Source organism: Tyto alba, unplaced genomic scaffold (genome assembly GCF_018691265.1).
Source record: "Tyto alba isolate M040663 unplaced genomic scaffold, T.alba_DEE_v4.0 Super-Scaffold_2, whole genome shotgun sequence".
NCBI classification, from domain to species: domain Eukaryota; kingdom Metazoa; phylum Chordata; class Aves; order Strigiformes; family Tytonidae; genus Tyto; species Tyto alba.
This window is the reverse complement of record NW_024881282.1, coordinates 3,786,528-3,858,616: the sequence shown is the minus strand read 5'-3', so window position 1 is coordinate 3,858,616 and position 72,089 is coordinate 3,786,528. Positions and strand designations below refer to the sequence as shown.

The window sequence follows — 72,089 nt, the reverse complement described above, 5'->3', positions numbered from 1 at the left end:
TCTGACTTGGCAAAATCTTCTGCTGTGCTTTATTTCCAAGTAAATATTTGGGTCAAACATAGCAACCAGAAGCTGCCCTTACTATTATTTAGCAAATAGTCCAAACCTTTGCTCTCCATCCAAGCATCTCTCAGACTTTGAAGAGTTTGGAAATCCAATCCCTAAAGAAGCTTTGCAAACAATCCCTCTCTTTAGAATGGGCCAAACCACAAAGCCAAATACAATCATGCCGACTACTCATATTGCTCAATATTTAATGTGAGCTCCAATTGCTGCCGTGTGTTTCCATCCCTCTTATTTCTTACTGCTGTTATGCTGTACCCCCTTCTCACTGTATCCATAGGAAAACGCATCAGACCAAAACTGATGAGGCTTTCTAACATTGTTGGTGGTGTTATTGCAGAACTGTATCCATTAGGTACTTTGAGACTTATTAGAAGCATCTGGAAAGTTATCTGTCAAGGGTGTTGACAAAGACCTCTGAGATTTCACCCTTTTTCTCTCAGACAAGACTCTTTTAATTTTCTTTCGGGTAAACAACTCCAATGCACCTCTGCTTCATCACTAGTCAAAATATCACACATGAGGTAAACATATCCCATTTATATTAAAAATTTTGCTTGCTAGTTTGTTTTTTTGTTTTTGTTTTGTTTTGTTTTGCTTTTCCCTCCAGAATTGCACAATAAAAATTTAATGATCCTCTGCATATATTATGGACGTATATGGAGATCTATGCTGCTTAAAATCTTCACTTCATAACAAATTGCTGCAGAGGTTTACACTGACCATAAAACAACACTCAGCATGAGGCACTGATAGCCAGGAGTAGGCACTTATCCTTCGCTGTTTAGAGCTCTGACCCACTTTAACCAACATTAAATGGAAATACAACCACTGGCACAGGCAAGGGAATGAATTAAAAAACATAATCAGTGCCCGGTTCATACTATGTGCATGACCTTGACTCTTTCTGCCTCCTTGCTATAAGACTTTCTAGTTCTTGTGGCTTTGGGGATCTTCTGTTAAAGGTTTTGAGTTTTCTATAGGCTTCCAGGAAGCTGTGACATCATCTTGCTGGTTTTCCATGAATCTCTCTGGACTATATAGCTTCATCTGTTCTCCTAAGGAATATTCCCTAGCTCCGGGACCAAATAATACTGCTCAGACTGTGTCCATATAACTTGTGTCTCTCACCCCAGAACTGAGTGGTGTTCTCAATGCTGCCTAATGGGAATAGGCATACCTGTTCTTTCCCCTAGACTTTTTGGGCATTGCCTCATCTGTTCACTGGCATGAGACAACACGTCACAAACTCATGTTCCCACTGAACTAGACTGGACAACTGCAGAACTGTGCTAGAGACCGTGCTCTGGCATGGATTATTCTGCTGGGATAGATGTAGACCAACCTGTAGTTGTATGAGCTGGACAAACTCAGGATGGTATCTATGTGTCCTTCCAGGTAAATGTTCAAACAGTCCGAGATACTGATATTTGCTACTTTAGAGCAAATCTGGAAAAACTGCTCTGACCAGCTAGCTGAGGGCACAGTTTGCCATCAGAGAGATCAAACGAATAAGGCCTAGGTACATAGAGTGGTTTATTGCTCTACACCTGAATTCAGAGCTGCTGTTTGCTCCCCATGGGGAGCTAACAGCAATCATGGGGCTGGACTGCCCTCAGCAGCAGGTGACACTGGGTTGGGTAGGTAAATTCTGTCATGGACCTTGCTATTCCGATAGCTGCCCTTGGCATCACTCCCTACCTCCACAGTGACAGTGACCTTACCACTCCACCTACCTTGAGGACAGCACCTTACCTGCAATACTGCAACCCTACAGGGGTGACCTGCAGTGGTTCAATGTCACTGAGAAGGAGCTTTCTTTGACAAGGGCCCCGAAAGATGCCATAGCTTGGAAGAGAGATGGTCAACAGAAGGTGACTTACTCTTCTGAACCCAAAATATCATGCTGTGCCATTGGTTCAGGCTAATTCAGGATGTTAAGTAGATGTAAGTCATCATGACCAACTGTTGAAATCAGCTTCTTAAAGTACAGCTATCAGTTATCTGTGACAACACACTGTCAAGGGAAACAAGATGACAATGCCAGGACAACCACCTCTCCCCCTTTTCCAGCTCTGTTATTGCCTTCTTTCTGTATTTCCTATATCTGGAGTGTGCCACGTTATAGCTCTTAATCAAACCTCAATTTTGCTTGGAAGCCTAAACTATAATCTGTCTTTGATGTCTCCCAAAAAACCCAAAGACCTGAGTCTTATGTGTTTGGCTTCATGCATCACATTCATGTAGCACAGAAGTCTAAGACAACATTTCTGAGCTCCAGTTTGTGGATATACATTTTGTAAAGACATTTAGTTTTGATCATCATACAGCCAATCCTCTCTTGTGGTCTCCCTCTGAACCAAACCAGCAGTGTCACTAAGCTAAGTGAGTTTAATTACACAGCTTTTTGACACTGTTATGGTGCAAACTGAAATCTGGCTAGCAATAAACTTTATCCTCCTTCATTATTATGCCTTGTCTTTGCTTAGTCACTGCTTGGTGTCAGGGGATCATTTCCCTGGAACAGTGTGTCTTCTGCTCTGGAACAATGTGTCTTCTGCCCTGGAACAAGGCTTCCTTGAGAAGAGGTGGATGCTGTGAACAGAGATGCCCACACAGCTGGAGGGTTCAGCTCAGGGGGTGATGGCTGGACAAGTTCTGTGCTGAACAGATGTTTTAATCCAGTCCTCTCTCCTACTGCAAAAGTTAACTCACTACAAATCATGACTCTTCCTGTATTTCTTGCTTGGAGCTCCTATAGCATTAGCACAGATGTCCACTCAGAGGAATTATTTGCTTTTCTTCTATTTATCTACCAGAAAATTAAATAATAGGGGTTAGCACTCCCATCTTTGACTGGATGTTTATAACAGGCCAGTTCCAGCTAAACAAACTCTGGAGGAGGCGTGTATATTTTACAAGACCTCAGAAATAAAGAATGCATAAAACCCTTGTGGGAAACCATGCCCTGTGGCCAGGGAGTGGCGACTGCATTTTTCTCTCTGTTCCTGGATGAACGCATGTCAGGAACACCAGTGAATAAAGTCCTGTGTATAAACAACAAGCAGGAAACACAAATGCATTTCCATTAACATTTTGACTTGACTCCATCCACCCACAATTCAATGGCTTCTGTTGCCATAGTATTGGAGTGCCTCACCATTTTTACGTATTTTTCTTCACAGCACCTCCAAGAATTGAGGAGATACTGTCTACACCTTACAGATGGGGAAATGAGGCATGGCAGGAGATGTTTTAATTCTCCCCTTTTAGCATGTAATTGAAGAGACAGGTTCATTTTGACACCCTGGCTCATGGCAAGGAGGGAGCCAGACACCAGCACCCCAACCCTGACATGTCCCAGTGCCTCCCTGCTCAGAAAGAGGGGGAATTGCAGTTGTAAGGTGTTTTACCAGTTAAATGGAGTCCAAGTACAGCTCTGAGAGACGGCAAAGCTTGGCCAGAGGGTACTAGGAGGTCTCTGAAAGATCACAAAGTTAAACTCTGATCCAAAGCAACCCTTCTTACCATGTCCCTGATTGCTCAGATGCAGTGGTACCCAAATGCCTGCAAATACTTGCACCTGGAGGAACCATCTCAGGGGGATTAACTCGTGGTGACATCCCTCCCATTATCTCCCATCCCCTCAAACTGGGGTGAAGTGAAAGCTTCCTTTTAAACCTCCTCTTTCTGGGCAGCTATTCCATCTCAGCCCCTCGCCATAAATCAGTAACTGAACACTGATTACCATGCACACACAGGGCCCTCAGCTTTGAAGGGACAATATAATGCACTATATGAGCAGGAAATTAAACTAATTCCCTCAGTGTCCAACCCGGTGCCATCTAAAACTCAGCAATTTGTGTTTCTTCCCCCCCCCCTTTTTTTTTTTCACAGTGGTTTTGGTAAAATGTGAAGATGATCCCCCTGAAACATAGCCGGGCTGCTTGCAGCTGTAATTTGCAGAAAAAAACCCTCTCATTTATACACCTGGTCCTGTGAATTTAGTATTTATGTTGGGACAGGAGGACTGTGGCTGGTTGCTCTCCCTGGCAGGATGGCAGGTTGAGCATCCTAATGCATGGGGATCCACAGGCTTTGCCACATCTCATCTGCACTGTGGCCACAGCAGAGAGAGGACCATTCAGAGCTGAGACATCTCTCTCTGGTTTTCCCCTTCCCAAGGTTGTGCTTGTTTGCTCTCTTCTTGCACCTCTGTGCTTGTCCACTGCCTTTGATCACACTCCTCCTAGATGGGTTTCCTCTTTGACCAGTGTCGTGGTTTGAGCCCAGAGGGTAACCAAGCACCACGCAGCTGCTTGCCCACACTTTTCCCCTCAGGAATGGCAAGGAGAAAATAAAGCAAAAGGCTCAGGGATCGAGATAAGGGCAAGGAGGGATGACTCACCCATTAAGGTCATGGACAAAGACAGACCCATTAGGGGAAGAAAAAGAACATCGATTTAATTCAAACACTAACAACAACACTTAACAGAGAGAGTAGGACACTGAGAAGCATTAGTACATCTTAAAACCACCTTCCCCCTACTCCTCCATTCTTCCTTGGCTCAGCTCTGTTCCCAGTTTCTCTTCCTCCTCCTCCCAGCAGTGCAGGGGGACAGGGGATGAGCGTTACAGTCAGTTCGCTGTTCCTTTCTCCTCAGGAGGAGCATTCGTCGCACACTTCCCCTGCTCCAGTGTGGCTTCCATCTTGCAGGAGACAGTACTCCACTCACTTTGTCCGACATGAGTCCTTCCCACAGGATGCAACTCCTCCCGTGCTGCTCCAGCGTGGGTCACCCCCCCATGTTGCAGCCCTCCCAGCGCCAAACTACAACTACAACTTCTTCCCACAGAGTCCCGGCCTTCTTCAGGTGTAGTCACGTCACCTGCTCTGGTGTGGGCTCCTCCACAGGCTGCAGGTTGGCCTCTGCTCCACCGGGGACCTCCATGGGTGGCAGGGGGGCATCCCTGCCATCTCCCCACTGGATACAAGGAGTCTCTGCTCCAGCACACCTTCCCCTCTTCCTCCTCCTTCCTTCCACTGACCTTGGTGTTCACATAGGTGTCCTTCTCATAACTCATCCTCACAACTCCAACTCCTCCTCCCAGATTCCCCTTCTTAAATACATTATTGCAGAGATACAACCACTGTCGCTAATTGGTTTGGCCCTGGTCAGAGATGGGTCTGATTTGGAGCCAGAGGATCTTCAAGGATCTTCTCACAGGGTCCATCGCTGTAGCCCCTTCCCCTGCTCCCAACATCTCCTACCACACACACAAACCCAGCACAACCAATTTCTCTCCCATCCCACCCTTCCTAGTCCCAATCCTCATCGGTGCTCTCTGATCACTGCTGCATTGCTGGTGCATGCAAAACAAGAGCAACGGAAGCAGGCAACATTTGGATGGGCAGATCTGGGCTCCCTCCCCTTGCCACCTCTCCCTAGCTCCTTCCTATCCTACCTACTGGGACCAGCAATGGGACAAAATGCCTGTTCACCACACTAATGAAGAGTGACAAGCTCATGGCTCATCTCCACAGTCTGCTCAGCCATTTCCTGGGGGTGCCAATTACAGTTGTACCTGGGGGTGTAGATGAATGGAGATATTATTCAGCTGTTCCAATGTTTTAGGGGGAGCTGAGTTACTTTATAGGCTCCCTGTTAGCTCCCAGTTAGTAATAATAACTGCCACAGGAGCTTGGGTACCCTGGGGACACAGAAACAAACCCTGGCATCAGCTGGAGGGCTCAAACCCACACCACAGAGGATGTACAGCTGGGAGGGGATTTCTAACAGCTGAAGGGCTGTGCTGGGGAGAAAGAAAGTTTCAAAGGATGTCAGGAAAGGAGGAACAAATTCAGTGGCCAAAGCATTTTTAGAGGACCCAGTTTGTCACTCAACATCTATTGATGTTCATCCAAAGAGACCACTCCCTGGGCCAGCCCCCAGCCCCATTGCGAGGGTGCTGGGCCACTCAGCTCCCCCAATTTTAGAGCAGGGACTTCACCTTGCCATCCACAATGTCTTGGCCCCACAGCTCTGGAGAGAGCAGCCTTTCTACCCCTCTCCCACTGCAGCAGGATGGTGGATCAACCACAGGCTCCACTGCTATCCAACACAGAGTAATGTGTGAGAGACACAGCACACCAGGCAGGCAACACCATCCTGCCCTCAGCTACTGGGTCCGAGCATCACTTTAATCATGTCTGAGGGCATTCCTGTTCCCTGGAGGAAGGAGGAGGGTGTTTTCCAGGCATCACGCTTCATTAAGTGTTTTTATAGCATTACTTTGCAGCTGCAGGGTGCGGTAAGTGGGGGGCTGCAGCTCTGACTTGCTCATTAGCACAAGGACTCTTACGCACACTGCTCAATACGACTCGGTGATTGTCTGAGCAGGAAAAATCTCAGAATAACGTAAAATCAGGAGTGGCTGTAAGTCTGGCATTTGGGGAGTCCTCTGAACTGTCTGTCATCCGCAGACATTTACCATGAGGGAAACTTAATTAAAACGAGGTGGTGAGAGAGGCTTGCCACTCTTGTCTCCAGAGCAGCTCACTGCTTAATTGGAGAAGCAAACTGTTGTCAGTGGCTTAGTGGAACAACCAAGGCTCTTTTGGACAGGAGGTCCTTGAATATGAAATGAAAGGCTGAGGGCAGTGAAATATTTTTTTTACCAGCACCAATTTCAGATTGTTCTAAGGATCAAAATCCTGCTGGTGACAGTTTAGTCTGGATGATGAACTGGTAAATCACATTTGCACTCGATGAGGTGTGTGGCTGGGAGAACAGAAACCCTCTCACTTGTCATGCTATCCTGTTTTGATTGCAAGTGCTTGTGTCCTGCAGAAATCTCTTTCCTGGAAAAAAACAAAACAAAACAAAACAAAACAAAACAAAACAAAACAAAACAAAACAAAACAAAACAAAACAAAACACCTCTGACAGACCAGATGCTGATGCATCATGTCTGATTCCCAGGGTGCTGGCTTTGATGGGATTTGGGTTTAAGTGGGGGATTACTGGTATGCCCAGGGACCAGGCTACCCCAGCTGAGTTACTTCCCATCCTAACCAGTTGGAAAAGAAGTCTACCAGCGAGGGAGCGCTCTCTCGTGGGCTGTGAGGGGCATGAGCAGAGAATGTGTCAACTCTGTTGACTCAGAGGTGATTAATAAAGAAAATAAAGACTGTGGAAGAAAGACATGACATAAGCCAGCACGGCAGTAAAGTGCAACCAGATGTCAGGTTGTTTTGATCTTCTCCTTGAAGAACCAAGGAAGAGGGAAGACAAATAAGCCCCTCAGGGTCAGAGCCACTTCTGGCACCTGCTGAGCTGCTTGAGGCCAGCTGAGATAAAAGGGAAGGTCCAACATGTCACATACTCCCTGGCTGGGGGCTGTGAACTTCAGAACCATGTAGGAGAGCTCACCACAAGGCATAGACATGCTGGGTTTGCTCTAACTTCTCCCATGTCCGGGCTTTGGCAAAGCAGCCAACACCCGAGGATGGCAACAGGATCAGGAAATTTCGTGTGGGTGTTCTTCTGCCCATGGTGGTGAGAAGGTGGTGAACACAAGGAGAAAAAAGAAACGCAGATGAGGGATGGGAAGAAGAGCCTGTTAATTGGTACATGGTGGTTTGTTCAAGGCTGACTCATATCTCCCCTTTTAAAGTCTTGCAGCCAGGCTTCTTATCTTTGCTGTGTGGGTGAAATAATTTGCCTATGGGTTTATAAAAAGCCTGTAACAAAACAGGAAACCCTGAAACCAGTTCTCCCACCTCCTGGAGTGCCCTCCACCTCTTTGAACCTGCCTTGGTATACCATGAAAAACATGCAAGTTACTCTGCTCACATCGCAGCCACATACCCATATGTTTCATCTCATGGCACAGGAGCTTTCAGAAACTACAGTAGCCACCAGAAAACCCCAGGAAAACAGCTGGATTATTTTCCATCCCAGGTCCAATACATGGAGCTGAGCAAAAAGTTGACTGTTGGAGTTAAGCATATCTTTCTGTACTTTACTGAATTGAGGTTCCTCCTGGTCCAGGAGAACTCCTCCTTGGACTTTCCACTGAAAGGATAATGCTCAGAGGTTGGGACAGAACCAGAACCAGTTTGATACTGCTGTGGATGAGCATTTTCACTCCAGCAGCTGAATACCTGACAGCATATTTACACTACTCCTTGAAATCCTTCCTACCAGTTGGCAAGGTATGAAATCTTTTTGCAGGTCCTCATCTAAACAGCCTAGTGCTCAGGAAAAACAGCTTAAATTTCTCAATATGGGATAAAACATGGTTTGCACATATGTCTTAAGGAAGAAGCAGAAGTGACAGCTCCTGCTGCATTGTCTACTTGGTATTTCGATCACTCACAGTGATGCTGATCCTGATGCAGGCTTGGAAGTGTTTTGTGCTCTTTAAAACACAGGAAAAGGTAATCCCAGGCTCCAGTGTCTTATTGTGTAAGGCTACATGGTCTGCTTTAGAGATAGCTGCAGGAGGTAAAGTGATACAGGAAGGGAGACAATGACTGTGTCCCTTTTTCACAGCATGAAGTTAATGGTGTTAGTAGGAAAAGGTGAGCTGCCTTCCTGTTGCCTTGCTCCTACTAAATCCATCTGTGAAAGAGGCAGTCCTAGAACCTGGGGAAGGGGTTTCTCACCAGACCTCTGTGGTTTGCCCACCTTTGAGCACTACAAGCCTCACAGAGACAATCTGATGTCAATTTGAAAGGTCAAATGAGAATTGGCCTGGCTAGGGTTGGAGTCTGAGCTCGGATCAGATGTGGGACTTCTCGATCTCCAATGGGGAGTGAAGGCAATGAAGCTGGAAACATGGAAATTCAGAACAAGCCCAGCAGATCCAAGGACAGTTTAGGAAGGGGATTTCCTGACCCACCTCTGATAAATCTCCCTGCAGCTCACTCTATGGATCCCTACAGACAACCATGTAGCCTGGCCTGGCCAGGTGGTTCCTAGGACAGGAGATTCACTGCTTCCCCAGATCTAGCTGTTGCTCTTGCCTTTTTCTCCCGTGGTTCTGAGCATCCAAGATTTCCATCCTGGCTTGCAGAGCTCACAGCATTGACTACCTGTGCCTCATGTCTGCTACCCACCCACAGCAGTGCCGGAGGTAACAGAGCAACACACAGCAGCCTGAGAGGCTTATCATTATCAGCTTAGGAGATATAGGTCTTGAGGGAATTTTAATCAGTAGAAACACTTTCACACCCAAAGAGACAAAGATATTACCAATTCCCTTAAATGAGCACCAGGAGACCTGAGCTGCAGCTCTTGGGACTATTCCTCTGTTCATCCTAGCTGAAATAAATTGCTCCATGAACCACAGTGATGCCATGCTGATCCCCAACTGCTAACGCTCTGTCTCTTTTGCCACAGATATACTTTGAAAGTTAAATTTCTCTGGAGGATTTCCTTTTCCATGAGGAACACGCTGTTTATTTCTCTCACTGCTCTGGAAGGGACCCTTCATGATGGCCACCTTGAAAAGCTGTACCAGGACACAGCAGGCTGCTGCTATTTAAAAATGCCTGGCTGTCTTCTGGGTCAGTGCTTATTTTCACCAGCAGTTTTGATCTGTTTTTTCTCTCCCTCTCTCTGAGGGCACTCCACACTTGCCCTGCTGTAGTGTACCACGCTGTGCAGCAACAGATAATGGGGACTTAGAGAGGTGTTAGCCTGGATGTGCGTGTTTCAGATGAAAGGATTAATATCTGGGGGCTTGTCTGAGACTGCTGCAAACTCTGGGTTTGAAATACGGCAATGTTTACACTGGGATTTATCCTTTGTCTTGCTTCTGTCAACATCTTCATTAAATTATAATTCCTGTAAAAAAAAAAAATTACATGGTTAACATGAAGATAGGTAAGAGTAATTGATTATTTCTTTTTCTCCCCCTTCTGTGGTTAGTTGAATTGCAGGTATTGCTGGTTATTTGATGGCTGGGTGGCAGTTAGGACTGATTGATTCTATACCCCCAGGAGACAAAGAAAAAGACACATTGGAGATGTTTTGCTCTGTTATCTCTGGTCTTAGCTTTACTGAAGAGTTAAGGCATGTATTTAACAGATGTGTCACTCTAGCTGGGTTAACTGAGTTTGAGCAGCACTACAAAATAACCATCTGCAGCAGTTTGTGTGGTCTGAATGTCCCTTGGAAATAGTCATCTCAAGGGCTGTCTTTACAAATGACAATTAAAGGGCCCTAAAAAGTGGGTGTGCTCTGCAATTGTGTACACCGACCCTCATTAAGTTTTGTGCAGGCGCTGCAAATGAAGTGAAATCAAAATATTTCCTTCAGAGAGGGCCCTCAGAAAGGCTTTAAATACAGTTTTAAAAAACACCAGTAGAAGTTCCTGCAGACATGTTCTGGACATTCAGCTCAGAGCCTGGGATGGTTTCTTTCTCTGCTACTGTATGATCTTCTGTCTAACATCTGACAGGTGATACAGAGACGTTGTCTTAAAAATGATATCTTAAGTCCAACACGGTGGAATTCTAGAGTTAAAACAGAGGGAACATACCTCTTGGGCCTTGTTTCACCCCACACTAAAGATAAAGCTTTGGGTGTAGTACACACATTTTCTATGCAGCCTAGCCTAGGCTAGATAGCTGAACTTTGTATGTCCTTAGTTTCTAAACCTTTAAATGATGCTAATGATGCTGTTCTACCACCAAATATTGGCTAGATGTGTGGGTGGCCTTATAACAGGGGACAAAGGTACATTGTGATAGGGAAGGTGAGAGCTGGAGGAAGGTATAAGACCAGTACTGTATGGCCCACTGTAGTTCATTATCCAAGTTAATGCTTCTTCAGCAAACATTTGAAACATCAGATGTTTAGATAAGGTTGTAAAACTGACTGTTTTATTCAACCTGCCAAGGATGTCAGAGGCTAGGAGAGACCTATTGGGATAGAATATATTCTGGGATTATTTCCTCCAGGGGGTTTGTAAAGCATTGGTATAAAGGAAACGCAACTTCAGTGTCATGTTCAAGCTTCATTTTAGGGAGCAATGTCATTTATCAGATCTGTCAGGATCTGATGAATGCCCCAGTGATGTTATGGTGCTGCGGGAAGGTTTGCAACATAACATAGGGTAAGTCATCATGCAAAACATCAACCAGCCATTCAAGAGCCTGTTGATGCATTTGTAAGCCTTGTTACCATTCACTGTGAACAGGGTTGGCCAAAACCCATCATTCTTTGTCTGCCAGAAGAGTTCGCGTGATTTTTTTTTCTTTTTTTTTTTTTTTTTTGGCCACACTGTGATGAAATGATTTTTTTTTTTATATATCACAGGAACTGCAAGATTTCTGGACTCTACAAGTCCTGGGTGGGTTTGGTGTTCCCTTAGGTTTTCTTTTAAGGTCATCAATGAAATCGTCATTGTCTCTGACTTGCTGTAGCTGATTTCCAGGCTTCTCCTTGCAGGCCAGGCTTGCAAAGCATATATCAAACACTCATCTGTTTTCATCTTCCTTGCCCATGAGACAGACCTTCTCAACATCTTTCTTCCCAGATAAGACACCTGGCAATTTCTAAGGTCTCCAGACATAGATTCAGACATGTCTGAAATGTTGTTGGACCTGATTTATTCCAAGAAAAACATTTTAGACACGTTGGGCAAGTGCTTTTTCAGTTAACACCGCAGGAGACACTCCATCTCCTCCAGTACCTGACTTTAACTTGCTTATTAAAAGTCCAGCCTTGCTTAGCCTCATGAAAAGAAAATTACGAACAGTAGCTACTTCTTAGGTTGAATCACAGCTGGATTCTAAGAGGTTTGGAAATGTCCCCTGGAAGAGAAATGTTTCTCTATGTATTGCTATATAATGAGCTTTGAGCTTCTGGAGACAAGGATGTCAAATTAAATACTCAGGTTTTGATGCCTAAATAAATACACGTATAAATACCTCATCTGGTATTACGAGACTGTTTCCTGCCAGTTCTAATATTGACTACCCAAATTACCTGCAACGTCAAATATTCCATTAATACCAGTGCCAGAGACTTCAGATCTCACAGGCTACAAAATTGGCTTCCAAGAAAATCAAATAAATCTATCCATTTGGAGAAATGAGTGGACTCACTTGAACTTGACTCTACAGGACCCTTCAAGGCTGACGTATAGGTGCTCTGATGCAAACCAGGTAATCTGGAGAAAAAAGGATTCCATATGTTGGACTGCAACTTGAAAACAGGATAATATGGCACAGCAGGACACTCCTTCCCAGAAAAACCCAGCACCACCAAAACCATGGGACAACAAACCCTTCCTGTGCTGCATGGCCAAGAAACTGAGGTGAGACTGGGTTGACATCAAGTGTATTCAAAGACATGGAAAGGACAAAATGGAGATGAACTTGTAAAGAATTAAAGGATGGAGGTTAACTAATGCCAGACAGTGAGGCTGAAGTGATAATAAATCTTGTCAGTCTGACTTTATGTAATTTTTGTGATCAAGTCACAAGTCTAGCATGCAAATTTTAGTAGTGGTGTAATCTTCTTAAACATGCACAGGTTATCATCCTACTGAAAGGTGATATTGAGGGAGAAAATTAGTGCTACATAGCCAGTGTGTCTGTGTCATAAGGAAATAAATCATGATTAATTGATATTTTGAAATAATGAGGATGCCTCCTTTGGTAGTGTTTTCTAGTGGAGCCTCTGGGATCTCTTTTTTTTCCACTGTTGTTCAATAACTGTATCACATTATCTGGAAGAAACAGAAAAATCATTATTCATAAAACTTGCAGATTAGTCTAGACCTCTCATTAAATGGACATATTTGAAAAGTATTCACTAAACTAAAATCAGATGGGTTTGTATACATCTGGGAACGAAGAATTCATACCACACTTCCAAGGCAGAGGTTTTCATTAGGGGAAGCAGAGATGGTCTTGAAAACAGTGATGCTGCAACTGTGTTCATCTAAGTTGTAGAATGAAAGTGGATAAAAATCAAATAGTTAATAAAAGATGCCATCACCTCTCTATTCAGCATTAAGGAGTGAGGCTCACTAATGGATACTGTTTTTAATTTAGCAAACAAAAGGAAAATTAAAAATTAATGTCAAGAGTGTTACAGGATGAAATCCTGAAATTATGCTCTATGGCAAAAGCCTTAAGAAGCTGTTTATTTATTTTACTCAGAGGATGACTATGATGTGAGCTAATTATGGTGTGTAAATGTGTACAGGGAGGTGATATTTATTGTGCTTCCTGGTTTTTTGTTTCTCAGGCAAAGATGGAGTGAGAGCCGATTACAGGAAGCTGAAGCCAGACACACTAGATCTTAAGCGGGTATTTTTAATGTTGAGGGTAATTAACAGTTGGAATAATAGACATGGGAACCTGGTAGATCCTCCAAGTCTGGAACTTCTAATTAAGGTTCAGAGGATGTGAAGAAAGGCTAACGCAAGCATTGCCATGCTGCTCTCCCTCGATTTTCTCTATAATCAGTGGAGATACAAGACTTTTCTGCAGGGAGAGTCAGAACAGGAGCCAAGCCTTTTCCCTGTCTCTCTCTGCTGGCTGCAGAGGTTTTCCAGAGAAATCAGCTTTATTCAGCAGTACCCTCTGGTATAATTCATTACAAAACGCATTTTATTTCTAGGATGCTTGGAGAGCTCAGATAAACATCAGTTCCTGGGTAGCTGATGTGGGAGGTCAGACCGAGAGATTAGAGCACCCTCTTCTGCTCTAAAAATTTAAAGCAAAGCAATACAGCTGTGGCTTAACCTTCCCATGGGAAATGGCATGTCTGTATAAACGCATGCATCTCTCACTCACTTCACTGAGTACGGAAGAGTGTTGGTAATTGATCTGATGGTGTGCAAAGAACACAGCTTTACAAAGAAATCTTTGCTCTGTGATGTGGTTGTTGCAGTAATGATGAGCTTAGAATGTGAGAAAAAAGCAAGGTTTGGAGGCATATGCAAGGTTTTAAACTTTAATCTTAATTCCAGCCAGATGAATTATCTTTTTTTCCCTCAGAGGCTTGATTTACCTTATTAGTGGAGCAAATCAGGCAGTGCCAGGACCTGAGCTTGTTTTAGCAAAGTAGGAGTGTTATCCTCAGTCCTGGATACCCTAAGCATGGGACAGATGTGGCAGAGCTATTTGGGATAACCAACTTTTCCTATGGAGGGTGGATTCCTGCCACTGTTATCGCTTGATTGCAGGAGGGTCTTTTCTTTCACTGGCAAGAAAGAAGGAGGAGAAAAGAAAGAAAGTCATAAATGTTTCAACCCACTTGGCTATGGAAAATATTAATTGTTAAGGGTCAGAGTAATTACATTAATAAATAGACGTCCAAGTTGATTATTTTTTAATCTTTTATTGTTGGGTGCCTGATTCTCATTTTTTTCAACACAGGAGATTTTAATGCTATAAACATCCCCTAGAAGTGAGTCACCGCAGTTTTGCAGATACTCCAAGAGACTTTGAGAGTGCAGACCTTGAGTGTAATTAAACTGTGCAGCACTGTTGTCGATACCAAAGGAAATGAGATAGCAGTGAACATATGATATATGGAGAGAGATATAGGTATATTTGTATATGGATAAATCAAACTTAAGTTCAGTTCAAAAAAATCAGACTCCTAGCTGCAAAAACTTTATTTAATTTCATGCTTTGATTAAAATCTAGTGTCAAAACCTAAGCCACTAGTAGCGTACAAAGCAGTGTTCTGAGTTTAGGCTTGTCTTTTAGGCACTTTCCAAATGTGAAACTCTTCGGTAATTCCTGATAACTATCTTGAGCTGTGCCAGTTTTCAATGAAGCATGTGTCCAGTCACCTTCCTGGATCTGGGCCGTACAAGGAAATGAATGAATGGGAGGAAATTATTTAAATGAATAGAGCGAGCTTCTCTCCCCACTCAAAGACTTTGTGGCTTCCCTCAATCATTATTCATGAAGAACTGATCCTGAACACACACCAATGAGATGTGTATGATTTATATGATGTATTTAAAATTAATACCACTAAAAGGCTGAATTACAAATTATTGCCTCTAGACCACAAGTACTGGTTCCGTGACCTCATCTGAATTATTGCAAGGGGCTTCCTAGCTAGGACAAGTGTGGACATATTTGAGGTCTTTCCAGGATGACTATTTTATTGCCAGGTCCACTGAGGAAGGAAGGTGTCTGGGAGTGTGGAGAGGGTTACTGGAGGGCTCAGCAGTAGGGTGATATCTTGAGGACCCAGCGAAATAATGAAGAAGACTTTGATGCAAGTGTAAGAATCTCTCTGTGTGTCATGATGGGTACAAGGAGGAAATGGGGAAGAAGGGAATGTAACACATAAGCAGGATGGTAAAGCCTGAAATCAAATATCCTGCTTACCCCAAACCAAAAATAGCTTTTGTCTCTGTTGCTTACAGGGCAGAAGAGGAGCTATCCCTGCTGTGGTGCAGAGAGACTTAAGGAGCTGTTCTTCTGGGCAGATCCCAGGAGCTAAATCCCACTAATCCAAGGGCAGAGCTTTAAGATGCCATCCCTACAATTGCTAAATTAGATATGAGTACATCTCTGCACTGAGGCAGTTCAGATTGAGGCAGCCTTGGAACTCCACAAGACCTTCATCGAGGAGCGAAGGGCTTGGGAGGATGTACCCCACGTCATGAAAACCTGGAGAAGAATGGCCCTCATCAAAAGGGACACAGGAAGCTTTTGATAAGGAGTAGAGGGTCCCAGAGAACCCACACAGTTGGAGTGGCCCATGCAAGCAAGAAGTTGAAGGAGGTGGGCACCAAAGCACGCTTGCAGGGGAGGCTGACCATGCATCGTTTATCCTTGAGGTGGGACCCACGTCCAAGGATAGCCACTGCCACCGGTGAGAAGCTGCTCTGCTGGTGGGTAGCTCCTTCTGGAGGTCCCTCTCCATCAGGCTCGAGGGCCTGAGGGGGCATTTACAGGACACGCTGCATTGCGGTGCTTTGTATTACATGTCTCGGTGGCTGAGGATCCAGGATAAAAATAATTCTCCAGTAATGAACAGGTAAGCTGATGTAAGGGGCCTGCTATTTTTAGAGCACAAAACTGCTTGGATCAGCAAATTTTCTAAGCCACAGGGTGACACTGAGGATGGTGGGGAGACTGTTGTGGGTTTGTGATTTCTGAACCTGGCTGTGAATGGTAAGGTTGTTATTCCCCAAAAATCTATGGCTCTTAGTCTTTAACCAAGAATATTTTAAGCCAAGAGTGAACACAAAGCTTTAGCCATGGCAGTTATTTAACAGTTCTTTATCTAAATTCAAATCATAATCCTCCTTTTCCTTCATTCTGTCATTACCTGCTTATCCACCTTTCATTTTACCAGGGTTAAGAGACTCTACTATGAGTTGTCCTTACAAAACCTTTTCAGAAAATTTTAAAATCATGTGCACATACGTATGTATCTCTAAGTATATGTATATATGCATCTATATATGTGTGTGCATGTGTGAATATATTTATGTTTGTATGAGCTCTGATACATATTCAAAACTCACTGAGGATTTTGGATTGGCAAAAGTTGCTGGCTTAGTGCGTTTCATCTTTTTATTTTCTTATATGCATGTTTGTCTGTGCAATTTGGGAATTATCCTTCTGAGGAACCAAAACCATAGTGTATCCATAGGTTGTGTTTACTTCTGCAAAACCAGACTTGTTCTTCACTGCCTGATTTCAGAATATATTGCAAAGCATTTAAAAATGTTCTTATAAGTGTGCATTTAGGGGCTATGGCACATCTAACTGACACTGGTTGGATGCTTGTCTGCATGGTGCAGTGGCTTGTGTGGTGCATGTCCACGTGTCTGTGCAGGGTTTTGGCACCTCACAGACACGCACCTTGAGAACTGTTGTGTAATTTGGGCTGACTCAGCTGCTTCTACATGCATTGAACAAATACAGGAAGGCAAATGTAATCTACTTTTCTTTCAGCTGCTGGTAATGCACTGCCCGTCTTCCCGAATAACTCAGTGCAGATCTACCCACCTGTAAAACAATGTCATTTCTCCTACTGTGTCCTAACAGCTTGTTCTGGGTGCTGTCGAGGCACATTAGATTGCATCAGTTCAACACTGGAAATTCATTCAAGACATTTTTCCAGGCTTCCTGGTTGCTCTTGTTGGGAATAATCCTACTGTGTTCTCCAGCACATTGTTCTGTTTTTAAAATTGGACTGCTTGGACCCTGGAACTGTGACCCTTTCTTTTCCAAAGCCTTTCCCCATCTGGCTGCCAGGTTAGCAGTGGGACGAATAAACAAGGATCCTTCACTAGATCTTGGCCACAGGCTGGATTATGTGGTCCTGCAGGAAGAATGTGAGACATCAAGAGCTTTGGTTAGGTTCATTGACTTTGGAAAGTTTTCCTCAGCTTTCATAGGCCCTCTGAACCCTGGCTTCTGTGAGGTGGCTACACTTTTAGGGGAAAACTGGAATAAAGCCATCTTCTCATGGATGTGCATCAACTATAAACTGGATTCCACCATCCACCACCCTACATTTGCAAGGACCCTGCCCTCTCCAACCCGAGTTTTGTTTACAATAATGAATACTTTTAACTGGGCTCACATTGGCATCATTGCTTCCAGTGAGGATATTTGGATGGACACAGCCAACAAGTTAGCAAGTGCACTCAGGAACCAGGGGCTTCCTGTTGGCATTGTTACATCCATACGTAAAGGAGAGAAAGGCATTGAAGACACCTGGAATGAGATTAAAGAAGTTGATGGCATTAGAAGTAAGTACTTTGAGTCTCATTCCTTTTTTAATTTTATTTTATTTTATTTTCTCCAGGGTATGACTTCATTGTTATCCAATAGGCATACCTTAACGAATGAAATTCTGAAGTCATGTAAGTCAAGCAGAATTTTATTTCTGACCCTAATAGAGCCAGTGATTCATGTAAAAGAATGCTGGGCATTTTGTATGTGATAAAAATAAGGCAAAAAATAGGGCAAAATAGTCTTCTACAACATGAAAGATTTGGTCCAGCTTGTCTGAAAAAATAATATTTAATAGACAAGTGTCTGTGCTTTGCTCAGTCAAGCGTAATGAGGAGTTTATAGGAAAGCTTTATATTTATGGTGTTTTGGATTATGGATTATCAAAAATCTCATGCTTTGATGCTGTGTCCTTGCTACTTGTGTTCAGTGAAGGTGTCAGAAGTGAAATCCAGTGTTATATACCTCATATTAAAGCAGTGGAAGGGCCTTTGTTGATGTACAGCATGTAGTAAAGAATTACCTTTTTCTATTGAGAAAATGTGGGGGAAAAAGTCATGTTTTTCTGGTTCAGAGCCTTGTTAGGAAGTCTGTGATGGAGCTCTGATCCTGGATGTGCATGTCTGCAGTCAGCACTGTGAATCCAGATGAGGATGCATTTTAGCTAAGACTTTGACTTTTATGCCAAAGACCAACAAGATGCTGTCTAATCTGGAGTTTTATCAGTACTCACAACTATGCTTGAGACCAAATCCACCTTGGGTGGTTTCATCTCATCACCATCACAGCTCTCCATGTGAGTTATAGATGATGGGCTCCTTTCATAATCAATGGAGAGAACCAGTCCCTCTTCAAACATGATTCATCTGACTATCTTAAGTTCCCTGCTATAGTATGGGATGAATCACTACCTGGAAGTACCCATTTTTTTCCTGTAATTCAGCAACCTGAAAATACTCTTGTTTTTTTCAGCTTCTACTTTGCCAGGGGATACTTTTTCTCCTAAGGAGACACCACAGTTACTCTAGAGATCCTGCTCCCTCCTGGTTTAGTAGCAGGCAGGTCTCATTTGCAACCTTCTTTCCCATCATTGCCTTAATTTGCTCCTCTCACTGACTAGAGTTTTGAAATGTTGTCTTGGATGAAAGATCAGGAGTGCTTCCTTTCATGAAGGGCCAGTGAGCACCACAGAAAGCCTGTTAAACAGATACACATGTATTTCAGATCTCCCCAACAGCCATGGGGACACTGGCCCCATGACATTTTGCATACAAAGACAGACTCTTGGATGGTCCAGCATGGACCAGATGTTGAAACACAACACAGTGCCCAACCTAAAATCTGTATATATGGTGACAGGGTGAATGGGTGGAGCAGGGGCACTGCAAATGACTGTGCTTAAGGCACAAAAAGGGAAATCTCATGTCCCTCAGTCAATAGCAACAATGGCCATGACTACCCATCATGTTATCCCGTGCCTCACTTTTGCCAAAATTTCTCTCCACTTCTCCTTCTGTATGGATCCAGGAATGAGTAATGCTCACAGCCTCCTTTGCTAGATGTTGCAGACCTCCAGAGGTTGAACAAAATTTGTGTAGCTCCTAACTTCTTCAGCACATAACACTGGTGAAGGACCATTAGAATCTGACTTGATACAGCAGTTCAGACAGACCATTTTTGGGCAGGGAGGGAGCTATTTTGTGTTGAAAACCCCAGATGGATTAACAACACTGTCTGCTATCCTTATGTTTTAGTTATACTCCTGTGCATGCATTCTGTGCTCATTGGAGGGAAGGAACAGGCCACCTTACTCACAAAAGCTCTGGAAATGGGACTTGCAGATGGAAGATACGTCTTTGTTCCATATGACACTTTACTGTACAGCCTTCCTTACCATAACAACCCATTCAATGTCTTTGATAATGACAGCAAGCTCCAGGAAGCCTATGATGCTGTACTGACTATCACACTGGAGTCTGGAGAAAGGACTTTCTATGATGCATTCAGAGAAGCTAAAGAAAGTGGTGAAATAACTGGGAATTTGGATGTCACCGAGGTAAATATTCTTTCTCTCCAGCTTTTCTGGGACTTGGCAACAGGAGAAATGGGACAAACAGAGGTTGTAAAGTACAGGGGAAAGACAACCCACACTGTATGCTTTTATTTTGAGAAAAATATGGCGAAAATTGGATATGGTCTGCATTTGTTTGGAAAGAATATTTCTCCTGGATGTCTGGCAATCTAACTGAGTTGGTTCTGCTGCAAGACTATGCTGGGAATTCAAGATAAAGGGGTTGTCTCTGAGGGTCTCAGATTCTGATTGCTGTTTTCTATGTGCTAACTTCAGTAGGCCCAAGTTGAAGAGGTGTCTCCTAAGATGGATAAAGTCCATGGAGTTTGTAAGGGACCAAAATAAGATGTCCACATGCCTGAGAATTTGGGGGAATGTGACAGACAAATGAAATACTAGATGCTTCTGGAGGGAAATACTTAGGATCATTTCTCCTTTAACGTTATAGACAAAGTTATTCTTTGCCAGAAAAAGTTATCTACATGTCACCAGTAGCCTGTAAAAACAACAAGTCAGTTGCTAACTTGTAGGCATGACAAGAAGAATTGGGGGATCTGTCATACTGTTGAAGAGATGTAAGATTCAGCTGAGCTCATCTTCAAGTCTCACTATGATATTTTGAAAAATTACAAGTACTTTTAAGGCATGATTTATCAGATCTGCATGGATGTCTGCTTTAGGAGGAAATGAATCATGCCTTGAAAGCATTCCTTTCTTTCCCTTCACTATAATGAGAGCCCAGGTTAACTATATTGTGTAGGGTTCTTCATTGTAGGTGTCTACATCTGATCAATGAATCCCAGCACAGATGACAAATTCTATGACTCCCAACAGCACTCCTCATTTTATCACAAGTGTATGCCTATAATCTCTCTTCACCTACCAACTGTGAATGACCATGTGATTGCAAAAACCACCATGTGTGTTTTTAGGGAAGGGGAAAGTTATAGATTCCTAAATCAAGTCTGGCACGGAAGGGAGCACTGCAAGGAGAAAAGGCTCTGGTACCTCAGAGAATAAGATTGCTGTGGCTCTGCTTTGTGATTTTTACATTTTAGGAATAAACAGTCCTGTGACAGAGAGAGCCAATCCTTTGGGCATGACACTTCATATCTGGGTAGGGAGGCAAGCTTCTAATTTCAGTCTTCTGTTTGTTGAATATGTTTTTGCACATTGCTTTGAGGCAGGTTGTGATAAAATGTCAGCTGAACATCAGGCTCAAAGTCTTGGCTCGTCCTGTGATAGAGCAATTTCACATGGTTTAAAAATACTTTGAAATTGTATTTTGAGAAGTAACCACAAGAAAAGACAGATGTTCAAAGTCACACATATATTGGGTTGATTCAGAGCTACCTTCAACCTAAGATTCTTCAAACACATTACTCTGTGAACTTGAATGCTCAGGTGACTCATTTCTTGAGTTTACTTCTTAGACAGTGGGACATTTTTTTGCAACAAATCTCAAACTAGAGATTGGCAGCAGTATATCCCGACTTCAATTTCTCCTATTTTTTTAGGTTTCTCCACTCTTTGGAACAATCTATGATGCCATTTACTTCATGGCAATGGCTATAGACAGTGCTCGGAGAAAAGGAGCCAGAGTCTCAGGAGCTAACATAGCTGAGAACACGAAAAACTTCAGTTTCCCTGGATTTAGTCACTGGATAGAGACAGACAACTGTGGAAGGGGTCTGAGCAACTATGTGATACTGGACACAGATGGTTGGGGGAACCAGCTCTTCCCAACCCACTTGCTGGACATGTCTTCAAACTCTGTGAAATCCCTAGGCCGGACCATCCACTTTCCCAGTGGAGCTCCACCCAAGCCAGACTCCAGCTGTTGGTTTGATCCAGATGTTCTCTGCACTGGAGGTAAGAAAGACAAAAAAACAGGGTCAAATGCATTGAGTTCATGCTTCTTATTTCCTTATTTTTTTTTTCTTTTACTCCAGATGACTACCTGTTTAAATTAGAGCTCCTCAAAGAGAAAAATCTAAACTCAAGACATTAATATAAAGATGACCAGTCATCATGCTGTTTGTAATGGGAGTGCTATGCAGAGATCCCACTATTGATCCACAAGACTCTCTTATTGCTTGTTAGGTCAATAAGGTTGTTGCCGCTGTTGTGTGCTGGAAAGGGTTTTCCAGGTCTAACTGTCAACATCTGCCTATTTTGATAGCAATTCAATATACGCCAGAGGCTCCACCTAGCACAGCGTCCCTGTCCTTCTGAGGGACAGGGCACTAAGAGGATTTGCGTTGAAGGCATCCTAAGAGAGCTGCACAATAGCAGGTGATCTCACCATCTCTCCCAGTTAACTCCACCTTCTTTACCCAGTTAGCTATGCGGCTTTAAGGATCATCAGAGCTCACCTCATCAAGAAAAGATGATAATCATTACTCAAAATAATTTCAGTTACAGAAGACAACAGAGGTGGTAATTGAAGACTTAGGGGCAGAGTTATCTGTGCTGCTTCTTGGATTTGTGAGACTGGGTACTGGTTTTACTTATTGTTTTTAATTTGAGGCAACTGTAGTGCAGTTTTAAAGTCCACAGGGAAGCCAAAATCTCAGGATAGGATACTTAGCCTCCACTTGACATATTTACTTATAATACTAAGCAGTTACTCCTACTGCTCCAGAATATGACTTAAACAGACAAAATTAACCACATCTACAGAATATTTAATTCAGCAGCTGAGAAAAACATTCCCCTTGGCTCAGCCATGGCTGATTTAAATCAGTGGAGATATACTGATCTTACAGCAGCTGGCAAGCTATAGAAGAGACAAATATAATGCTAGCATATATCTAATTTTACACCGCCACTAGCAACAGTGTAGCAATTTAGCATCCCATTACAGTCTATGGAAAAATCCCACTGATTTTTAGAGAGATCAGATTTAATGTTCACACCTTTACGAAAGCATAAAGCTTTAGGCATTTGTCAGTGAAAGCAGTAATTTATTACTATTTCTAATATTTCAGAGACTGAATTTTATGACTAGAATTAAATACAGGCCACAGTCTGGCTTTTGTATGGGGTTAGGGTTGGAGGGGGGTTAGATATGAAGCTGCCAGGCTGCTGTGGTTCCTGACCCCAATCCCACCAGGAGCAGGGCTGAGCAAGGTGCTCCCAGTACATATACTCACACACCCACACACTGCAGACACAGCCAGTCAACCACAGAATAACACATACAGGAGAGAAATGTGTTTACAAGCACCACAACCCACAACCAGCATTGCTGAGGCAGAGACAACACAAATGGCCTGATCCTGTTCTTATGCACTGCCTAATCAGGCTCCAAGCTTGCACCCAGATCTTACAACCCCAGCTCCTGCACACATACAAATGCATGCTCTGGTAGATGGTTCAAACCTGTAATTCCTCTATAACCAGCTCTCAAATCCTTTGGTGTCTGTAGGAGCTGGTCTCCAGACTTGTGGTCTCTCATGAGGTTGCAAGCTCCAGGACTTCTTATCTTCCCTGTTGATTAGGTTGAAGTCTACAAATGTCACACACAGGCAGAAAGCACACTTACCCAGGGAAAAAAAAAAATCAGTAATAGTTTTTAAGTAAAAGGTAGCACAGATTGAGATGATTAGGTGCAAGGTTTTGTTGGAAAACTGCACAGCATACTTATGTGTGACTACCATCCCCATCGTTTCCAGTATCTCTTATTTAAGCATCACCAGCCCACCCTTATCCCTTCCTTTCCCCATTTTTGTCTTTTCCTCTAAACATCCCATAAGAAGTTTCACAACCTCCCACATTCCCCTTAAAACATCCCCTAATGAGCTTAACACAACCTCACAATTCCCTTCAAGTACACTGTAAGTTTGCCTTTTCCCATGAGCCCATGATAACCTTGCTTTCACTTATGTTTAGTTCTGATTGGTCTTCCTCAAGGCTTTGCATGGCCCCTGCAATGTCCCATCCATCATTGACACAAGCTCTCGGTATTGCCTTCACTTTCTCCTATTCCGTTAGGTTTGTTTATCTGGGTGTTTATTTTTCACTTCTCCTGGCCTTTTATTGTCTCTTGTTCACCTCAGTGAATATTGTGCTCCAACCAGCTCTCACTCTTAGCTTACCAGATGCTGTTTCAGTGAATTAAATCAGATGGACTTTGGATGTTTTCCAGCTGTGGAAGAATCTTCACGTCACAAGGTGTAACTGTGCCCCTTATTTCAGCAAAGGACATGATCAGGGAGAGAGTCTTTGCTATTCCTTCATTTTCTGCACAGTTTTTCAAGTACCACATTGCCTTAGAATCCTCTAAAGTATGGCCAAGCACTTGTGGATTATAATATGCAATGGTAATAAGCAAGAGAATTTTTCTCAGGCTTTTTCTCAAAGGACATTTGTTCAGACAGCAGAGTCTCTGGGGGCTACCTGAGGAAGCTTAGGAGACAGCACCAGTAAAAAAACCCTGATTGAATCCAGAAGAGAGCATTAACAAACTCCACATTATTCCTACCACACTGTGGTCTGGGTTACAGATTCTGTCTGAAAATGTTAGAAGGCCATTCAGAGATGTGAGATGGGACTTTCATACCCCTACACTTTATCACTGATTTGTCCAGGAGGCATTTGCTCCTTTGTCCAGCAAAAAAAGCAACCTATTTCCTAGCAGGCAATCACATCCCCAGAGCACTAGGTATCCTGCAAGTCTACCTCTAAGCTGATCCAGACCCTCCTTTTCCATGTATTTAACATTGCGCAAGGCCTTTATGGGATGTATTCTGACTTCATTCTCACACCAGTCCTTCTGGACATCTTTGGCAGCTCCCTTGCCTGCTAGGGATGAATGTTAGGTTGCTGTCACCTGCTCTTATGGGGACTGAAACACTCTGACTTTGTCTATGCATGAAGAACAAACCATGTCCTCCAGGCCAGCTTGGTGTGGTCTTGCTCATTTCTGTATTCAAGAGAGAATACAGGAGAGAGAACATCCTGGAAAAAAACTGGCTGTATCTCCATTGCACTCTAGTGAAGTGAAATGTGTTCCACATCCACACCATATGTGAGGCGGAGAAATGGGTGTGAAGTATCCACTCTACTGTGCCTGCACTTCTTCTCAGATGGAGATATGCAGGCCTAGTTCCAAGCATGATAGCACAGTAACTTCCTATATAAAATCATAGTATCATAGAATCACACAATGGTTTGGGTTGGAAAGGATCTTCAAAGATCATGAAGTCCAACTTCCCTGCCATAGGCAGGGACATCTTTCACTAGAATAATGGAATAGTTTGGGTTGGAAGGGACTTTTCAAGGTCATCTAGTCCAATCACCCCCATCTAGTCCAACCCCCCACTAGATCGGGTTGCTCAAAGCCCTGTCCAACCTGACATTGAACACTTCCAGCGATGGGACATCCACATCTGGAACACTTCTAAGAATGGGGAATCTACAACTTCTCTGGGAAATCTGTTCCAATGTATGTGTGAGGACGATCAGGGCCTGGGGCTGAAGCAGAAGGTAAATCCAAACCCAGCAGGAATACTTCAGCTAAAATGCTCTGTCTTTTCCTGAAAAGGACACCAGTTTTCAAAAATGCCTGCAGCTTTCACTGAGAAGTTCTAGGTTTCAGTGCTTGCAAAAAGACCTGTGACCTAGGTACAAGTGTGACACAAAGTTATGAACCTTCTATCAACTCAAATTTCTCCATGCTTGTTTGGGTTTAAGGATCTCTGAATACAGACAAAATAAAACAGAAAAAATAATAGAAGACAGAAGAGACAGAGACAGCAAACAGTTGCCACTGGAATTTAGCGCATCCACTCATGTCAGCTTTCCTTAGCTGTCTAGCAAAGACAAGCATGAGCATAGTATCTGTCTCTAGTACTTTCTGTCGATCAGCCTGTTGAAGAAAACATCAACCTTCTTCTCCTTCTCTTCTGCTCTTTTCAACATTAGAAATCTGTAGCAGAGGATGAAAAATCCCAGATGGGCTGGTGACTCACACTGGCCATCAGTATGGTACCACATGATAAAGCTTTTTTAATGTTTCAGTTCCTGGAGAGAAGAGGGTCAAATGTTCATAAGTTATGAACTTTGCAGAAGCTGCCTCTAAACCATAATACTTCACTGTGAGTCCAGTCTTTATTTACTTGAAGAAAAACTATTTTTCCACAGATCCAGGGCTTTAGGTCTGGTATAGGAAAAAAGTGCATGGAAATAAAAAATTAAAGTAGTTGCAGTTTCATGTAAATAAAGTCAGTAAGTATTTGTGTATTCACAAATTAACAATGCATGAAAATTGTCTTTCAGCATTCTCCTGGCTGAATATTTGACTTTGTATTCTAATGATGTGATGTTGTTATTTTTAATATTATTGCCCAAATCAAAGGGGTTTTCTAATTCACTGGTTCTTTTCCCCTCTTTGCACAGGGATTGAGCCTAGAGTAATGTTTATGGGAGCCATGCTGGTATTTGCCCTGGTGCTTTGTGCTGCAGGCCTGGCCTCTCTCATCAGGTGAGAATTGTAGTATATATTTGATTTGGTATCACTTTTAGCTTCATGTGGGAGACTTGTGCTTTAACCAGCAGTTTGGACCATGTGAAGACATGGCAGGTTGGACAGTGCTTTTTGCTCTCCAGCCACATATCTCTTCACTTTATTATGTGATAGTGACTTGAGCACTGCAGGCATTGGTTCTGCAGTCTCAAGAGGAGACATTTGACCCTTAATCCAGTCCACATTTGGAAGAATACCACAGCCTGTTGTTGGAAGGATTAGCTGGATGGTGGCTCTGAAGCATTAGGAAGGTGACTATCGCTTTGGAAGTGCAAAGTGTGCTGTACAAACCAATAACAGGAATCTCCTTTAAGAACATCACAGTGGAGACTGAGTGGGCTGGAGTGGTAAATGTCTTTTTCCTTATTCCAGATCATTCTTTCCTGGATTTCTGTCCCTAACATAATCATGTTTCCTACGAAGCACCTAGGCTGACCCTCTTTACTTTCTCTGTATACTAAAGAGAAAGAGAATATCTCTGGAGGTTTGGAGCAATTAATATTACCAAGCTGATCTGAACTGCAGTCCAGCTCCCTGGTCATTCATGTTGCATATTTGTTAGTCTGGGCATAGGATCTTCGGAGCAAATGAAAGAGTCTGATGAGGAAGTGACAGTTTCCAACAATTGCATAGGTCACACTTGTGTCCCAACTTTATGTCCAAGGTGGACATGAGGCAGCATGGACTGGGTGGTCCAGGAGCTATGGGTTTCTCTTTGTCAAGGACACAATGCCATAACCTAAAGTAATCTGCACCAGACTAGCCCCTGGAGTAATCTGTGTCTCATTATTGATGTCTACATGGTACATAACTGAAATTAGAGTGAAATCAGAAGGCATATTTACTCACCAGCAATGAGTTCAGCAGAGCCCAATTCCTGGATTTTCCCATCCAGCTCTGCCTCTCAAATCATCCCCAAACATGTTTTGTCTCCATTCCTGAATCATCCCTCCAAACTCAGATGATATAAGGCCACCCAGAAAGCAACACCCCAAACAGTTCCCCTGCTTATAACACACAGCTGCTTCTGATACCTTATAATTGCAGGCACTGAGGAGGTTGACTCCATCCACCCTCACTTTAAAGCCCTGCTCTATTCCTTGGCCAGCAGCCTCTACAGTTACGTAAATAAAAGACAATCTTTCTGCCGACTCTACTTGTTAGCTGTTCCACAAGTATCAGACTGTGCTTGGGAAGGCTCAGTCATGACTAAAGATGTATGGCCATCTGCAGGGGAAAAAAAAAGTCTAGCATGACTCAGACAATGATTTATGTTAGGGAAGGGCATGTCTGGAATTAAATTTAAACCACAGCATGGTCTGAGTTCAAACGTGGGAGCTCTGGTCTTAGCTCTGACAGGGATCTGCTGCATGACCTTAATTATGAATCACTCCCCTCTCTGTGCTTTGCTTTCGGCAGAGGGGTGTTTTCTTCCATGCTTGGGTGAGAGGATATGATTGACCAAGAAAGGTGAAAAGAACATAAGTAATGAGTTTTTTGCATGAAGCTGAGTTGGGTGGCTTAGGACAAAGCAGTTAGAGAAAGGTTATAAAAAATCATCCCAGGTGGCCGTGGGGTCAAGTCTCCCTCTGAACTCCAAAATGCTGCTTGTGCTCTTCTAAAATGCCTGGAGCACTACATTCAATGGGAATCATGGTGATCTATGGATATCTTGTGAGGTGGATTCCTTCTACAATACAGTTAACAAAAGTTATCTTATTGCCCACCTCATTAGGAAAAGTCTTAGGTGTGTGTAGATCAGATATTTGCTGTAGTGTAAACAAAGATTCTTAAATAAAACAAGTGACATTGAGGTCAATGGGGGAGCTTTCCTCTCCCTTTTCTGTTCCTGTCTGATGAGTTTTTGACTGTCTAGTAGATACAGTGTGCTTTGTGCTCAGTGTTAGACCTTGACATCCATTGAAATTGTGGGTTCAAAATTATGGGGTGTTACTTATGCTTCTTCCCTGAGTCCCTAAAATGGTCATGTGGTGGATATTAGTGTCACATGCAACCCAGCTGAAAACCAGCAAGGAATCTCTGGAATATTTTGTACTGATTTGCACAAAGTAGATGTAAGCCTGTTTGAACTATCCCATGAACACATAGTCCTTGGCAGTGCACCATTTCTTGGTGTGGTCTCTTCTGCCTTGCAAATTCAAGAGAAGCTGGGCAAACAGCAGGATGAAGTCAAGCAATACATAGTGACTTTGTGTGCCTGATGACTATACTGAATTTTGTCTCTCACCTGTGGCAATTCTGCAAATCTGGTAGCCTATCAGGGAGTACAGGAGGTCATCCCTTGGAAAACAGGCAGCAGCATCCTGTGGAGATGCCAAAAGCACATTTGTCCTGTATTACACAGTGCGTGGTTGATATCTCATCTGGCTCAGGTCCTGGAAGAAGTAGATCTGAATCAGCACAGTTTTCTTCTTGATCTAATTACTCCTGACCAAGAGGAACAGCATCAGATCAGCAATATTGCTTCCAAGACCTCCACACTGCACTCCACTATGCCACACATGCCAAACTGCTCATCCCCTGTAGCTTTTCCCTCTGTACGAGTTTGCAGTCATTACAAGGAGGTATCTTGCTGAGTGCTTCATAATGGATCGTGCTACAATATAGAGATACAGCCAGCACATTTTGATGGTAACTTGTGTCGAGGCAGCCTCTATAAATTACCTGTGGCTCAGTTTCAGGCCCTAAGAAAGGCTGGTGATGAGCTGTTTGCTCATCAGCCATATTGGCTGGTCTAATAAAACCTATTATTCTCTTAATGGAGAATGATTTGGGATATCAAAAATAAAACCGAGCAAAACAAAGTGTGCATTACCTACACATCCAATTCATATTTGTAACCAGATTGACTCAAGATGTCTGTGATGAGACTCGTTGGGATTATAGCTTTTCCTGGCTGTGAATTGGATAACCCTTTCTCTTGGATTCAGGGGATTTCAGTCCAAGTCAGGACATCATGTTAGTTTACTGCTTTCACCCACATTCATCCCTGATGCCACACCACATGCTGCACTTTCCTTATACTACAGGGAAGTCAGATGTGGGGGATTCAGAGGTGGTATAAACTGGTTATCTACCTAAACATTATAACCGGGACTTTCCAAATCTCCCAGGCATAATATCTTGAACAGCCAGCTATTCAGGGGACCTAACAAGATAATACTGACTTTGGATGACCTCGTCTTCATCAACCCAGAACTACATAAAAAGGTAAATCCTTCCACTTGTGAAAGTAATCTGGTGGGACACTCGGACATTTGCTATATGGTATTTTCATACCCATGAAGTTTGGGACGTTTGTTTGCTTCTCCACTTCTCATTTTCCCCTGCATATCAGAAAATTTCCCACATACTGAGTGGTTTTGTGTCTTGGATGAGGTGCACGTGCAGTGTCAGAGATGTTATAAAGATGTAAAATAGTACCCTTGGTTGCGTTTATTCTGACAGCCAGGGCTTATTCTTTGTTCTTGAGGTTCGATGGCATAGCATAATTCACATCCATATAGCTAAACCATCTTACCCTCTAAAATAAAGGGTCTGCATTCAAACTACCTAGTGGGAGCTGTTCCTGGCATGTGCTGGCTCCTGCCCAGGGCTGTAGATCTTCTGGGGGAATGTTATTTGACATAGTTGACACAGACCAGAGCCATGCCCAGGACCATGACAGTGATAGAGACTGCTGTGGAGCAACGCCTTTGCCTAGGTGACTGGCACAGATAGAGGCTTCTTGTCTATGTCAGAGGAGACACCTCCCCGAGCCACAGTATTTCTATCACCTAAAGTGCCGCTGTAGTGTTTCGAGATACTAAACAGGGTCAACCTTAAGAGCTTTTTAGAGGTTTGGGAGGCTGCTAGCAGGGGTGAAATGTATGGCCTGAGGCAGAGCTGGAGTGGAGGTTTATATCTAAAGGTGGTAACTGTCTAGTATCTTTCCTTGCCTTCCAGAGGCTGACCTTGGACAGTCTGACTGATGCAAACAGCGTAGCAGCTGATGGAAGAAGCGTGAAATCCGTAACCCGCTCCTTTTCCTTGAAAAGTGAAGCTGCCACCTATGAAACCTCCAACGTGGCTTTGTATGAGGTAGGTAGGGACTCGTGCAAAGTTTTCCCACTGCTTCTGTTCACTGAGCTGCTCCAGTGAAGAAAGTCTTGGGCTGCAGTACTGTAGGTCCCAGGATGGGAATAGTGCTGGTGAACCATAATGGTAAAAACAAGTTACGCCCAAGCATGGACTCACCAGTGTTTAAGGTTCCTCTACCCCAACACTCACCCTGACACTTGGAGTCTTGTGTGGGGGGGTAGTGGTATTTGACACCCATATGTAGCATTGCCAGATCTGGTCCCTGTTAGAGATGTCACCACCTAAAGGCACCATAAAGAACCTTTCTTACAAGACAGCCTTTAGATGGTGACATCTCTAATAAGGACCTTTCTTACAAGACAAGGTCCAAACACACAGAATAAAGGCTATCAAATTCCCCTTTGTGCCAGTATGACTGTATGGAGCTTAAGCTGAGGCAACAGCCAAGAAAACTCACCCCATCTATCAGTTTTTTCATAAAAACACAGCTTCTGGAAAAAATAGGATGGCAATTTTTCCTCAAAAGGAGCAAAACAATCTGGATCTTTAATGCCAGAGAAAAGCTCTGGACAACTACTTTCTTTTATAATCAACTTATTGTTTATCAGATACTAATACAGCTTCTGGGTATGAAGTTCTGATCCAGGTGAAGATCTTGCTTCGCCCCATTTTTTGAGGGTTTGCTGTGGATATTCTTATTCAGGTGCAGGATAGAAAGAATCTACTGCCAAGAACATTGAGAATCCCCAACCACTTTCAAAGTCAAGGATCTGGAATTCAGGCCTAGGTCCCAATGTTAGCTGTTGCTCAGAGACTTGCTCTATCATTCACCCACCTGTATTGTGGACAGGGAGACTGGGTGTGGCTGAAAAAAATTGAGACGGGAGCAGTTCACAATCTGCGGCAAAGCTCCACCAGCATCTTGAGAAAGGTAGGAACAGGGGATGATGGGGCATGTGGAGGGAAGGTTGCTTGGGGGACTTTTGCAGGGTATTTTTATTCTCTTTATTCTCCTTGTCTCCTGTTTATCCATTGAATCACATGCCATGGCTGTCAATGAGTCTTGCCCAGTGAAATCTAGTGGAATGGACCATGCACGACTGCATCTGACAAACTTACCAATGACCCACGTGTCAGTCAGCAGCTTGCAAAACCCCACCCTGGACCTGCCACTTCAAAGCTGGTGCAATGCTGAATGTATGAGTCCTCTAAGTGACCTTGTCTGCAAAGGCAGAGCAGTTTGGAGAAAATCATCCCTGCCTGTGTCAGGGCAGGATCACGCACTAGTAGCTATTTTCATGTGCTATTTGTTGACAGTGTGGCACAGACATGGTTGTGCATTTCTCTGGGATTTGCTCTGTATCTCCAGCCAAGATGTCTGTTAGAAGTTTACTTTTAGTCTTCAATTTTATTATTATTACTAAATGACAAGCAAACACATTTATTTTCCAAATTCAAGGCCATTAGCTGTTGGCAGCTACTGCTAACATAGGAGTGGCATTTTTATGCATATAAGTACAACAAATTTACCAGGGCTTGTCTCCAAAGGCATCATTGATGAATGACTTTGGATCCTCCAGGCGTGGTATTGCTTTCCAGATCAGACCAGAGCTGGACCAAGACTCCACATGCTGAACTCAATTTACCCCAGCAAAGCCGTTTTGTCCTAGTGAAAGATCCAATCCAGCTTGTCTAAAGAAAAACAAATATCTGTTCAGTTTGCTTTTGCTATCTTGCTTTATTTGTCTTAATGGATAGACTAAGAAAAGCAAAGCTTAGAAAAAGTGTAGAATAGATGAAAATAAGCAACAAGGAGGTTATTTGTTTCCTCCTTATCCTTGTGTGAAAGACTGGGAGTACTAGAATGATAAGGACATCTAATGATATAAAGAAGCTGCTGAGCAGATGTCTGGCTGACTTGGTCTCACTGTGATTCACTGTCTTGTTTCAGATGAAAGATCTGCGTCATGAAAATGTGAATCTGTTCCTGGGCTTTTTCTCTGACTGTGGCATCTTTGCCATAGTGACGGAGTATTGCTCCCGAGGAAGCCTGGAGGACTTGCTGAGAAACGAAGATATGAAACTGGATTGGATGTTCAAGTCCTCACTCATGATGGATCTAATTAAAGTAAATCCATTGCTCCTGCTGAGGCAGGACCTGCATATAACTCCTATATTGACATAGCCATTTCATCCAGGATTCAGGGATTTTTATACTAATTCAGGGAAAGCCAATGTGAATGTAATTATATTGATATACAGGATCTTTAATGGAGATATTTTATTCTTGTTTTGTTACCATCTGAGAGAAGCACTATTTGGGGTAATAGGACTACATCCACGCAGCAGGATGAGAGGTTAAAGCTACATATCACACTAGAACTGATCACCTAGAACAATTAATTTGGTGACAAATTTGTACTTTCCAAAGGTCCTTTCTTTTCATAAATCAGAAATTCATCCAGCATAGAGCCAAACTATAATCATCCCCTGTCACAGGATGCCTACGTGTACGGTCGCTTTAGAAGAGTGTTCACACACTTCCAAACATGTCCTTGTGTTCTCACTCCCTAATGGTGAACTACCCATCTGGGACAGGTGACCTGAAGAGGGTAGACTGCCAGAACCATTCTTACAGCCCATGATCCACCTTCTGACCCTCCTTGAAGGAGCTGGGTAGGGGCATCCAGCTCTTACTGGCTTCTCTTGACACAATCATTGGGTCCCACCTGTGTCCACCCTCTAACTTTGTCTAAAAGTATAACTTCTGAGTGCAATGAGTCCTAGGGCTACAGAGGGAGGCATCTGACCATTCCTAAAGCTGCCAGTCCTTTAGGGTGCAGAGAGTCCAATTCTTATTCCTAATCCATCTCTGAACTTTTCCCACAGTTTCTCAGGCTGAACACCACTGCATTTGACATAGAGTCAATGCTGTATTTGATGGCATCCAAAGTGACATTTTGGCTCTGTGTCTTTGAATGCTGACAGGTAATATAATTCTTAAGGCACAGCCTCAGTCTTTTCTGTATTTTATAGGGAATTAAGTATTTGCACCACAGAGATTTTGCCCATGGACGTCTCAAGTCTCGTAACTGTGTTGTGGATGGTCGGTTTGTACTGAAGATCACTGACTATGGTTATAATGACCTCTTAGAAGCACAGAAATGCCCATATATTCAGCCACCTCCAGAAGGTAGGTGCCATAAGGAAATATTTTTTTTAAAAATATCTGTCCATTGATTTAACAAATGCTTGTTCCAATGCAATTGCAGGCCAGTGGCCACATAAGGATTTATGTGCTCAATCTTGTGACATCTAGTTACATGTATACTATGCATTATTACAGGAAAGGATAAGCAAACTTTTTGCAGACTTCCTAAAGGTGAAGTGAATAGCAGAATGTCATGATAAGGAAAAAGATTTTAATGTAAGCAGAGGCAGAATTTAAGCTTGTCATAGTCAGAGAACGATTTAAGTGCCCCTGAAATCTGGTCAATCCTGAATTTCTGTGACTGGTGGAAATGGTTTCACATCCTCAGCCCCAACCCTATATTTGAAGTTTTAGGTTAACCCAAATACAAAGAGCTTTTTGTTATAAAACTAAGCCATCTGAAACACAAGATGATAAAGGTCTCTTTGAAATAGGTCCTCTACATGCCAATCACCAAAGGCTGCCACATGACATTCACACCATTTAGAGACAGCATCTCATGGGACCATGTTTGGAAACTTTGACAAGATTTCCTTCACCTGGCTATTGTCTTGGGGTTCCTCTGGTATCCCAGTTTATTCCCGAAACCTCGTTTCAAGTAGCATGCAATGTTTCAGCTCTTCTGTCACAGGATTTGGTTCTTACACATTTCCAGTGTCTCAGATAAGGCAGCTGCCAGAAGACCTTCTTCTCCTCCCTTACAAAAGTTATATACATTGCAGTAGCTGAAACATCCTTTATTCCCATTACTCAGAATGCACAGTTACCAGGGTAACAATATTCCAGTTTGAAGAAGATTAATTTCTTGATGAGACTGGGTGTGTTTTGCAACTGTGTCTTTCATTACTTGAACTATTGGATTATAAAGACTGATTGTACTTTGAACTGCCACTAACTACGTTTACAGAAACTACTTTCATCTAGGAAGAACTACAGAATATATTTTATTAACTGTTGCTTTTTAAAAGAACAACAACAGTAACAAGAATTTTGGGCTTCAGTGCCAACATTTTGTCTAAGTGATGTTTTCAGGAAAAAAAAAAGGTGTTAATGCTTTTGGCAATGGTGGGAAGACTTCTTATATAGGTGTTCAAGGATGGTGTTTTAGCATGTAAATTGTCGTTACAGCAAATTTTTTTAAAGAGTAGAGTGAAATCTGGAGAATTAAATTTTTTTGTCAGGATGGAAGTTTAATATTTCTAATACATCACAAGAAATAAAAAACTTGATCCATTAAACAATGAAGTATGTTCCAGCCTTTCCTCAAATGACTGAAATGTTCATTTAAGCACTTACTTTGCAATAGCTGAGCTCAAGTGTGAGAAACATGATACTCTTGATTTTTTTAGAATTGCTCTGGACAGCTCCTGAGCTATTGAGGGACCCGGACATGCTCAGAAAAGGCACATTCAAAGGGGACATTTACAGCTTTGCAATCATCCTACAAGAAGTGATTGTTCGGGGCCCACCATACTGCATGTCAGAACTCTCAGCTGAAGGTAGGTAACTATTTCAGTACATTTGTAAGGCTTTACACAGAGCGCTCAAAAAACATCTGGCCAAGCCTCTTGGGTAGAACATTAGTATGGAAATAATGTCCCAGTCTCATGACCTTTCCCAGAGATTAAGAACTGTTTTCAACAAAACATCCATAATAAACAGCAAAATGTGTAGTTCTGATCTCAGCCATGGTACATGACTCATCACTGCTATCCATGGGGTTGGGCCTCTGGGTCCAAGATGCTTCAGATCTGGCTAGCAGTCAGAACCCTGAAGCACCCTCAGTTCTCTGTCAGAACTTTGGCTTTTCATCATAATATGGGCTGTAATCTGATAGCAGAATCTCCCATAACTTGGAAACTCCTTTGTTTCCCACTCATGGGCCCTTTTTTTGTACGTCATGGGTGTTGAGGTTTTTGAACTGGACCCCTTGCTAGCATCCTGTTTTGTCCATCTGCCCATCTATTCTTCCTTAACTACTTCCCCATTTAAAGAGTTTCTCTCTTCATCAGAGATCAAAGTGATATATCATGACCCTGCTGACATATATAAGGTGGCTTGTATCAGAAATAACAAATAGGTGAACTCTCTAGGAACTGTTCATGTTGCAACTCTCATTAGTTCTAACTGTGTTGTCCATGCACAGGTAGAGCAAACACTGCAGTCAAGGTCACAAGCACCTGAATGGAAAGGGGATGAAAACAATCAAAAAAGACCTGATTTCAGTGAAAGCCCATTCTCAGTAGGTTTTAAGCTGTACAGTCACAAAGTGGTATGGCCATTCAGTATCTGCCTGTTCAGCACCTGGAAAAATGGGGCCCTGACCTTGCCACACCCCAAGCTCCTGCAACAATACGACAACTACAATTATGATGTAGTCTGGTCTGTAATTCAGAGCGGGACCTATGATGTAGCCTATGATGTAATAAGCGGGTGTCCCCACCACCTAGTCCCCATGAGAAGCCTCCAGCAAATGTTGCACGTAGTGCACTCCAGTTTCCTGACCTGGTAAAATGATTAATTTCTACTCACTGCATCCTAATCCTCAAGGAGCTTTCACTTGTGGCATGAACTTTAAAATGGTCTGGGGAAGGCATTTCCCCTTGGCTGTCCCTGGAAATATTTGTGCCAGGTGCTTTGTTTAGTTCATTTGGTGGAGACTAGTGGGATGAGCCAAAGAGCTTTGAAGTAGACTGTCAGCACCGAAAAGCTTTGGGCACTCACACTAACAGCTGTGGCAATGCAGAGCTCCTGCCAGAAAGAGGGTGGTTTTCGCTCCATTTGACTGCTCTGCACTACACAAAATGAAACTTCCAACTACAAACATTTTGGGGATTTTTTAAGCAGGAAGTTATAGTTCTACCTTACAAACTCCACATTTTCCCAAGGATATTCTTATTAAGAAATACTTAAATTGGAATCAGGATTCAGTTCAGACATTAGACTCCCCCATCTGTGCTTCAACTGTCAACAAAATCTGCATCTTCACTCCTTCACTGTGGTGCTGTTTTTTCTAAAACCCACAGATTCAAGGACTGTCTTCTCAGGGTCTGAAAGACCAAGACCAGCTCCTTATTAGTCTTATTTCACCTCTAGATAGGGAGTTACTTCCCAGACATTGTTTTGGACCCAAACTCCCCTCCTTTAAAATATTTCCCACTGTCTCCATTCCCATAAACCTCCTACATATGGGTTCCCAGTTAACAATGAAGCATCAGAGGCTGGTATCCTTCCTGTCTGGGCTCAGCCATAGCCCAATGCTCTCTTAGAAGACTTCAGATCCTAATGGAGAGAGTCAGAGACAATTTCATTAAATACAGCCTGCAGGCTCACACATCCATCTGCCATACAACTTTCCCCCATCCAGCCACTTTACTGTTCATAACCTGGTTCTCCAGGGACAAGAAAGTACATGAATCTCTTATGTTTAAATCTTCCAAGAGACTCCTGCCAGAGTAAAGCAGAAACCCTCAGCTTCATTTGACACAGCTGTTGGGTGGTAAGGAATAATGGTGATGGCTGAACGAGCAAGCAAGGCACAGGTGAAAAGGTCCATGTTCTGTGCCCTCACCAACACCCTCTATCTCACAATGTTCTTCCCATTCTTCTCTTTGTCACAGAAATTATAAAGAAAGTGAAGAAGCCCCCTCCCCTGTGCCGCCCAAACATAGCCCCTGAGTTGGCCCCCCTGGAGTGCATCCAGGTAATGAAGCAATGCTGGGGTGAAGCACCCGAACGACGTCCAACCTTTGAGGAGGTATTTCTTAAGGTCAGTGAATAGAGAAGCAGGTACAATCCTTTGTGCTTGATTATTTTAAAAGGAAAATTCACCAAAAGCTGTTAAACGCAAAGATACAATGTTTGACATAGGAACTGCAGATCGGTGAAGGCTGGGAGCATATCCCAGGGAAATATGACCCTACCTGATCCCTATTTGAACAGCTTACCCAGACATCAGTTACCAGACAGTCTTATGGACAGGTACTGGCAAAATAAACCCCTTGTCTGATCCATCAGAACTGTTCCTATGTTCTTATAAGGTCAAACTAAGTAAACTGATATCCGTAATTTTTACCTTTTGGTTCTATGAAACTGTGAATAATTTTATACCCATGTGACTCCACCATTGATACTAAGGCAGATTTTGAAGCCACAGATTGCCTAAATCGTCCGGAGTCTCAGCTTCAGGTCAAGAGGAGAAAGCACACCTCAGTGAGGAGTTGGGGATAGGAGGTGGCAGTACACATACATGACAGCATGTAAATGTGCATTTAAGACCAGTAATGCATAAGCAGGTTGTAAGTGTTGTTCATGCCCTGAAATTTTCACCTCAATGCAAAAGGCTGCAAATTACCTTAAAGGTTAGTCATGGGATAAATGAGGGTGCAAATTTACAGCATGATTGGACTCCATAGCAACTCATATACACATGTTGTCATCTCAAGGAAGGTGGTGTTTCGCTTAACCCTCTGTCCTGGGTTTGAGTGAGTGGTGGAGGTTTTGGTAGCAGGGGAGGAGGCTATAGGGGTGGCCCCTCTGTGAGAAGCTTCTTGAAGCTCCCCCAGCTCCAAGTCAGCTCCACCACTGCACCAAAGCTCAGCCCTTCAACTGTGCCTCTGTGACAACATATCTAAGAAGGGACGTGGTGAAGAGGAGTCAGACTTCTGAGGAAGAGTTGTGGCAGCTGTGTGAACACCAAGGTCAGTGGAAGAACAGAGGAAGAAAGAGGGAAGGTGTGCCAGAGCAGAGACCACCCTGTATCCTGTGGTGAGACAGCAGGGCAGCCCCCCCGCCACCCATGAAGATCTACGGTGGAGCAGACACTGATTTATGGCCTGTGAGGTGTTTCTCATGGATTATCAAGGTGACTGTGCCTGAAGAAGGCGAGGATCCTGTGGGAAAATGTAGCCCTCACTGTTGTAGTTCAGTGCTGGGAGGATTTCAGCATGTGGGGGTGTCCCATGCTGGAGCAACTTGGGAAGGGCTGCAGCCGTCGGGGGGACTCCAGTTGGAGAAAGTTGGTATCCCACGCCAGAGCAGTGTAAGGAAACACTGCTGCCCGTGGGAGGGATTCATGTCAGAGAAAGTTTGTGGAGGACTGTCTCCTGTGAGAGGGGGACCACTCTGCAGCAGAGGGAAGAAGTTCCAGAAGCTCCCTCCACTGAAGATGGAAGAAGCGGCAGCACTGACTGCACCCCTACCCCCCTCCCTCCCCCCCCATTCCCTGCCCCTCCGCCACTGAGGGGAGGAAGTAGAGCTATTGGGAGCAGAGCTGAGCCCAGGAAGAAGGGAGGGGTGTGGGGAAGGTGTTCTCAAGATGTGGCAATGTTCCTCACTTTTCTACTCTGTTAAATGCTGTTGTTAGTGTCTGTAATAAATGTATGGTTTTTTCTTCCCCTAATGAGTCTGCCTTTTGCTCATGACCATAATGGGTGATTTCCCCTCCCAGTCCTATCTCGAATCCCAAGCTTGACTTATTTGTCCCTTCTCATTGCTGGGAGAGAAGGGAGGAGTCAGTGGCTGTGTGCGTCTCAGTTGCCCTCTGAGCTCAAACCACAACACCCTCACTGAAAGTTCATAGAGGAGAAGCATGCTTCTGGGCAGGTTCCATAGTTATTGTTGCAAATTCATCCTCTAGTTTGCCTTTTTCCTTTACTGTTGAGCTCTTGCCACTCACAAAGCCAGTCTTTAGCACCATACCTTTAAAATAAGTGTTTGCCTTTTATTCCTTTCCAAATTTAGAGTGCTACAATGGTGTAATAAGATGGAGAAATAACTCTCCAGTTTGATTTTCCAGTTCAAAACCATCAACAAAGGGAAAAAGACCAATATCATTGACTCAATGCTCAGGATGCTTGAACAGTATTCGAGTAACTTAGAAGATTTAATCAGGGAGCGGACCGAAGAGCTAGAGGTTGAAAAACAGAAGACAGAAAAACTTCTGTCACAGATGCTTCCCCCGTAAGTACTGGTACTTTAGATGGTAAAAAACCCAAACAACATAGCTAGACTGGACAAAAAGTGTTCCCCAGAAGTGGGAAAGATTACAGAGTTGACCTCCAATTTTGGCAAGCACCTTTCAATCAAAGTAAGAAACTTTAATCGGTGCTTGTTACAGCCATATAGAACCTTCTATTTAGTGGAATATCTTTTGAATGTAGTAGGACAAGAGCATCTAATCTCTTGGGCATATACTACAAAAGGATTTGTGCCCTGTCATCTTTTCTTGTGTTGTTATTTCAGATCAGTGGCAGAAGCCCTCAAGACTGGTGGCACTGTGGAGCCAGAGTATTTTGACCAGGTCACCATCTACTTCAGTGACATTGTGGGCTTCACAACCATTTCAGCCCTCAGTGAACCCATTGAAGTAGTTGACCTTCTGAATGACCTTTACACATTGTTTGATGCTGTTCTGGGAAACCATGATGTTTACAAGGTAAGGAATACATGGGCGTGAGGATTAAACTACCTGTGGGTCAAACAGTCTTGCAGTTTTATACTACATCTCTTTTCCAATTTTTTATTTTTTTTTTTTTAATGTAATGGTATTTGCTTAGGTGGAGACAATTGGTGATGCTTACATGGTTGCCTCGGGGCTCCCAAAACGCAATGGAAACAAGCACGCAGCTGAGATAGCCAACATGTCCCTGGACATCCTCAGCTCAGTGGGAACATTCAAAATGAGACACATGCCAGACATCCCCCTCAGGATACGAATTGGGCTGCACACAGGTAGGCAGTGGCACTTGCCTGTGCCTGAACATCAAAGAAATCCTTTGCAATCGTATTTCCTGCTTTGAATGCTTTCTCCCTGCCTGCCCCAAAACAAATACCCTTAGAAGATGCTTTAAAATCTTCCGTAACAACAAGGGCATTAAAATGGAAACAGGAACCCCAAGGAGGAAAAAGGCTCAGTATCATTTGGGGCAGAAATTGCATATTCTCTCACAGTTGGGAACTACATCAGACACGTTAGTCACAAGGGTTTTGTTGTAAGGGTGGCTCTTTGATGTGCCATAGGATCTTCACCAGTGTGAAATGGAGACATCCAGTGATGTCTTTGTAACTCTGTTCTGAAATGAAAAAGCACAGGAAAACTTTTATAGAGTGTAAGAATGAAAAGTTTGGAGAGATTTATTAGAGGTAGGACATAACTGGAAGAACATGTGATACAACTATTAAGGAAAAGTTTTATTATAAAGTAAGTAATTCATCTCTAATGTAGAAGTCATAAACTATTAAGTTAACAGAAAAGTGGTTTGTTTAAAAAAAAAAGAGGAGGTTATTTTTTTTTATACAATGTGTAATTAAACTTCAAAACAAAACAAAAACCCCAGTAAAACTGCAGTCATGTAAGTGGAAGTATGACTGGGATTTCAAATGGAGAAAAGACATCTGTGGTTATCATAGAATCAATATCTTTAGAAGATATATGAACCTTCATAAATTTATACCATAGTCATTCATTAATAATTTTTTCCAAGCTGTTTGTCACCAGACTTGTTCTATCTTCCTCTAAAGTACCAGGCACTGCCCATTGTGGGAAATCAAACAATTAATAAGATTGTCCAGGAGTCTAACCCAGTATTACAGGGGGTTTTATCCTTCTGCCTATCTGATAATGCCCACATTTTTGCAGCTTTAGCATGCAAATCTTTTACAGAAGTCAGTATCATGGTCTGTGTTGTACTCATCAGGAAACAAGAGCAGAGAAAAGGAAGTATCTCACCCAGAATATCCCTAGAACAGAGCTGTGATTTGAACAGAGCTAAAATCAATAATTTGTATCTCCTAGACCATATACATCTTTTGGGGTTCTCTCTGAAAACTCATCTCCCTGCTGTTTTCTTTGCAGTTCAGGAGCCTTAGCTGGCCCTTCACAGAAGTCTAAAGTGTTAAGGAATGGTTGCACGAACACTGTGGGTTTTATACTTTGGCAGAAATTAGATGAGACTAGAGCCCCAGCTTGTCTTCCCCAGAGCAGGAGTCTCTGGAGCACCAGCAGCACATTTTCAGCATGGAAAGAGAGGAATTCAGTGTGCAACATCTGCCATTTCCTGTTGACAGCAGTTCTGCAACACGTCTTCCATGCACTCAGCCAAAAATCTATCTCTAGGCGATGTGTATGGGGGGTAGTTGCATTTTTTCTTGTTTTTATGAACTCTGGGTATCTGGAAAGTGGTGTTTCTATGAGCTGTTTTGTAGGGTGTGAGAGGAAGAGGGGGAGGAATTGGTGTTTTCTTTCTAAAGAAGCAGAAGCCAGATCTTGTTTTGCACACATCTGGCAACACCATACTTTTGTGGGAGCAGCAAGAAATGCATGTTCCAAAGCAAACCAGCCCTCTGAGCCACTGGGCTGACAGTAGAGTTTGATTAACCTTCGGCCCCATTTCTCCTGAGGAAAGAAGCATGAAGAGGGAATCACCAGCATCATGAAAGCATTGAGGAAGTGCTTGGGGAGAGGAGGAGGGATTGGCTAACACTTTCAACATCCTGGAAAGGATGGAGAACAGGTATGACCACCAGTTTTGTGGGCCAACTGCTCTCTGGAAACTGGTGCCAAGAAGAGCTCGTGATACCCTCTCTGAAAAAGCAGCAGGTGCCATTTGGGAATGGGCTGCCCAAGTCCTTCCAACACCAACAGGGAGTTCCACCTCTAGGAACTTCTGCTGGCCCAAGCCTATGGTCCACTTGTGGTACTGCATGGGTAAGGTGAAGAGGACAGGAAGACCAGTGTTTGGTCTGCAGTTTTTCCCCTGCTTTAAATGCGCCATGGAGTCTTGGCTCTCCTCTCTTGGCTGCATGTCCAGAAACACACAGCTGATTCAGCTGTTTCCACACCATCCATGTCTGGGCTGAAGTTGGACAGTCAGGGAGAGCAGTGGTGAGGAGACGAGCTTTTCCACAGAGTCTGAAGAGTATCTGTTTATCAGTCAGTCTCTCTGGCAGGCAGCCCCACACTTTGATTGAGCTTATTAATCTCTGCGGCACCACTTATGGTTGTTGCAGGGTCTTAGCCAACACGGCTTATTAACTGGCCCTGCAAGCCCTGGCAAAGAGCCATTTCAAAACAAACCAGCAATCGTGTATAATTAAACAATTAGGCTATAACTTTCTCATCACAGGGTATCTGCTTTCCTCTGAAACTTGTTACTGTGGGAGATTTATCACTTCAAGTTTTTGTTAGCCCTTTGCTGAAGTTGTCTAGACAAGGGAACAAACACAGGCATTGAAGTCAACGAGTGAATTAACTCCTGGATGCTCTCAACATGGAGAAATCCTTTGGGCATGCTTACACTGCAGGGTTGATTTTGAACTAATAACTTTCTGCAAAAGGAGAACGGGCTTAAAAGCAGTACTCTAGAAAGATAGTACCTCACCCTAAAAACCTTGCCTATCCTAGGTTGTGAACTTTGCAGAAATGATTGGATGATTGCTCTGACTGAGTAGGAAACCTAAATTTAGGCATCCACGTGGAGGTGTTTCCGGGAGTGTTAGGGAGCCTGCACTCATTTTGTGGTCGGTGGAGATCTGGTGGACGCATAAATGGACCCTGGAGAGTTGTTCAGGTGCAGGAGTGAAAAGGCTCTCATGGCTCTGTTGGCTGCGTTGACTTGGCATCCACTGACTACAGTAGGAGCTCAGCTGCCTATATCTGTGCTTTTTAAAACAGAATTGAGTCCTCCTCAGTGAAGGCTGTTTTTTGACAAGGACCACTTCTTTGTGTCCTTGCAATACTTAATACAGAAGGAGCTTTGATCCTTACTGAGATTTCTGAGTGCCGCTGTCATGACATCACCACAAGATGAAGAGAGGTGATGTTATGTGAGCTAGTGTTTCCTCAGGGAAAGCTCTTACTGAAGCATGAATTAAAAAGTCTCCAACAAGACACTTTTTTATTCATTCGTCACAGTAGTGTACACACATTAAGGACTAGTTAGGTAAGTGTTAGGTCCCTGCCCCGGTAGTATCAACAGTGCCTTTACAGTTGTGCTATAGAAGTGCCTATAGATTAGACCCTGAAAAAACTTCCTCTAGTGGATATAGCTCCTCTGCTGAAGAGCTTGAAACAAATCAGTGAGCACTGGTAAGGATGGGAAAGGATGGGAATTAAATTGGAAGTGATTCTGAGGAGCAGTGTCTTATTGAAGGTTGCATGACACGCTAGCAGTTTAAAAAAAAAATAAAACAAAACAAAACAAACAAACAAACAATCAAAAAAAAAAACCCCAAAACAAAAAAAAACACCATTAAAACAGGTTCTCCTGATCTCCAGCAGTCCCTGCATGCTGTGTTTGATGCAGACAGGCTGTTTAAGTCCTTATAACATTTTTTGTATGAGTCATTCTTCCTCTCTTTTCTTTTTTAATCTTCAAGCAATGCTTCATCAGGCAGGAGTTAAAATCTGTCTTACTTCTCAGTCTGCATCCTCTGTAAATGATATTAAAATCCTGTTACTTTGACTCTGCAGCAACAACTTTTCAGAGGTGACAGCAAGAGGGCTTCTTGCAAAGTTCCCCACAGCTTTCACCTATGAAATTTCATTGTCCTTAAAATGTATCTGAAAACTATATGAAGAATCAGTTTTTGTAACTAAGAAAGCTAGAATCATAGTAAAATTACATTGTCCTAAAACAAGTAACGGATTACTTTTAAGTTAAGCTAAAATTATTATTATGATTATGATTGTTATTATCATAATGTAAAAACCCCAACATTTTAACCTACACCTTTTTACATTATGAAAAACCTTATCTATAGCATCATTTCAGACACTGTTGATGATATACTGTGTTCACATCCCTTGTAACTTTGTATGGGAAAAGATTTCCTAGATGTCAGTTTTGCTAAATCTTAACCCAGAAGGATGATGAAATTGAAAAGGCAGTCAGAGCCTGAAAAGACATATGACATAAATGCTTTCAATGGAAAATACAGAGAGGCATCTCTTTTCTCTGCAGGAAGCTCCACTCCTCCTTACATTGCAGAGAGCATTATCTTTTTTTTTTTTTTTTTTTTCCCCCATTGATTTTGCAAGCCTGATATTTTAAATTGTGGGTAATGAAATTTAACATTTCATCCTTCATACCACAGTCCAAACATTAACTAAGCCAAGTACCCCAGATGACAATTGTCTGTGCTGTTTGGCTGTCACACATTTTATCTGTGTGTGTGCACGCTCATGTGAATCCTGCACATATACCTCTCCCTGAGAACTTGGCACCAGTTCTTTGTGAGTTACTTTGGAAGGGTGTGGATCTCATCTAAAGAATGAGAAAGAGGAAAAATAAACATTTTTTGGCTAGACAGGCGAGCTAATGATGTCTTCCTTTCCAAGGAGGGGACACAGGGTGGTCCAGCGTGCTGCCAACATCCCCAGGCTTCCAAGGCTGATTTTCAATCCTGTTTCACTGGGACACAAGGCATGTCACAGGATCTGAACTTTAATTTTCTCAGATGGAAAAGGAGGTCTTTTTAAAATGAGACTGCAGCAGTCCTTGAGCTTCAGTGAACTCTGAACAAATTTCTCCCAGATGATGGTGAACTGAGGTCCTACCACACAAGATCTTTCTCAGGCATAAAACACTAATGTGCAATCCAGAGCAATGCTTAATTTTTGGTTGCTTGTAGCAAGCATCAAGGCCAATGAGATCTTTAAAAAAACCTTCTCCTGTGTTCCCAAGTGGTTTTTGAATATCAGAGGAGAAGATGAGATCTGTTTGTCAGTGAGCCCCTTGATTTGTGCAGTACCATTTGGGTTATACAGAAGATGTATCTTTCAGGGCCTTGCGTGGCGGGCGTGGTGGGGCTTACCATGCCACGGTACTGCCTCTTCGGAGACACAGTGAACACAGCATCACGAATGGAGTCCACAGGCCTGCGTGAGTATTTGGGACAGTCCCTGGGGTGGGTGGCTGAACAAACTTCTCAAGAGAGATGGCAAAATGAGCGTCTTTAGCTATAAGCATTGCAACTGAATCAGCTCTGAAGAAAAGGGCAAGTCAAGCAGCAAAATTCAAAGCAACCTGAAGGGGAGGGCATCAGCTTTGCCATCGTAGATCAGCCTTTAAAACACCGCCTTCTAGCTACAGTTCTCTGATTTGGATCCCATCAACCAAAATCAACATGAATCTTGCCCTAGATTTCTCCTACATGGGTTGGATCTTGCTTTCAGTGCTGAGAACCCTTAATTCCTGTTCTTGCACAGTAAAATGAATGCACTTACCTGTCATGACTAGTACAGTGCAAGGGTTGAAGCATATGAGGGCACTGCTTCCAACATGCTGGACAGAGAGAAAAGCAGACCACATCCAACGATGTCCTGCAACATGAAGGGCATCATTTGTGATGGCTTCATTTATCAACAATAACAACTCCATGAACAAGTGTTGGCAAGTCCTAACAAAATCCTTAAGCTTTCCTTCCTCTTAGGGTTTTCTTGACATTTTTCTTGGTGGGTTGATGTTCATGCTATTTTTCCCTCAATGTCTTGCCTTTGTTTACCTGAGGCTTCCAGTTATAACAGCACAGTCTACATGCACAGAGTGAATAGCTGCAGCAGACAAGACTGTATCATCTTTCAGCTGGTTCTTATTGTCCCATGGCTGGAGACTTCTAGACATGTAAAAGGAGCTGGTGGGGAAGAAACATATACGTGCTTTTCAGTCATATGTGTACTCAGATCTGCTGTTTGTTGTCCTTATCTAAGTCACAGATATGCAAACTATAGTGGCTGAACTGTGGATGACACAGTGGACAACTAGGGACATCAGTGTCAGAGCCCTGGCTGTGTTATGAATTTGCTTTTGATGTTCAGGCTGTCAGTTCAAATTAGTTTCCAAAGGCAACATCTCATACATTTTAAACCTTGATCTCTGAACTCCCTTTTGAAATTTTTGACCGCTCTAAGAAATTACCCATTATGGCTAGTTTACAAGCTACATGAAGCTTGTGCTATGTAATATTAAAATTTTGAGCTCTTGCCAGGCTAGAAATATGTTGCGGTATATATGCCACATTGGAAGTTTTCCATTATTTCATACAATCCTCACATTTCTAGCTCCAGTGATCTTGATTAGTCTAATTAAGACTAACAATTAGGCTAATCATTAATTAAGGAAAATTACCTTTCTTGTGATTGTGGCTGGCTTATTTTAAGAGTCATGCATTGCATTTGGAAAACAGTGGAAAGGAGGAAATACTTTGATAGAAGACTTCTAATGGCAAGACAGATATTTGAAGAATGTCAAGGTTTAGACCCTTGGAAGTTCAAGGTCCCACTGAGACTGGAGACAGCAGAAGCACTGCAGATACAAGAGCATCGTTATACGTTAATAGAAATGTATATAGATACACAGTAATAGGAATATTGTAGGCTAATGTCTCAGGAAATGTATCTCACAGCTGTGTGGTCTTGCTCTGCATGTTTGAAATAATATTCTTCTTTCTGATTATTCTGAAAAAAAAAAAAACCAAATTGGTTCATCCCTCATCCTTCAAGGGGGAAGGGAATATGATTGACACATTTGACATAATATCCCAACAAAAACAACAACAAAGAAAACTAAAATTTGAGGAAAATGTTTCAGAAACATCACCTGGCTTCTTCACACCAGAAGAACAACAAATTTCAGTGAGTTCCAGCAACAGCTGTAAAACAGATGGGAATTAGAGTCATAGAGTCATAGAATCATTTAGGTTGGAAAAGAACTTTAAGATTGAGTCCAACCGTTAACCTAACACTGTCAAGTCCACCAATAAACCATGTATCTAAACACCACATCTACATGTCTTTTAAATACCTCCAGGGGTGGTGACTCAACCCCTTCCTTGGGCAGCCTATTCCAATGCTTGACAACCCTTCTGGTGAAGAAATTTTTCCTAATATTCAATCTAAACCTCCCCTGGTGTAACTTGAGGCCATTTCATTTCGTCTTATTGCTTGTTACTTGGGAGAAGAGACCAATCTCCATCTTTGCCCTTTTTGTTCACAGTCTGTTAATGGTAGCTCTGGATGGAATCAATTACTGAAAAACCCAGGTTGATCTCAGCCACATTTTCATTATGTCCTCTTGCAAACTCCATCTCTCTGCTCTTCATCCCAACTTTCAAATCACATTAGGTGTCTGGAGCAGGACAGTTAGTTATTTTTTTCTTTCTTGCTCCCTAGTTATGCTGTGGAAATAGATAAAAATGGTATTTTTGATTCCAACTGATAATGTTGCTGAAAAACCACTTACTACCTTTCTTAAGAGCTGTATTTCTATACTTAGTGTATTTGGTATCCTTCTCCAGGAAGTCCTTATTGTAGATCTCATCTCACCCTGTGCTTGTTATAGCCCTACCTGGAAAGATCCATCCATCACCATCAAACTCTCTGTAAAGGAGCACCACACATTTACACCAGCTGCAGACCTGCATGCTTTGGAGCATTTTCCCTTGACATTATGAAGCAGTAGGGATTTTGCAATGTGTGTACAGTATAGTGATCCAGCTGTTTTGCTTTCTGTTCCCAGCTTACAGAATTCATGTCAGCCAAAGTACAGTGAATACACTTCGAAGTCTAAATGAAGGCTATGAAATTGTACCTAGGGGAAAAACAGAACTGAAGGTAAGAAGGCCATGGCTGTGTGAAATGCTTCACAGGGGAATTTTCTTGTCTCACATTTATTCACCGCCTTTCTTTTAGATCCTTCCCAAATTGTCCCCATCAGTTGTTTCAGTACATGAGGTAATTCCTGAAGGACCACAGGATGGAACAATCAATTGTATGGGATGTATCTAACTATTTATTTAGATGTCTGTTTGGTCCACCCTTGACAGACACTGATACTTTTCACAGTGTCCAAACAAGACAACACTAAATAATTCAAAACATCACTTCTTCCCTTACTTGGTCGATAGAAAGAAGTAGGATGTTTTCTTGCCTTAAACACCAAAAGAAGTCTGAATATGGCCCCATGTCCCTCAACAATCTTTCATGAGAAGTGGAATTATGTCACCCAAGTTCATATGTCTGCAAGTGGAGGTCCAAGGTAATTATTACAATGGAAAGAAACCTTCACATAGTTATTAAAGATAAATTGGCACTTTAGGAAATTCTTAACCTGACTTACTTTCAGTGTCCAGTTTATATGAAGATGAATGTCACCCTAGAAGTGCCTTTTTTCCTCTACTTCTCCAGTCAAAGGTGATTGACTCTGATGCAGATGCCTATATTTCACCAGATGCATCTCACCTTAAAAGCTCTATCATCAGTGGTGGGAGAGGAAGTTATTATACTGATACTCAGCCCAGCAACTGTTGTAAAATCTCTAAATTAATGATGTTAGTACTGACACATAAAATGATTAGAGACCCTGTAATTTCTCATTTCTGTTAAGCTGTGTAGTTTCAATGACCCAGATCAATGAGGGTCATTTGTAGATGACAATTTGAACAAGGGCTCTTCTTTAGGATAGTGAAATTCAGATCATCCCTGAACCATGGTGAAGGAGAGCCCAAGATTTCCAGCCATGCTCTGTCTCTGGGTATATATGAATCCCTCAGAAACCCAGTGAGGAAGTTACGTATTGAGCAGAAGGTGGTCAGAAAACTGCACTTTATCTGGATTTTTGTTTTTATTTTAGGGTAAAGGAGTAGAAGACACATATTGGCTAGTTGGGAAAAGGGGCTTTCTGAAGCCCTTACCTAAACCTCCTGAAATAAAGCCAGGGTAAGTGTGACTTCATCTCTGTTCAGTACATTCATTAAAAAGTCCTTGCTGGAGTTCACAGATTGAATATCTGTCTTTCCATGGTATCTGTTTGCAAAGTCTACATCATTTTCCTTAGATCACTTACATTTTCAGGCATAGTCTGGGACTCAGAAGTGCTGTGGTTTCTTTAATGCCTCTCTTTAATCACAGTTACCAGAAAGTGGCCAGGAAACTTGCTGCTTCCACCCCCCCCCCCCCCCCCCCCCCCCCCCCATAGTCCCTTGGAGGTGGAGCACCAGGGTTTTCCTTCCTGAGTCTCCTTCCTACTTTGTGTGCATATGGGAGACACACAGGTAGGGACACTTTCATAACTCTGGTGTCATTAGCGTATGGGTGACACTCAGATTTTTCTCTTCTTCCATCAAACTCCTGAAGAAAACACCAGCCTCATTCACCACATAAACATGTTTCTTCCCTGTAGCACTGCTCATTTGAACAGACCAATAAGGAGACTTTGTGTTGTAAAAATATGGCACCGTTAGATAATTAAAGACTTAATGATGTTGCCTCCATACCAGCAGCAATGAGCAAAGATTGAGCACTTGAAATTCATTAAGCCATTCTTTAACTTTGCAATGCCTGACTTCGCAAACAAGTACTCCCTGTTTGGCTGTCATATGCTGTATGCCTGGAAAGGATGTTGTGGTCAGGACATAAAACCAGGAGTAGGATTTGCTTGACAAGAACAGCGTAGTCACCCACATTAAAGCCAGTCAACCTTGACTCCCTTTATAGTCAACAAAGAGAAATACATGCTCAGGGGTCTGATTTGACTGGCCTGCTTGGACGTCTGTATTAGAAGATGAATTACCCTTGAAAGGTGCCTGTTTTGTTGACTGTAAAGAGGTCCTACAGTCATTAGCTCAGAGATAGATGCCTGACAGCAAACAGGGTCTGTTTTTATTTTGACTCTGACTTCTCCTGAGCAATCTTGTTCTAAATTTTGCCTTACTTCCTCTTAGTAAAATTAAGATGGCTTTTATCTCTCTTTGCAGATAATAGTTAACTATTATTGAGCAGTTGCATACAGGGCAGTCGATGTGCTCAGAGCCCTCCCAGAGCTTTCTTGGAGTAGCATGGAATTAACAGTATTTTGGGCCATAGCTTATAAGTTATTTGGGTGTCAATCAGGGTTGAAGATAGAAGGTTGCTGGAAAATAATTTTTGAGAGACAGTATTTCTTAGGCTTGGAGACATTTTATTGATAGAATCATAGAATACCAGGTTGGAAGGGACGTTAAGGATCATCTGGTCCAAACTTTCTTGGCAAAAGCATGGTCAAGAGAATATGTCCCAGCACCCTGTCCAGCTGAACCTTAAAAGTGTCCAATGTTGGGGAACTCACCACTTCCCTGGGGAGATTGTTTCAGTGGCTGATTGTTCTCATTGTGAAAAATTTTCCTCTCGTGTCCAATTGGAATGTCCCCAGGAGTAACTTGTACCTATTACCCCTTGTCTCTTCCATGTGACTCTTTGTAAAAAGGGAGTCTCCATCTTTGTTGCCACCCTTTAAATACTGGAACACAGTGATAAGGTTTCCCCTAAGCCTTCTCTTCTCAAGGCAGAACAAACCTAAATCTCTAGCCATTCCTCACATGGCAGGCTTCCCAGTCCCTTGAACAACTTTGTGGCCTCCTCTGGGTCCTCTCCAGCCTCTCCACAGCTTTTTTGTATAGCGGGGACCAAAACTGTACACAGTATTCCAGGTGTGGCCTGACAAGCCCTGAGTAGAGTGGGATAATGACTTCTTTATCTCTGATGGTGCTGCCCTTGTTGATGCAACCCAGCACCCCATGGGCTTTCTTTGCCACTGCAGCACACTGTTCACTCATATTGAGCTTGTTCCCCAGGCCCTCCAGGTCCCTTTTCACAGAGCTGGTCCCCAGCTAGGTAGATCCCAGCCTGTGCTGCACTCCTGGATTATGTTTTCCCAGGTGCATTGTTAATTGCAATATTGTTAATACTTGATGGAAATGAGCTATTGAGTAATGTGTGTTGATACCAATGATGCATTATTCATGGGAAATATGAAACTTGGAGGAACTTTGCCAGATTAGCAAGGTGGGTTGGCTTACCATGCAACCAAAGAAGCACCAAGACTTCTTCTTTAAGAGTAGGTTCTTCTCATCCTTATTTTATCATCTAGAAGTCACATGTTAGGCCTCTGTTGACTGTTGAGGTTCCTCCCATTATCCTCAAAGAGCCTGTCCTCTGGTCATATATGCCAAAGTCAGACTTATGCAGTCCTGAGCTTTTTCTAAACATGGATTGTAAATGACAGAAGATACATCAAGTCCAGGGGGACAATAGGAGGAGACAAAAAATTTTCCCATACCTAGATCAAGGCATCTTGAGCATCCTTATGTAACCTCAGAAGAATCCACCAGTAGCACTGCAGAGAGGGAGGTGATCTTCTGCTCTTGCCCTAAGGCCCTGATCCTCAGTGTTCTTTTGCAGTTTTTCTGTCCTCATAGATCATCATACAGTGGATGAAGGAATGTGAAAGTGTAGTGGTTTAAGCCTAGCAGGCAACTGAGCATCATGCAGATGCTTGCTCACTCGTTTCCAATGAAATTGCTGAAATTTCTGAGAGAATATATCTGATTGTTTCGTAGTAAATCTCAAGACACCGCCAAATGACTAACAAAGGAATAATTGTTGCACCTACATAATCTGAATTTAATTGATAGCCATCAACATCTTTGTTTAATCCCAATTACAGGCTTACTGGAGGCATTAGTTTGGAATGTTCTCATTGATTTCCATTGTCTGCACTAGGCTTGCATACATTGACAGTTATGTAAGGACATTGAGATAAATGTACTTTACTCTTAAAACCCAGGTGCTGTGAGTGACATGGCTCACACAGGATACAAAACATTTTAATTAAGAAGAAAGGTAGTTCAATTAAAAGACCTAATATGCTTTTTACCACCCCTACTTTCTTCCAACCGTGCACAGAAGAAAAGGTTATTTTTAAAATTACCGTTATGTGAAGTTGCTGAGGGTCTGTGTATCTGTCTTCAGAAGAAGCATACTGGAAATCAATCAAGAAACCCTTCAACATGCACTTTTTATGGGATAGGGTGGAGGTTCAGTAATAATCCCAGGACACAGGGAAAGTGCAAGTTTAATATCCAGATTGCAGTGCTGGCTCCTGCCCCAAAGAATTTTCCTTTTTGAAGGATAACTTCCTTCTTTCTGTGTCTGATCAAATCTCAGTTTTACCTGCTTTACAGGGGAGCTTTAGGTTAACTTTGTATCACATAGAACAGGACAGGCAGTTCAATAGGCTCCTTAGTCCTTTCCTTGCTCCAAGGCAAATTTCTACACCTTCCCTGGCAGATGTTTGCCTTGTGATTAATATTATTTCTCCTTCCTTGCAGCTTGTTAGGATTTGTATTGCTGCATCTCAGGATCTTGTGGGTTGGGGCTGCATTGTGCAATAACCACAGAAGGCAAAAAAAAACCCACTTTTCCACAAAAGCCTGTGACATGAAATAATTCAGATTAGGGTGGACATAGCGAATGTGTGACAAGATGATGAAATAGCAAAAATAATCATGCTGAGCTGTCAAGCCGCAGTCTACTTGTAACACAGATTTTTTTTTTTTTTTTTTTTTAAATTTCACTCTCAGATAGATTTAAAGGAAGGCTGTGAGGTTTTCCTTGAGCATACACCAGGAGTCTAATTTTAGGGCTGAAGAGCAGCTATGGAAAAAGCACAAAATTGTTAGTTTATAAATGTGGCATATTGGAAGTTGGCATCCTGTGATGCTCTGAGACAGGCAGCACCTTGTTAGTACTGGTGGAGCACTCCTCTTGTTCAAAACAGCAAAAAAGATATGAGGTTATACAAATCTAGCATACACAAATCTGACCTGGACTAAACCACAGATGCATTTGCCATAACACTGAAAAAATATCTAGCACTAGGAAAAATACAATAGCTAATGAAATTCAGAAAATCAAAAACAAAAACAAAACAAAACAAAAAAAAAACCCAAACAACCAAGCAACCAAAAAAAAAAAAAACCCCAACCCAAAAACAACCAAGAGCCAGGATCCTATTCATTTGCAGTTCCAGGGAGATGAGTGACATACTTAGTCTTCTGACTTTCCAACTTTTACCATCCTGTTTCAGAAATCCTGTGCTCTGGTACTGAATACAGTGCTCTCAATCAGCAGGAGTCCTCTAACACAGGAGGTAGTTTTATCTAGAAATTTTCCATTTCTAACACTATTTTTAAAATTAGCTATGGAAAGTTAACTGGAAAAATAATAATAAAAAAAAAAGGAATACAATTCATCAAAGAAAGATACTGCTCATGTGACATCTCAAGGGCTTTTAACCATGAATTCAGTGCCCAGGAAAAGAACATATGAGTTTTGGATTTTTATCATTAAACCCAGATCCCTTCTCTTGTATGAAATCATGCAGTAGGTCTTATGTCCACAAGGACCAATAGAGCATCTAACCCATCACCATCCACAATGACAAGTACAACCTAACGTGAGAAATCATCAATAACTGAAGATGCAACCAGGGTTGGAGGAAGTTTTTGGGCTCTCCTGCCCTCACATACATGAGGATCAACCCTAGAGAAAGCACCAATATCCTTGTTTAAATATGAAATAAGTGAGAAGCAGTGAAGGGTACTCAAAGAATTCATCTCCCAACACCAGATGAGAAACAACTTTTTACGAGCCAGGAAACAGACACCCATTAGGACAACATGGCTTCTTCTACCCAATACAAAGGTGTCATTGCCTTGTCTATGTTGAGGCACCCTGGAAGGATGGGAAATGATCAATAGAGGGTCTCTAGTGTTGCTGTTGCTGTTGATGTGTCTCTCAGGGTGGATAAGCAAAAGGATTTCCATTCAGGCTATTTGAAGTTTTTTACCCAATGCACTTTTAAATCAGAAATAAAAGAGCTTGTGGAGCAAACAGCACTGAAAAACTTCTGTTGTTCTTACATAGCTGGAATTATACAACAGCATCACATTTTATAAATAAACTTTATATAATATATAACAAGAGTTATTTGGGGAAACCAAAGCATCCTCTGGCTCATAGGCTTTATCACCCAAAGTCAGGACAGACGCTTTTTGCTTTACAATCAATGCTTTCTTTTCAAATGATTTCTGAGCCCCTAACACAACGGCAAAATGAATAAAAATAAATATTCTGTCCATGGCTATGGCATAATGGAGGTGAGAAAAAAGATTTATTTTTCTATGAAATATGATTGAGGGGAGGAAGGGAACAAAACCCAGTGACTCATCTCCCTTTGAACAAGGCTGTCTGACTTGGAATGTGGTTACTCCAGCTGATATATTTAAACAAGATCTTTTTGAGCAAGCTGAGGTTTCTGGAAGAATTAGCTGGAATATTAGGTTAGAAAATTACTGCTGATAGCAAGAAACCCTAAATGCAGTGTTCAGAAAGGAAGCAAAGTCAAGTAGTGGCATTGTTTGGCTGGAAGACATGATTCAGTGCGCTACCTGTTGTCCCTTGGATATTTCTACAGACTTAGGGAAAGGTAGTTCTGAAACTGTTCTCAGGACCTGGCTGGCTTTGTGAATCGTATTCTATCTTGCAGGCATAGTCTTGGGCATGGCTGAGGTGTGCCCAGATGTGCCTGGATGTGCCCTGTAGTTTCTTCTGTCTCCCTCAGACAGGCTTGGAGGTGAAGTGGGAGGTGAAGGTCCCTCTGAAGGATGTTTTTGCAGAGGGACAGAAAGCAGCAATCAGCACCTCGACAGCAGGAGATGCTGTCTAGGGTAGGCACTGGCTGCAGTTCATCTGAGGGTGTTTCTGGATCTGCCCATATTTCCCTTGAAAAGCGAAGCGGAGGGAAGCCCAGTGACAAGTGACCTGAGCTGTCTGAACAGGACTCAGCTTGAGTCTAAGAACATTTTTATGGTGTTGCACCTGCTGTGCAGGTTGACCAAGTGAGATGTCTATTCGATCAGGGTACACTGCTGTCTGTGCCATCTAAACAGGCTTTCTTGTTACATAGCAGCTCATTTATGAACAGTGCTGAGGGATAAGAGGGAAGAGAACCAAGGAGAAAACATCTCAGAGCTTCTTTTAGCCTCCTCTGCTCCCCAGCCAACTGCTTCTACAAAGCTACCAGCCATTAGAGTAAGAAAAACTGGAGTATGATTAAATGTGAGTTAAAATAAAATAAACCACCTCAGAAACAAGTAGCCCCAAAGACAATCCTGACTGATTTAAAGACAAAGGTGTGTGGGAAGCAGTCAATGAAAAGGCTCCAGGCTGGTTGGAGCAGGACCACAGAGCTGAGGTGTAATGGGGTGCCCAGGATAACTGAACCTTGCAATAGGGTATGCATTGCTGCAGCATATGGGTTTATGCTAAGTGGGGATAAGAGAAAGAGAAATGAGGGCAGAGAAGACTGTGTCTGCATCTGTATGACCCAGGTTTCGAGGCACTATGAGTTGCAGTCATTCTCACCAAGGGTATAGAGTTGCCAAGTCATAAATATGCTCTGTCTATGGATCTGAGACTTTCACCCTGAAACTGGGAACTAGAAGTTGTACTGGCTGCCTAAGGTTCAAGCCAGGAGCTTGTGTTTCCAATACTCAGAAAAATATATTGTAGCACACCACATGCAGAAAATAGAAGACAAATTCCTTAACTGCCCAAGGAGCTGGGGTGCAGGACCTTACAGATTTTCTCCTGCTGGCTTTTGAAACAAGGTCGTGAGAAAAAAGGACCTTGGAAAAATAACAACTGACTTCAGACAGAGGTGTTTTGCGAGAGGTTGGGATGGATCAGCCCTCTCTGGTTGCTCAGACATTAGTGAGTTCAGGATATGTGTCAGTGCTGTTTGCATTGAATCTTTCTTGTTATTGTGCTGTGGATGAAGATCAAGTCGTTAGCAAAGGGTTATTTGATATTTGTCTAAGCAGTGCTTAAAGGTGAAGCTCGGGCAATCTGATACTGTGCTTGATCCTCAAATATTCTGGTCAGGTCTTCACCTTCTGTGGGTCACAACCTGTTGCACTATTGTGCAGAAACAGGCAGCAACCTCCTCTGCTCCTCTGGATGAAGTTCTCCTGGGTGGACTCAAAGATCAAGACCCTCATGCTTATCCATGTGTGGCTGCATTTTACTACTGCTTGCACAAAGGGGTTGGAAATAAAATATTCCTCTTCCCTCTCCAACTGATAGGATTTAATCTTATTAAAAGTTACTTAATTCTAGCATAAACACCTTTATCTGAGCTGGTAATCTTACACATCTTTTAGAGTCAATGAAGAGAAACAGGCACTTCTAGGTGCAGCTCTTCTGACCCACAGAGGACATCTACTTTGGGATAAACCCCTGCTGTGGTCTAGCAGTGCCTGCTTCCCTCCAACAGCTCAGAAGAGACCCCAAGATATTTGGCTCATGTGGAGATATCTCTGTTGCAGATAGATAATTTTCAGGGTGATGAATCCTACCTGAGTTGTAGATTCCCAGAAAAAGCCATCCCTCATTCAGCTCATTGGGATTATATCCTCCTGGCTTCTCTGTCCTTGGGACTCAGCCCTAAAGGCTCCAGCACTCAAGAGAGGTTTCATAAACAGGCATCAATGTTTCCATAAAAAAGAAACATGTTCCCAGAGCTGAGGATTTAGGTAAGGCATGGAAGGATAGCTTGGTTAGGTGTTTCCATTTGTAGGACATAATTGGCAAAAGAGCTAAAACTTGACTCTCATCTCCCTTGGGAAAATCTGTTAAATTTGTGCTAAGCTCTCAGGGAAAACTGACTGTCTCTAGGGACAGCTAAATAGGATTTCCATTTGGAAATGTGACCATGGCTTTGAGAGATGAGAGTTTCTGAAAGCAACACCCATGGAAGATCAAAAGGCACTGAGACAGGAGCTGAATTAACTGAAGGCAAGATCTTCACAGCAGTTTTGTTATGCTCTTCCCTTTGATGAATGAGGGGGAAGATCAGAGGAATAATGGAATAATTCTCACAGGATTCATCTTGTCTAATAGATTCTGGATACAGCCATGATAGATATATAGTTTGTGCTCCTCAATCAACGAAGTCATTCATCTCATACTGAGAGAAATGTCTAAGATATTCCAAGAGTTCTCTGGATGTGCCTGGCTATACAGACTACAAAAGATGCCTGTCTCAGACCAGGCACTTAGGGACACTTAAAATTAAATTAGTTAACTTCACCCTTTGCAATAAGTCAAGCTGAAGTGATACAAGAAGGGAATAAATACAATCAGAACCAGGCCCAATATTTGTGTTCCTTTTTTTGCACCAGAAGACACTTACCTTTCACTTGGTCTCCATTACAGTCTGTTCTTTATTGTAGATGAAACTGAACTGCTTCTTTCTCTAATGGCCTACATGTTCACTGCAGGTGTAGAGCTCATGGGTTACCCTCGGAAGAAATTGCAGAGTTCAAAAGGAGGAAAGCTGAAAAACTCCTTGGCAAAAGAGCCTAGATCTGAGGTAGTAGCTGTAGGACAATCCCAATGTAGCTCTGCTATTTAGTGGCTTCTTATGTGTTATTTGTCTGCACTTTGCTGGTTTTAGTGTCATGCTGCTTTTTTTTTTTTTTTTTTTTTGGTCAAAAATATGTATTATTCTTTTAAAGTGTCTTATTCAAAAGGTGCTTGGAACAGCAGCAAAGATGTATAAAGGTAGTAGTAGCCTTACTGGATGATTTCCTAGCAAATTTATGACCTGTTATCGCATTCATTCCTGAAAGACATACAGCATTACTGTGTTTACCCGCAGTGTATTATCAGTCCACTGGATGTCGATGTGCTCTGTGCCAGGAAGAGCCCAGTCCATGGTAAACACAGAGGTAAAGCTAGAGTTCAAGCCTAGAAGGGTCCAAATTGCCTACTTTTGCTTTCCTGTAAAGTATATCTTCTACCTAGTGCAATTCCATATCTCATGACATGAAGCAGGATGCAACTTTGTTATTCATCATTATGGTATATACTGGTATGAGAAATAAATACAGATTTAGGATGATTTGGCTGGAATTCAGAAGTTACATGGAGTATGACAGCATGACCTGAGGTGCCTGATCAAATAGGTGCTACCAGGGCAAGGCTGGCATATAAGTATGCACACCCACACATGCAATAGAGGAACTGATGTCCTGTGAAAATGCTGTATGGTTGGTTTTTAAAGTAATTTCTCTGACAGTAGCAATAATGTTTCTGCTCTGTGCCTCTGAACTAGCTTTTACTTAATTTCCACTTTCTTAGAAAAAAACCACTCATTTTTATTTTTTCCCCATCACATCTTTCTTCTCCTCCCCTTTTCTTCTACTCTGTGTCAGCTACTACTTCTTTCTTGGTATACAAGGACGTTTCCCATCAACACATTGGAAGGCATATCTTCTTCATCCAACACCAGAAAGGCCTAAAAATAAAATAAAAAAAATAATATTTTCCTTGTTTCCTTAGTGGTTGCAAAACTTTTAGGTTCATATTTGACAAGGACATCAGCTCTTCCTCATGAAATTCAATTAATTAATTTTCAGGGTGGATCCTCCAGTGAATCTTAAATTGCATTGGGTTGATCTATTTGGGTGATTTCTTAAGATTCAGCAATTTGCCTTTAGATCTCTTTCCTGGTTTTTGTGCTTGGTTGTCCTTGTCTGCCCTTGGTCTCCCACTGAATGTGAGAGTGAAGGGAATGTGATGTGTGCTGAGTTTGGAAGCCCTGGCTCTTCTCTTGTTGCATCCAGATTTAATAGCCTGTCCTCAGGCACAGGTAACCAGACTGTCAAACACCATCTGCAGAATCTTAGGTCAATTAATAAAATAAAATTCCCTTGAATGATAACAAAAATCATTAGATATTTAGTGTTACAGTACAGGGTGTCACAGCAGCCAACCCTGCATACCTAGTTCTGATGCCAGTGCTATTAGTTGACTTTGCTATAGTCTTACATCTACTTTAAAGTATATTTATATACTTTCTAGATATCTAGTAGATACTTTAAAGACAGATCATCCTGTGCTGTCATTAAGGGCAGTTTCATTAGCTTAACAATTCCATATTATTAATTAGTCATTAGTATGAATAGTCCTTGGGCCTAATAATATTAATTCCTGTCCTTTCAAGACCTCACATCTTACACTCTTGGAGTAGAAACACAGAATTATAGAATCACATAATGGTTTGGGTTGAAAGGGACCTTTAAAAGTCATCTAGTTCCAACCCCCCTGCAATGAGCAGGGACAACTTCAAGCAAATCAGGTTGCTCAAAGCCCTATCCAATCTGACCTTGAATGTTTCCAGAGATGGGGCGTCTACCACCTTTCTGGACAACTTGTGCCACTGTTTCATCACCCTCATCATAAAAAATTTCTTCCTTATATATAGTCTGAGTCTACCCTCTTTTAGTTTAAGACCATTATCCTTTGTCTTATAGCTACAGGATCTTGACTTCCTGTAGTCAGTTTTATATATATTTCTGTTCTAAGGTAATTACTTGTTCATTGTACACAGCAATGGCATGTACAATTTAAAACCATATATCTATGTGCATACACAACAATTTCCCAACTATTTATTTTTAATTTCAATACAGTCACCATGGCGTTATTAGTATGGGTTAACATTTTGTTCTTTTTGGTTTTCAACAGCTGGAATGATACTTTCTTCTCTTATACACAGTAAATTCGATTTCATACGATACTTTATGTAGGACAGGACAGCTGCAGAGTTGAGACCTACCTAAAGCCGTACCATTTAGTCAGCTTCTGGCCTTCTACAAGTCATTGATGTTTGTTTTGTCTCTGAAATGCCCACTGTTATAACAAATCTGTGCCCACCAACAGATGGTAGAACCTGGACATCATGGACACTTGGAGCATCATAACAAATGATCCTCTTCAGCTCTGTCACAAGAGTCTGGATCTAGATGTAGTCTCTCAGCCAACTCTTAAGTCCTGGTACTCAGCAGAGCTTATTCCGTCAGGAACAGTACCAAGCTAAGGCAGCAAAACCAAACCTGGATCTGAAATGGATGTCAGGGTTTTCTGGTTCTCTGCCCATCCTGGCTGGGCTTGGTGAGATCATGGGGCTGTCAGAGCATCTGGACCTTCATATTTCTCATCGGTGGCAGTGAATCATCTCAAACCCAGAGAAGCTCAGCTGATTAACAGGAGTATCCTTTATTACCAGCTAAGGGCTTTATGAGACTTGTGATGCACAGTTTGGAATGTTTTTCAGGAGCAGCTGAAGCCCTTTGGTTGTTTTATGTAAATGTAATTTACATTTGTAAAGTGGATATGTTTGGATTTAAGCTCTATGTATCTCATTAACCCATGCAACAGCTCCAGCAGTTGCATGGTCTACTGGGACGACCACATCCCTACAGTTCTCTACCAACAACCCTCCTTGCCTGATGATTTTTGATGGCTTTGAGAAAGTCTAATGTTTCTGGTTTGTCTGACACAAAATGATGCAAAACTAAAGGCTATTCCTTAGTGAGCCAGGTTGCTAACTCCTCTCTTCTCTGTTTTACAGCCACAACTCTCCAGATGTACTGACCAAGAAAATCAAATCTGTCCTGAAGGACACAAAGAGGACACTGACAAAAGCAACCTTTAAAGAGCTGGCGAACATGAAGGAGGATGGAATAAGTATTGAAGAGGATGAAATCTGAGAAGAACACAGTAAAGAACTAGTAAGATCGGGATGGACACCTTGAAGCCAACCCAGCAGAGGAGCTCACACCTTCCATTTAATTCCCTTCCAGCCCAAAGCAATATAATTGAGGAAGCCTCTTAGATCTTGCAGAGGGTGAACTTGAGCAGGCACTTTAATCCTGACCATCATTTCTTGTGAAATTGGGCACCAGCTCAGAGCTGTATGTGTGTTTTTGACAGGGGTCCACAGGGGAGAAAAGTAATGGTGATAATGATGGTAACACCAGCTTTGCATCAGCATCTGTCACAAGGATGAGCCCAAAGGATATTTTAGGTAGGTCTGCATGGCAGCACAAACATGTCCAGCTGCACCTGGGCCTGGATTTTATCAATAATGCCAAGTGCTAAAGTGGTTTAACTGTTTTGCGTTAAATATAATTGTTGTTGTTGTAGGAAACTCAGGTTTCATGAAAATTAGTGCGATTCAGAATAAAATGTTTTTGACAGCAACAAAAAATATTTTTTACTCCCCACAAGAGGAAATTTTGAATCAAATTGTTTTGTTCCTCAATGTACGTCAATTTAAGCTGAAACATTTTATTTTAAATTGACATTTCAGCTGAAAATGCCATTTTAATGATATTTTCAAACTGAAATGACAGTTTTGAAATGAAACAGTTTGGTATGAATCAATATTTGTTTCTAAATGCCAAAATGTGATTCTGCTCAAAATGTCAAAATATGTCATCTTCACAATTCCAGATCTAAACTGGAAGAACATTTTGTTTCACTTTATACACACACATATATAGCATATCTAAAACATTTTATGATTTTCATCCCAAAGCAGGATGAAAACAGAATGCCAAGATATTGTAGAATGGAGATGCAGAGAATGACATCCTGCAGTTCCTTTAGCTGAGTAATAATAATAAGATATAAATTTTTTTTCCTGCAAAAGTGGGGCAGTACATCACTTCAGCAGTGCAAAGCCTAAAACACATCACTCTTTTTCCTTCTCAATCTCCAAGTGGCCTCAAAGGCAGCTGTCTTCAAAGTAAACCTCCCAGTGAGTAAAAATACCTTTCTGCAAAGGACTAGCATTTGGCCTGTAGGCATTTCTCTTGGAGCACACTTCATCTAGGCCAAATAATTTTGTTGCTGGCCACTACTTCCTCCAGGTTTTTTACTCTTGTTCAACATCTGGCTTCTAACACACTTCTGGGAATTGTTGTTTTTGCTTCTGCAGGGCTGAAAAGAACTGCAGATATGGTAATTTAATCAATATTACCACCGGAAGGTGCTCACTGAAAACATGGAGACCTTTCTCAAGCTAAGTTTGAACTCTTCTCATCAGAGCAACCAGATCAGGTTTTTATCATTCAGATGATAAATAAGTCAACAACCACTTGACAAACCTTCTCTGGTCATTACAAATATCTTTATGAAACGAGGAAATCCAGACTCCACAAAGCTAAGGAAGATAGTATTTTCACAACAAATTCACTGTAGCAAGTATAAAACACATCTTCTGTCAAAGTAAGAGTTGTTTGGAGTATAAACATCTGAAAAGTGAAAATGGAAGGGAAATTTGTTAATGATCTTTAATAATGAGATTTTACTCTGTGGCACCTGGTTTTGTGAAAGAAGCTTTTACCTATTTAGTGGTGAGAGTTGATATTCCAGGTGGGAGAAGTTGGCCCTGGAAAGATATCTGTCAAAAGGCTCATACGACACTTGAGCTGTCAAAGAGGGCTTAGGAACGCTTTCACCTTCTGCACTGTGCTCACTGTCTGTTTGCAAATTCATTTAAGAATAAAGTCCTATAGAAGAAACATGGGCCAGGCAATTCTGACACAATATACCTCAGTATACAGTTCCAGGGAGGGACATTGTCTGGATTGGTCTGTGCAAATGTGAGTTTAAAATCAAACAATTTCTGCATAATTCATTATTTTCCCATTATTTTCCCATGTTAAAAACACTGATCAGTGCTGTTCTGTTGCATACTCGTGTGGTTTCAACCAACCTGGCCTTACGTCTTGGCTAAAGGGAATTGCAAGTTGTGGCAGGCAGAAAGCACATCCTCCCTATGGAGGACAGAAAAGCTCTTCCTCTGCTCTCGGTGTCATATTTCCATGCAAGTGAGAGTTACATCAATGGATTTTGCTTGAAAAGGCCTATGTGGAATCAAGGCTGGCCTCCAAATGAAGAGAAATACCTACAACGATGTGCAAAAGGAGAATCATCTGGCTAAATCTAGCCCTATAAGTTGCAGTCTGAGACAGTCACCCAGACTGGTCCCCTAACAGTCAGAGAAGGGAAACAGGCACTTCCCAGGAGTGTTTCTTAATCTCCTACATGTAGAAACTTCTGTGTGTGCCGGGTGTCTCAGCTCCCACTACAGTTAATGGAGATCAAGTCAAAAAGTCCAAGGAACCTAATGACTCAGCTGTGCCTAAAATGGGTGCCTACATCTGGCTAGCAGTCACCCCTAAACTTCACTGACTACTGGCAAGGTCTCCATTCAAACAACGGGAGCCTGGTGCATGCAGAGATACACAAATGGAGATACCTGTGATACAATTCAGCTGCTGAAACACAGGTGCTTAATGCCATTTAAGATGCCATAGAGTACCTACAACATCCAGTCAAAGCTGCTAAAGAAGATACAGGATCAGACCCTTTTGCAATGGCAGCTGGAGGCCAGGCAGCAGACCCTAAAATCTGAAATAATACCAGACAGGTATGTTTTATGAGATATGCCTTTAAAGTTGGGTGTCTTAAACCCAAAGTGAATCCCATCCCAGATTACCTGCATTCAGATGGATGAACCATGCCCTAAAAGTGTTCGCCGTCGACTAACAGGAGCTGCACTGATCAGCTCAGGTGGAGAAACCTACTTCACAGGTGAATAAAGTCAAGTTGGATGAGCTTCACTCCCACACAGATATCACCATTGGTTCAGAGGAGGTGCTGGACTCCCCGACCTTTTCCCTCAGTCTGGAAACTCTGCTATTTGGCTTGCCTAGATGTGCTAACCCTCTCTGAAACACTTGTTTTTCCCAGCACACAAGCAAAATGGATATAAAGGAAGATACATATGAACAGAAAACACAATCTGTGAAGCGAATTACCCCCTGAAAACCTTCCCATCAATCCATTTAGCTGGTAATCTGGCAGTGAACAGGAGGGACAGAGACCTTCTATTTCTGCTATATATCAAATTAAACATATGTAAATGCATGCATACAAAAAAAAAAAAACAACCCCAAAACAAAAAAACAACCCAACAAACAACACACCTCTTCAATCTACCACTATGCATATATTCTCCTTCCCAAAATCTACACATAGGTTCAGATACATATAAATTTCAATTTTGGGGTACCTGTTTTTTTATTTCATGCTTACCCACTAAGAAATAATCTTTTGAGTGTGTGTTTTTGTTAGTCCAAGAAAAGATAATTTTAAGAAAATGCTGGGTAGCCAAAAATTGAATTTTCCAGCTGAAGATGATTTAAACAAGAGGATTTTAATCTGCCCTTCTGCACAGTTTTTGGATTCTTTCTTCAGCCTGTAGTCTTCTAAAATAAACAACATTCTTTGAATTTATTAAAAAAAATAAAATAGTAAATCTGTGGGAAAGGGTAGCAGAGAAGCAAAGTTCTAATCACTGATGACTTTAGTAATCCCAGGATAATTCTTAATTCTCTTTGAAGCCAGTGGTATTTTTTGCCTCTTAACTTCAACAGGAAGAGGCCAAGGACTCATCCCTGAGTGTGATAACCTCTACTGTTAGAAAGCCATAAAATATATTTATATTTTCCTGGCATTGTTCTGTTTAGACAGGTTTAGGTTTACTCATGAGATTTCTTCCCATACTAACTGTGATTATTGTATCAGGATCTTTTCTTGTTATTTTGCTCCTAAAGCTAGTGTTTGGATGTTGTAATGAAGAAGATGGGGGCTGGAAGCAGCAAATGTAAATTTTGTAGCTCCACATCAGACTTCTCAGGTGACTGCGGACAAGTCACTTGGTGGATTTCTTGGATAGTGAAGCACACACTCTAGAAACCACTATCAACAAGAACCTACCATGTGATTGCTGGAGGTTTAACAACTAACGTTATAGGGAGATTTTTAATGTAATCGTGCAAACCCGCTGAGAGCTGTAGAAGATATATTTATGCACAATATACACTGTCTGAATATAGTTCATATTTCATACAGTATTTTTAACAGTGAATTAAAACCAAATGCCAATAAATATCCTTGGAGACCTATCCCTCCACCTGAAAGTCTTGTTCTTGTTTGTATATTTACCTTCAGCTTACCTCTCAGCTTACTTTTCAGTTCTCTGTGCCGATAAGGCACCTCTGGAGATCCCTGTTCACATATTCACTCAATTATTTAATAATTTAGAGGCAGGCCTCAAAATATGCAAGCCAGCAACAGGACAGTCAGGCAGAGGAGGTATGAGGAGATGCAGAAGAACCCAAGGAAGTTATGGAGCAGCCACAATGTGGATGGGTGTCCAGACAGTTGAAAGGACATGTGGCTGGGAGAGTTTCCTGTGACAGGGGATACTAAAGCTGGGAGGAGGTAATATGACTCTTCACAGCACATTTTTCATTGGAAAATATCAAGATGCTTCTCTGGGGTTTGGGACTGCAGCCAGGTGACGACAGGAGTAGGGCTGAGGGTAAGTCTTCTGCACCATTACCTTTCTTTGGACTCATGAAACTATGTTGTCTCTGTCCTGACATCCTCATGCAAAAACATCAGCACTTCCACCTTCCCTGATGCTCTGGTTATTTACCTTGGCAGCGTAGAGACATGTCCTTCAGTGGTGAGGTCAGGGACATCTCCAGGGTCACTGAAGCAGGACCTCTCCCTTCCCTGACACCTTCCATCCTTACACCAGTAATGGATTTGTCCCTTTGCCAAAAGCACAGAAGACATCAGGGCAACCTGCTTCCTTCTATCCATTTGACAACATGGCCTGGCAAGGTCCTATGCACAGGCAGACCCTCACTCCCCTTCTCCCATCCACAGTCATCAGGGGGATGCAAGTCCATGGGCATCACTGGTGGAGGTGGGCTAAGGATTTCCTACCGCTGTAGCCACACATCCTTGCATTCCCCTTCGGTCGTTCCAGAAAGTCCTACTGTGGCACTCATCACTGACCCCATTTGTGTTAAAAATAGTTGTTTGAATAAGCGGAGGAACTACAGCTCTTTGTGCTCAAACTGAAGCTGTGTGAAATGGTGGCCTTAGATAAAGATCTTGCAGACAAAACTCAGCCTGATGAAGAGCTATAAGTCACCTTGTGGGGACAGCGCTGCCGGATATAGAGAGCTTGGTGTAAAGGGAGGTTGGTTTAGCACAGAGAGTGGGACCAGACCTTCCAAAATGAACTGACAGCCATTGCATTCAGGATAATTTTCAGACCCTGTGTCATTATAATCCTCCCCTCCAACCTCCTGCAGCTGGTGGGTGAGCAGCAGCATGCAGTGCTCCAGGTCCAGAAACTGCTGAAACAGGCAAGCAGGTGAAGCTTTTCAGTATTTTTCCTACACCAGGATACTCCCCCAATTTTCTTGCAATGACCATGGGAGACCTGATGAAGCCAGCCCCATGTTCTGTGCAATGTAAAAAGCACATAACACTTTTCCTCTGATGCTCATTACTTTACAGCTGTTGGTATTAAATGTCATTCACTATCTTTTTCCTCACTCACTCGAGTTTCTCACAGTCCTCCCCAAGACTGACTTCATGATATCTGCATATGTCAGTAGCCCCTGGTTCTCTTTCTTTCCCTGCCTAACATCTTCGAGCACTTCTAAATTCTGCTAAACAGCACAGGACCCAGCAGGGGACTGTGAGGACCACCCACAAATGTAGTTGCACAATGAATCCTGATCATGCAATTCTCCTCTTTGTTTCCTGCCTCCACACCAGTCTCAATCCATGACATTTGCCCTTCACTTTGTCATTATTTGGTGTAATATAGTCTCCTTTCCTGCACAAGACATGTTTAGAATCTTCTGAAAGTCAATAAAAATTGTATCAGCTAGTTCTCTTTTACTGACTGCTTTCATTGACACATTAAAAATATTTTATTTAAAGGAATTAAATCCCTCTTTTGTGATTATCTCTTCTCAACTTGGGGCTGTCTAGGAGCCAAACTAGATAGTATGGACTGCAAGCATATTTAAAAAAACTGTACAAAAACTCTGAAAATAAATATGTTCATTTTCGCAAAGCTAGATGTCTGAAACATTTTTCATTAACATATGCAGAGAAGCTCAGGGAAAGTAGATATAGGGCCAAGGACCAATGCTGAAATATGTTATATCTACATAGGCTTGATGTCCAAATGAAAACCACAATATGATGCATTAAACTACAGTTGGTCTTGAACAGAAGGCATTTATTAGTGTTGAAGCTTTTCTGTTATTGCTGTTAGAATTTGCCAAGATGCAAATGTTTTGCAGTTTTCAAATGGAAAATGGTCTTATTTTCTAACAGTTTGTTTGCCAGACACCTCAGCTGCCCGTCTGCTGGGCTATCTCAGTCACTGATTCCAGCCTCTTGCTGCAAAGAAACCCTTGAGGCAGATGTTTCAGATCCAACCTCCACATCCAATTTCCTTCTTTATTTATTTTTTTGTTCAAAAGCTGGAACTGAAATAGCATTTCAAAATATTGAAATCCTGCAGGAAACCAACTGACCTTTCGCCATGCTAGTCAGAAAACCATGGGCAGGAAGAGAAGGCAGCAAACAATCTCCACACAGTTGAAGCTCCAGTCTTGAGGTCTTTGCTCATCAGTAGCAGTTCACTGTCCGAACGCTGCATAGCACAGAATAATATCTGATGGCAGATGTACTGCAATTAACTGCTTTAATAATCATATCTTCCTGAATATTTCTTCTGCTGTAGTACCAGAGGGCTTTTAACCATGGATTGAGAGTCTAGTGTTGTAGAAATTGCTTACACTCCTCTGCATGTGAGCTCTCCTCTGTTACGTTATTGCCTTAAAGAAAAAAATGCTGAAAATTGTTAATCTGAACACTTCTGATTTTAAAGGAAGTTCAGGCTTGGCTCTGAACATGCATTTTGTGACTCAGAGCTGTTTGCCATAAGAAAGGATCACAGGAGCAGAGCATTACTTGCCAATCCCTGTTTTGAGCTGTCTGTGAAAATTTGGCACCATGTCCTGAGAACACTGTGTGGAAATAAAGCTTTTGTTTAACCTACTTGTGTGGGCTCCCTGCAGAGGTGATTGTCTGCCCAGCCAAATCTGTAGCTCTAGCTCCCCAAACACCATCATCACATAGAAAGCACTGGAGGGAATAATCACAGGTTGTTATCCAAATAAGGTGCCAACATTTATTCATGGTGAGATGTCATTGAGGTTGCTCTGGTTGACTGCACCTGTCAGGACTGCAACAGAGTCAAGACAAGAGGGAAATATCCCCCAATACTGATGGTGGGTCCAAGCCTCAGGTCCAGTCTGCAGGGTGATCCAGTGAGCGCTGTTTCTCACACTATGGAGAGGAGGGCTCAGCCTGAAAACCTTCTCCTCTCTACCTCTGCTGCTGTAGATTTGTCCTGGGAGCTGAGCGCTGGGAAGGGTGCAGGCTGTCCAACACTGGGGTGTGTGGAGAGGGACAGAAGACACAAGAAAAATAACCTCCTGACCAGGTGTAGTTAGAAGGCAAAAAGGTCTTCATTTAGGTGGGAGGAACCTGCCTTGGTTGTACATTCAGGCACTGCTGTCCATATGTGCCCAGCCAGCAGAAGATGGGCAGGTGGGAAGGGACTGAGTGAAGAATCTCCCTGGATGGGGAGTCCTCTGGCTGTGTTGGGACAGCAGTTTTCACATCCTGAGAGGCGTCCAGCAAATCATTTCCCATATCTGGAACAACAGGAGGCCCTGAGCATTGACAGCAACCAACATTGCATGGTCCTTCCATGGACTTAAAAAATGAAATGCACAAATAGATGCTCCTCAGAAAGCAATGGAGATACCAGCATGATTAAATGACATGTCCGACACCCTTCCCTGGCAGTGGAGACAGCTTATGAACTGCCTTCCCCTCCCAAACACCCAAACTACATGATGGGAATATTCCTGGCCCCAGACGTGCCCCAAGATTGTTTGGGGTGATGCTTGTTGGTCTAGGGACCACAAGTGGTAGTAATTTAGCAGTTGAATCCAGCACCCAGGAACTGGTCACTGGTTCAGATGGATTTACCATGAGACAGAAAGGCAGACAAGTACTGTCACAGTCACTGGACAATGTGACTTAAATAGTGGGCTTGGACACTATGGATATCACCTCCATTTTTCCTAAGGCTGCATCAGTCCAGGGACATGGTGTGCTTATCACTGTGCATGGCTTTGAAACACAATCCAAGGAAAATATGAAACCAGGATAATCATCTATAGAAGTGTTTGCAGATCTCAAGGTCTAAAGGCTGTCTTCCCAAAGGGGAAAGACTGTGGATTCACTTGGAAATGCTGAGTGGTGAATGAAGGTGTTGAGACGAGAAGTTTCTCTGGGTCACTTCCCTCTAGACGTTGACAAACCCCATCAACAGGAATACAGCCAACAAGGTCACCTTTGTTGTCCTTCCTACTGTAACAGGTTATCCAAAGAGAAAAGGGTGGGAACAGGAATTCCTAAACAGGAATGTTTAGGCAACACCTCTTATATTTATTTAAGTCCTGAGAGCTGCAGTGATAACATACAGGATAACACACTGATCCTCACTGCCTCAGGTCAAGGTGATGGACATGTTTGTAGGAGGTGTGGAGGGCTTCACGACAAATCCCTCTGCACTTCACAGTTTTGAGGGGGAATGAGTGGAAATATGATGCTGAACCCTTACTGAATTTATAATAAACCCCACCGAGGGGCTGAAGGAATAGATGACCTCCAAGCTTTCAGCCCAGGACCACCTCTGTCTCTGTGCCCTCCTGCTAACCCAGACTGGCATTGTGTAGGGAAAAGCACATCCATTCTGCGGCAGTTATTTTTATGCTGTCCTGTATTTGCTAAAAGAACTGGAAAAACATTTTGCTCTTGATTTTGTACAGCTCACCCAGATTCAACGGAGTTTATTTATAGAGAGGAAAAGGACACATGAAGAGCTCACCGGTCTCTCCAAGCTGGAACAAATATTTAACTATACTCCTATTATTTCCATGCTGAATTATTTTAACTGAACTAAATTTTGACAGAATCACAGTGAGGTGGAAAAACTTCAGCACTGAAAAAAACACCTACAGCCAATGACAATAATTAACCACTACTCACATCTGTAACATTCAGATTCAAGGTACAGTTCACATGAAAGCATTTTTTGCCATATATGTCAATGAATATCCATGTGTGCATACATATATATGCCCATACACACATGTGTATATATGTATATATAAATATATTTGTATACATGCAATTAATCAGCAGCCATTCACCACCAGAGGGCAGGCAAAGTATGCATAAATCAATTTTCCTGTGTTCCCTGCACATGTCAATGAGCAAATTTTTCACTGACCAGAAAGGTATCACCAATGTTTTCTTTGACCATCTCCAAAGAGTTTCTTAACGTGATTCTCCAGACTTACAACCACCTCACATTGCACAATATGATGGCTATAATATTTTTTTTATTTGTTTGTTTCTCTGTTTAGAAATTCTCTGCAATTTTCCAAGGATGAAATGGGCTGAGCTGAGAGCAGTCCACCATGGGGCAACTACAGGGAATGTCATATGTGAAAGAAGTTTCCTCAGTGCTGTGGCTGAAAAGGGAATGGATACTGGCATGTGTGTGTCTGGAGAAAGGGGAAGGACAGTGGGAGCTTTATGCCTCCAACTTTAATTGGGCATAAGCTATTATTATTTATTTGCAATCAGTGGATATTCACTGATGTACAGTAAAAGGACTGGTCCCTTCTGAGGTGTGTTAAACATTTATCAAGACTGTCTTACCTGACAGCTGTAAACAACTGAGATCTAAATCTAATGATGTAGATATGAACCAATAAGCAATGTGGCCACTCATAGCCCTGTGTCCTAGGAACAGCTATTTCATCCATTAAGATGTGAGGTGTCCTAGCAGGAACCTTCTGGAAAGGTATGATAAGCAAAGAAGAGCTTGTCTTCTTTTCACTCATGCTATGGAGAGGATAAAAATACAGGAGTGTTGACACCAGAAAGTAAATCCTAAGCAGCATATTCCTCCAACCATATGGCACAGACAGATCCTCTAGATATGATGGGTCATGAGATGTCTAAGGATCATTGTCTAAAATCCAGTGCCTTTGATCTAAGGAGGAAAAGGAATGTACAGTCTAAACCCAGACACTGCGTCCCAATTTGCTAACAAAGATCTTTACGTTTGTGTACAAGGAGATGATTTATAGGGGTACAGAGGCTCCTCAGGGCAGGAATCCTGTTCAGGGCTTTGCTCAATGGGGTGATAGATGTCAGACCCTCAAAGTAACAACAGAATGGCAGAGTCACTTATGAAGTTTGTAACACATCCAGAAATATCATCCCCAAGTGACTACTCCCAAGGAAACCTGGAAAGTATTTTAAGTGATTGATCCATCCAACCTGGGCTAGAAAGCTGGGATTTACACCAGCAGAAGGTATGATTACAATCAACAAAAAATCCAGTTTCCTGACTGTGAGAGGGACTAATTTCCTTTGATTTTGAATCTGTGTCTGCATTAGTCACTCACCACTCCCTTCGTGTTCACAGGAGAAAGTAGCAGCTCCTTGTGGGGTGACTCATCTGTTGGAGAATGAGATGAATCATGAGCAAGAAGGGCTTCCATTTCCCTCCATGAGCTGTGAATATCAAGATCAGTGGTTCATTTGGTAGACTCCGACCTTGCAGATGTCTACATTTGATCATCAACATCTCACCTT

The 72,089-nt window shown here is 42.4% G+C and overlaps 1 protein-coding gene across 2 annotated transcripts; it reads left to right on the top strand.

Annotated features, from left to right (window-relative positions):
- The first annotated feature begins 15,597 nt into the window (after positions 1-15,597).
- On the top strand, positions 15,598-65,437 carry GUCY2F (guanylate cyclase 2F, retinal). 2 transcript variants are annotated; one of them, XM_032990982.2, is made up of 20 exons: positions 15,599-16,097; positions 17,024-17,826; positions 19,564-19,865; positions 21,398-21,752; positions 26,283-26,367; positions 29,544-29,640; positions 30,376-30,510; positions 31,361-31,441; positions 32,462-32,638; positions 33,547-33,703; positions 35,071-35,220; positions 37,342-37,490; positions 39,519-39,682; positions 39,965-40,157; positions 40,279-40,453; positions 45,505-45,603; positions 48,238-48,332; positions 49,351-49,436; positions 57,878-57,969; positions 61,015-61,127. In XM_032990982.2, exons 2-19 carry the CDS (start codon positions 17,088-17,090, stop codon positions 57,960-57,962), a joined length of 3,324 nt encoding a protein of 1,107 aa, XP_032846873.2. In that variant the 5' UTR covers positions 15,599-16,097; positions 17,024-17,087; the 3' UTR covers positions 57,963-57,969; positions 61,015-61,127. The 2 variants fall into 2 exon arrangements, with proteins under 2 accessions (XP_032846872.2, XP_032846873.2); XM_032990981.2 differs by lacking the exon at positions 57,878-57,969 and having other exon boundaries at positions 15,598-16,097; positions 61,015-65,437.
- The last annotated feature ends 6,652 nt before the right edge of the window (positions 65,438-72,089 follow it).

Excerpts from the sequence above, each read along its gene's own strand:
- GUCY2F (XM_032990981.2), top strand. The coding sequence starts at position 17,088 with ATGTCATTTCTCCTACTGTGTCCTAACAGCTTGTTCTGGGTGCTGTCG. Across the intron at positions 31,442-32,461 it reads CCACCAGCATCTTGAGAAAG|ATGAAAGATCTGCGTCATGA; the intron begins GTAGGAACAGGG and ends GTCTTGTTTCAG. Across the intron at positions 33,704-35,070 it reads TATTCAGCCACCTCCAGAAG|AATTGCTCTGGACAGCTCCT; the intron begins GTAGGTGCCATA and ends TGATTTTTTTAG.